The sequence below is a fragment of the Pinus tabuliformis genome, chromosome 8, assembly GCF_031772625.1.
Source record: "Pinus tabuliformis cultivar Carrire ecotype Pingquan chromosome 8, CPIR1, whole genome shotgun sequence".
Classification (NCBI taxonomy): Eukaryota; Viridiplantae; Streptophyta; class Pinopsida; order Pinales; family Pinaceae; genus Pinus; species Pinus tabuliformis.
The window spans coordinates 1,342,670,273-1,342,742,361 of record NC_142294.1 but is presented as its reverse complement, the minus strand read 5'-3'; the positions used below and the strand labels follow the sequence as shown (position 1 = coordinate 1,342,742,361).

Below are 72,089 nucleotides of genomic sequence, written 5' to 3'. Positions count from 1 at the left end.
GTTATAAGATAATGTAAATTAGCTACTATTGATCATTGGCTGAAAAAAGTCATTTATATGAAAATTTTAGTTTTTTTAGTAACTAATTAGCCATTTTGTACTAGTGAATGAAATACTTCAAACCATGTCTATCTGGGAATGGTAAGGCAAGGCTAAAACACTATCGAAACTGAGTGAAACCCATGCCAATGACAATAACTATACCAAATACACATATATTGTGCACGCCAAAACCAACTAGGAAATCATACATGCAACCTGTTACCTGCAAGTATTCTTGTTGAAGCTGCTTGATCCAACCTTTCTTTGTTTGAACCTTTCTTTCCTCTTCTTCCATTTTCTTTCCTTTTCCTTCCTTTGCTTGCTTTTTTTTCTTTCTCCTCTTGGTTTTCTTCTCCTCTCTTAAACCAATTTTGAAACTGAACTGACGAAAGTTGTGAACTGATCCTATGATGTTCTTTTATTATTGATGCCTCAAATTTCTTCATTTTTCCTCTAATTTCCTTCAATTTCCTTCAATTTCCTCCTCACATGAAACTTGTGACCTTTCAGCTCCCTTTTCTCATATTTTCCTTTATTTTCCTGAAATAAAATGCCAATAATCCCTTTTTACCTTTTCAAATCCTTTGCCAATTTCCCCTTAGCCATAATAAACAACAAGTGACACCCATTAGGATACTTTTCCCAACATTTATCTTGGAATATGTGTCCCATGTGTTACACAATATTTTGTTAGGTCTGATGTTCACTTCCCGTCCCATATCCCGGAGTGCCAAAACATTGACTACTATGCAGAATATGCATCATGACATAAAAACCAAAACTTGCATGAAGAATCAAAGGAAAGCTGCCCTGAAATCATTCTCGAGAAAGTTTCCTTAAAACCTAATTTCTATTATCAACACATTGTTCTCCACTACCTATCTATGCTGCTAGTAGGTTGCTTAGTTAGACACTTGTGCTGCCAGTGCAGGTTTTCATAGGAAAACTCACATTGGCCTCCTTCTGGCAGGTTTTCCCAAACTAGAGGAGAAGTTTCACTCACGAGAACCTTCGGGAACATCGAGCTGCATATTGGCTATTGTTGATATGGTTGATCACTCTCATTTGGGCCTCTTGAGCTTAACATCGTGGGCTTGCCCCTTGAGATGTGGACCTTGCTTCCTCTTTCTTGGATCCCTAACTCCCTCTCCCTTGCTATAAATTCACCCCCTTCCATTTCCAATTGGTTGTTCATTGATTGTTGCATCCCTATGATGAGATTGTGGTTACATGATTCCCATTTCTAGCTTGGAGAAGGAATGCTTGAAGAGTCTTTCCTTGGACTTGGACATCCACCCAAAGGAAGGCCTCAATGTCAAGGCATAGGTTGTATGCTTCCGTTTTCAGTTTCTCAATATATACATCTGATTTTCACTTTCCATAATTGTATAAATATTTATGTGATTAGCTTAATGTTCCTTGATCTGTTAACATTAATGCTTCAACAAGAATACTTAAGAGAATGACTTAGGAGCGATGCCTGGAGCAAAAGTTTCAAATCCTTCTTTGAGAAATGATCGGTTAACATTAGAATGAGGTAGGTTCCTCTTTCTTATTGCATTTGTCAATTGTAATCTAGGAAAGTGAGTATTATATTGTTGAGTTTGTTGCTATACCCACTCATTAGGCTAGAGGGATCACCTTTGTCCACAGAGGGGATTTGCCTTCACAACAAATGGCAACTCCGTTGGGGAGGCTATATCCTTTTCATTCTCTTTTTCCATCTGATCTCTTATTAGTTTGACCCACCATCAAGTTCTCAGTTAGTTTGACTCTGTATAGGTCTACTCAATCATTGATTGATACCTTAGAGTGCTAAGTCTCGAGTGTTGGTGAAATCCATTCTCCCCATATTCCTCCACTAGTAGAAAATGAGAAGTTAATGACTAGGTGACTAAAAACGTTAGTCACCACAAATTTTGCAAGTGAAATACGACCAAAAATGAGAAATCTTAAGTGACACAACTAAAAATGACTAACATAAACAACTAAGTTAGTCACAAGCTAAAATATACGACTAGTTAATAAGTAATACAACTAAAAATGACTAACATGAATGACTAATTTAGTCTAGGAACAAAAATACAACCACCTAACAAGTACTACAATAATACAAATCAGTCATTTATGTTAGTCATTGTAATTGTGTATGAAAACTTCAAGATGATGGATGAAGATCCATCTGAATAGAGCCCAACCAATAATATTTGCCTAAAAATAATTTGAGAGTGTGTTTGGGTTTTTAGAATAAATACATGTCAAAGCTTCAAAAAAAAAAGAAAAACTTAAAAGTGTGTCAAGATTTGTAACATAAGCCCATATCAAAACTTTATATGGTGCTAAATTTAATGCTTATCTTTAAAGATTCTTATGGATTCCTTAAGGTAATAAGGAAAATCTAATATGATTTACACACACATATAATTGATAACTTCTTGTCACCATGTAAATTCAGCCCTAATTCAAGAAGCCCAAATAACCATTAGAAAATGATGTATAATTTTTTTAAAGAAAACATGTAGATAGATTTAAGTTTATATAATGTAAACACATACTCTAACCTCTTGGTGCCATGAATTTGAACCTAGGGTCATATGTTAGTATGTAAACTCAAGGCATTGGGAAAAGAGCCATGTGAATAGAACTTCATTCACTCCAAGGCCATATTTGATATTGAGTAAACTCAAGGCGTTGGGAAAAGAGCCACGTGAATATAACTTCATTCACTCCAAGACCAAATTTGATATTGAACATAGTAAGTGGATCTCAATGAGACCAAGTGATAACTTATTTTAGTTTGTAGTATTTAAAATGAAAGAAGACAAATGCCCGACAAACACTTTCCACTCCAATGAAAAAATACAAATAAAAAATGGGTTGACGCATTTAGAATTAACTTAAAAAAATACAAGTTGCAAAATTAACTTAATCCTTTCAAACTTATACATTTAAGTCAATCCTTAAAAACTTTACCTAATTAATTAACTAATAACAATAATATAATTTAAAGTTATTGTTAAGCTAGAAACCAAATTGCTATATAAAATCCATTTATTCCTAAAAGAAAGATAGTCTAATATTTAAAATTTATGGTGATATACCTACTAGGCCAATCTGAATTTGAACCTATAACATTGTATGATATATCCAAATAAATTATTTTATAATATAATAATATAATATATCATTTCTTATCCAATTTATAACAAAATAATGCAACAAAATGAAGCTATTTTTCCAAAAAGTCACATCATTAAATAATCATCTAAATCCATTGATTCTTAAAATAGATACATTCCAATTCAATATGAAAGAGAAAACAATGAAAAATACTCGATTTTATATTTCTTTGTGGGTTATTTAAAAATGATCAAACTTTTCCTCATGAATCTCCCCCCAAAAATAAGTGTTTTTTAAGTTGTCGTATTTAGTGTCAACATTTTTTTGATCCACGAAGCATCCATAATGATCATGGATTCTTAACCAAACCTGCAAAGAAAAAAAAATTGATCCGCGAAGCATCCATAATGATCATGGATTCTTAACCAAACCTATAGACCACCAAATGTTGGAAGGTGCCAGGTAGTAAACGAGAGGGGAGGAATAGGGGTATTTAGTGGACTGGTCATTGCTTAAAAAAAACAGGTCAATTCGCCAAGTTTCAGTTCGAATTATGTGTACGGGATACTCTACCTTGTTGGGTCAGTGAAAAAAACTAGCTATCCAAATGGAGATCCATGTAACAATTAATTTCTCTCACCACTGATGAGATAATTCTTTTTAATTCATTCCAAACTCATTAATATAGGGTTTCAAACTTTGAATGAAATATATGTAATGAAGAAAGAATTATTGTTTTGTGATTTTTTCACCAATTTTCCATTCAGCTACAAGGGGGAATGATGTTTGGGGTTTTTAATGGAAAATTATTGAATTTTCTGAACCATAATCCATGACTAGTTGACCCTTGGACTGTTTTCTACCACTCTGCCTGATTGTTGTCGCATTGTGAGGTCTTTCATAGAGAATTCTGTGAGCTATCTGTCCTATGGAGGTCACATGGACTTGTATGATGTTGTGAAGAAGTATCTAGATAAGATGTTGATCAATAAGCCTCATTTATATATATGGAAAATGCATTACAGTAGTAGGCCACAAAATAAATTGGCTCAACCACTTCCAAGTTCTCTTCATAAGTCTATACAAGTATTGTACAATATATTACAATTAAAATCAAGCATGCACCAAGCAGCTTTCAAAACCTTTTTTAGAAGACCAGTCCCCAAAACTAGCATGCACCAAGCAACCTTCAAAACCTTTTTCAAAAGACCAGTCCTCAAAACTGGCATGAAGTTCTGAGTCTCTGCCTGTGGTTTCTAGTCCTGGTTCTTCTTGATGCGACTGCTTTGGGCATAAGTTCCTGGAAAATTTTAATGGACAAGGTCCAATTCCCCTCACTCAAGTCTGAAAACATTATGCTTTTTGGAGCCACCATACCCATTTCATGGTCACTTTGTGTTGCTCTTAAAGTTGAAACAACTTGCCCTGAATGCTCTTTCCATGCTCCTTTACGACTTGGACAGTGTTGATTTTGCTGAGGGAAGCAAATACTCCTAGGTGATATAAATTGCCCATGCGATGGGCCTTGTTGTTTCAAAACATGAATTTCTCACTTGCTCTCGAAAAGCTCTTCCTGCAGTTATTTCCCTCCTAAATACGGAATCTCAAATTGTCCATGTGATGCACCTTGTTTCTTCAAACCATGGATTTCTTTCTTGCTCACGGAAAGCTCTTCCTGCAGTTCTTCCCCTCCTAAATAAGGAATCTCTTCCAATTTCGAGAGTGGGCACCCTCTGGTGTTTTTTGGGGAGGATCCCCTCCTAAATAAGGAATCTCAAACTATCCATGCGATGGACCTTGTTGCTTCAAACCATGGATTTCTTGTTTGCTCTCGGAAAGCTCTTCCTACAGTTCTTCCCCTCCTAAATAAGGAATCTCTTCCAATTTCGAGAGTGGGCACCCTCTGGTGGTTTTTGGGGAGGAGAAATTATATGGAAAAGACATTCTAGTACCTCCATGCAAAAGTCTTGGTGATGAAGGATAATTTACAAAAAAATCTTTGGAAACAACACCATGAAATGACCCATTCAAAGCCGAATGATGCTGGAAATCATTTCTTTCCTGGTAATGACCTAGGAATGTAGATTGAGAGAGCAAGCATGGAAGTCCAGTCACTTCAGGTATTTTAGGTAGGGTATTATACCTACTTGATTTCTGAGGATCATGCATCCTGCCAAAGTTCAACCCATTCTCCACATAATTCAAAGAGTCAGCAACATGTTGAAAATATTCCTCATACTCCATATCATCAAAATCAAACTAATTTTTTGCATGTTCCTTCTCAGGGAAGGCTTCTAAGAAATTAGTAACCGATTCACAACTAGTGGTAGACATTTTTTGATCTGCCTCAAATTTAGCTCACATACAAATTAGCTCCATCTCACTCATTTCCTCTTCTGCACCATGAAACTATGGACTCATCATTTCACCAATTTCTGTAGGGCAAGACTAGTAGTGACAATAGTTTTTAAGAATGTGGTGCACAATATAAGAATCCTTAAAGATGACTCCCTTAGCATGGGAAACTTAAAACTCAACACATCTACATCTTTATTTGCATCAAGCCTATTTATATATTCTAACTCATCCTCTTAAAATGGTAGAGAATCTTGAGGCCAATGAAGCCACTCAAAGAAAGCATCCTCCAGTGTTTTTGGAAGGCAGAGACCGTGGTCTATAGGTATAAGCTCAACATAATCACTCATTTTAGGATATTTGCCAAAATCTATTTCCAACCTTTTTAGAAGGATGTTTCCAACATGTCTGTCAGTATTTAATATCCTTATATCTAAATTTCATATCCTCTATACAACAACGATAGAGAAGCTAGATGTCCCATGGTCACACGCATCACAATTATGTATAACAAATTGTTGAAATGAAGAAATTTTACTTGTTTACTTTTTGGGATTTTGTTTATGGTCATCCCATTGTTAATATTAAATATTGGATGTGAAATCTTAAGAAGCATAGTTGGAGGCATCTTTGCAAAATTTCTGTGATCTAGAAGGTAAGAAACAACTTCTTGGACACCTATATCTCCCACACGAACTGAACTATTTAGGCCAGATTTCCCTAGAATCATTCCAACGTAACCTTTAGCCAAATGATGTTGGATATCATTTCTTTCCTAGTAGTGACTTGAGAATGTAGATTGAGAGAGCAAACATGAAAGTCCAGTCACTTCAGGTATTTTAGGTAGGGTATTATACCTACTTGATTTCTGAGGATCATGCATCTTACCAAAGTTCAACCCATTCTCCACATAATTCAGAGAGTCAACAACATGCTAAAAATCTTCCTCATACTCATGGAATCAAACTCAAACTAAGTTTTTGCATGTTCCTTCTTAAGGAAGGCTTCTGAGAAATTAGTAACTGATTCACAACTAGTGGTAGACATTTGTTGATCTGCCTCAAATTTAGCCTGCATACAAATTAGTTCCAGCTCACTCACTTCCTCTTCTACACCATGAAACTATGGACTCATCATTTCACCAATTTCTGCAAGGCAAAGACTAGCAGCGGTAGTAGTTTTTAAGAATGTGGTGCACAATATAAGAATCCTTAAAGATGACTCCCTCAACATGGGCAACTTCAATCTCAGCATATCTGCATCTTTATTTGCATCAAGCCTATTTATATACTCTAACTCATCCTCTGAAAATGGTAGAGAAGCTTGAGGCCAATGAAGCCACTCAAAGAAAGGATCCTCCAACATTTTTGGAAGGCAGAGACCATGGTCTATAGGTATAAGCTCAACAACATCACTCATTTGAGGATATCTACCAAAATCTCTTTCCAACCTTTTTACAAGGATGTTGCTAGCATGTCTATCAGTATTTAATATCCTTATATCTAAAATTCATATCCTATGTACAACAGCAACAGAGAAGTTGGATGTCCCATGGTCATTGGCATCACAATTATGTATAACAAACTACTGAAATGAAGCAATTTTACTTGTTTACTTTTTGGGATTTTGTTTATGGTCATCCCATTGTTAATATTAAAAATTTGATGTGAAATCTTAACAAGCACAGACGGAGGCACCTTTGCAAAATTTCTATGATGAAGAAGATAAGAAACAACCTCCCAGACACCTGTCTCTCCCCCACGAACTCAACTCTTTAGGTCAGGTTGCCCTAGAATATTTCCAATGTAACCTTCAGGAGAATGATGCTAGAAATGATTTCTTTCCTGGTAGTGACCTAGGAATGTTGATTGAGAGAGCAAGCACAAAATTCCAGTCATTTAAGCTATTTTAGGTAGGTTATTATACCTACTTGATTTATGAGGATCATGCATCTGCCAAATTTCAACCCATTCTCCACATAATTCAGAGAGTCAAAAACATGCTGAAAAACTTCCTCATACTCCATGTCATCAAAATCAACCTCATTTTTTGAATGTTCCTTCTCAGAGAAGGCTTTTGAGAAATTAGTAACCAATTCATAGCTAGTGGTAGACGTTTGTTGATCTACCTAAAATTTAGCTTGCATACAAATTTTTTTCTAGCTTACTCACTTCCTCTTTTACACCATGAAACTATGGAATCATCATTTCACCAATATTTGCAAGGCAAAGACCAGCAGCGGAAACAATTTTTAACAATGTGGTGCACAATATAAGAATCCTTAAAGAAGACTCCCTTGGCATGGGAAAATTCAATCTCATCATATCTGCATCTTTATTGCATCAAGCCTATGTATGTACTCTATCGCATTCTCTGAAAATGGCAAAGAAGCTTGAGGCCAATGAAGCCACTCAAAGAAAGGATCCTCCAACGTCTTTCGAAGGCAAAGGTCGTGGTATATAGGTATAAGCTCAACAACATCACTCATTTGAGGATATCTGCCAAAATCTCTTTCCAACCTTTTTAAAAGGATGTTGCCAGCATGTTTGTTAGTATTTAATATCCTTATATATAAAATTCGTATCCTATGTACAAAAGCAACATAGAAACTTGATATCCCATGGTCACTGGCATCACAATTATGTATAACAAACTGCTGAAATGAAGCAATTTTACTTGTTTACTTTTTGGCCTTTTGTTTATGGTCATCCCATTGTTAATATTAAAAATTGGATGTGAAATCTTAACAAGCACAGTTGGAGGCACCTTTGCAAAATTTCTGTGATCTAGAAGGTAAGCAGCAACTTCTTGGACACCTGTCTCTCCCACACGAACTGAACTCTTTAGGTCAAGTTTCCCTAGAATCTTTCAAACATAACCTTTAGCCGAATGATGTTAGAAATCATTTCTTTCTTGGTAGTGACCTGGGAATGTAGATTGAGAGAGAAAGCATCCAATCACTTTAGGTATTTTAGTTAGGGTATTATACCTACTTGATTTCTGAGGATCATGCATCCTACCAAAGTTCAACCCATTCTCCACATAATTCAGAGAGTCAGCAACATGCTAAAAATCTTCCTCATACTCCATGTCATCAAACTCAAACTGATTTTTTGCATGTTCCTTCTCAGGGAAGGCTTCTGAGAAATTAGTAACCGATTCACAACTAGTGGTAGACATTTATTTCCAGCTCACTCACTTCCTCTTCTAGACCATGAAACTATGGACTCATCATTTCACCAATCTCTGCAAGGCGAAGGCCAGTAGCGATTTTGTTTTTTAAGAATGTGGTATACAATATAAAAATCCTTAAATATGACTCCCTCAGCATCTACAACTTCAATCTCAGCATATCTACATCTTTATTTGCATCAAATCTATTTATATACTCTAACTCATCTTATGAAAATGGAAGAGAAGCTTGAGGTTAATGAAGCCACTCAAAGAAAGGATCCTCTAGCATTTTTGGGAGGCAGAGACCGTCATCTATAGGTATAAGCTCAACAACATCACTCATTTGAGGATATCTGCCAAAATCTCTTTCCAACCTTTTTAAAAGGATGTTTCCAGCATGTCTTTTAGTATTTAATATCCATATATCTAAAATTCATATCCTATGTACAACAGTAAGAGAGAAGTTGGATGTCCCATGGTCACTAGCATCACAATTATGTATAACAAACTGCTAAAATGAAGCAATTTTACTTGTTTACTTTTTGGGATTTTTTTATGTTCATCCCATTGTTAATATGAAAATTTGGATGTGAAATCTTAACAAGCATAGTTGTAGGCACCTTTGAAAAAAAATTTCGATCTAGAAGGTAAGTAGCAACTTCTCGGACACATGTCTTTCCCACATGAACTGAACTCTTTAGGTGAGGTTACCCTAGAATATTTGCAACGTAACATTTAGGATTATTTGATGCAAACAACTCCTCATCTGTAGGCTTTACAATATCTATACTTTGACCTCTATTAGTTCAAAAGAAGTATGTTCCACCAAGCCCTCCATGAATAGGGATTGGATCTACACCACATTCAATTTCCTCATTTTCTTGCTTTATAAATGTCTTTGTTCTGGAGCAGCCACTCAAGCTACCAATGATCTCCAAAGGTCCTCTCCTATCCCTTTGTTGCTCACTATTAGCAACAAGAGAAATACAAGGAGTGGAAGAGCTTATATGAATGAGGCTCCTAGTGAGACGTAGAGGAGAATCATTTCTAACTACACTATTGTAATGTTATGAATGAGGCTTTACTCAAATTGATCAACATTTCCATGCTAGGGGTATCTCATGCCATGCATATTGCTACCAATATGACATTTTTAGAGCAAGCTTGTGACTTTTTTATGCAACATGCTACCCAATTTTGTGGCATTCCTATACGCTTGGTAGAAAGGCGCATGCTCCATTGTCTACTTGAACTGTCTTGAAGAACTCTCAAGATGTTGCACATGAAGTAATGTTGAGGCTAGTCAAGTCTAAGGTAGATGAGTTTATGTTGCTAACTGACAACATCAATTGGAACCCAGATGAAGTTCCACAAAATGGCAGTGAGTATCCCCTATTTTTTGAGCTAGCCCAGGTTCTCACTTATTAGCAGGCCTTCCCATCCCACACTCGAAGAGGGGTTTGTGGGGTTCTGATAAGAATAGAACACCTCCTGCTCAACTAGGGTTGGATTTCCTAGAGGTCCCATTGGAAAATTCACATTGGAAAAGATACTATAATAATTTGTTCAAAGTATGCTTCTATGTTTTCATGGAATTTTCCATTACATCAATCTTCCCATTTGGATGGTGAATATTTACTTGAAAACCTCATGCTATCCATCAGTGTCAACATAATAAAAATTTGATTTTTTACACCAAAATCACATGCTTACTATAGTTAAAAGATTTAGTAGAATCCCTTGATTTTGTGGTTCCAACTTCCTGCTACAACAAGACATATCTAGCTCCGTCATTAATTTCAAATTTCAATTCCACGAATCCATAGTCTAGTTTCATAACTCTCAAGTAACTTTCTTTTTCCATGGTTCACTATTTTATAAATATTATTTTCCATCTTCATAAACTCCTCTCTTTCAGTTAAATGACCCTCTTTCATTGAGTTTGAATAGTTCTGTGCATCAATCAACTTTATCAGCTTCACAAAAAAATTTGTAAACCATTCTTGATTCCCCTCACTTGCCTCGTGATATTTCAATATGTTTTATACTATTCATTTCAAGGGAGTGACAGACTTAAAATTGAAACATAAAGGATGATCACTACATGGCATCGACACCTAAAAGCCTGAAATGTGAAAATTGTAACCTTTTTGCAGGGCAATAACTACTGCAAAAATTGAGATAGCTTGGCTAGAGATGAATAATTCCAACACTCAAATAAAATTGTTTATGTATGTTGAATAGAGTCACAATACCTTCCAAGTATCTGTATAAATATGTATTCAATACTTTATGTGCTTATTATGCACTCACTTGTTTTTTCAACGTAGTCTTCGCTTTTAGATTATCCCATCAGAGCTAGTTGATGAAGGTGAGTAAACATGGAATCATGTTTGGACTGAATTTATTTTCTAGAGTTTGTTGGTGAGGAGAGAGGGTGCAAGTTTTGTCAATGGCTTGCATTAGAGGTCTGTCAATGATTTGGACTACCAATGATGGGCACACAACCATGCCCTCCCAACATGGGAACAATACAATGAAACTTCATCTAGTGATTGATGTTCCATTGAGGGCACTGAAGGGCTTATGGCACAAAAATGATTTCACAGGGATTGAGAGATTGGGAATTGCATTTGTAGATGACCTCCTATGCATGGAAGTTGGGTTTAGTATTGATTGGAACTAAACCTATGGTTAGATGGGTTTGTGCTAGTTTAATCTTGCCTTTTGAGAAAACCTAGAACTCAATTCATTTGATTCGATACATCTAGTTCTTATAATTGTTTTAGGCGTTAGCCATTATGTTCTTTTTTTAATGGATCCACACTGAGTTTTTATTTGTTTAGTGTCTCATACACTCTGGGATAATACACACCCTCATACCATGCCAATGTACTAGTAAACTTATCTTTGCAATATCAAAATGAAGATTGCTCCCTTGAATGTCCTCCTCCCCATAATCCATGCTTTGTTTTTGACCTCTCAGCCACTGCCAACCAACCTCAACAGTTGAGTCTAATACAATGTTGAAAATCATTACTTCTATGAAGCAGTATGGAACTTTTCCCTAGCCAATTGGTTGGGAAAATACATTGTTGTTAGGGGTGAAAACTACATAAACAATGTGACCATTATAGTAGACAAAATATTATTAGTCTAAAAGGTTGTGTGAATTAAGATAAGATAGTATTATGAATATTCAACAAATGACCAACAAATATTTCAATGGTTCTAGAGAGGAAAACAATATGTCAATATATTATCACAGTGTGAACATGCCTAGATGCTAAAAAGTTGGTAAAAAATAAAAGAAACAAATGATAAGAAAAGAGTAGAACACCACTTTCTTAACTAGGGATGGATTTCTTGGAGCTCCCATTGGAAAATTCACATTAGAAAAGATACTATAATAATTTTTTCAAAGTATGCCTCTATTTTTTTGATGCAGGAGCATCCAATACCCTTAGTCAAAGGGAGGAATCTAAAGTGGAGTGAAGAGGAAGACGTGGACCAGGGGAGAAAAACAAGGAAAAATCTGTTTTAAAACAGCTTTAAAGATGGAATGGATAAAGTCTTGAGGAGACTTATCAATGTAATCTGCCATGTGTTATATGCATGTATGCATAGAAAGCTTTTGGGACTTTGGCTAGAGGATTGATCAGATCCTTCTGTGATCCAATCCAACAACACTTCATATATATACGAACCTGAGCGTTCAGAGAAGGAGAGACAAAGTAAATATATATATATATATATATATATATATATAATGTAGTTGAGAGGAGATTTTGTTCTAAGGCTAAAATGCCTTAGCTTGTAATCATCTATATATTTATAATATAAAAGTGTGTGTTCTGTGGATGTCTGCATGTCTGTGTATTACGTCATTCCAATTTTGTTATGTGTATATGTGCTAAGGGTTTAAATCCCAATTTTGATGTGTTGATCAGCCATCGATCACGGAAAGGATCGATGGAGCCCAGAGATACTAATGGAAGCTATGCGTGAATGTCAGAGAATATGGTAGAACTGTGTTTAACAGAATTCCCTCAAATGGCGGAATATTGGATTAAGGAGGAAATAGGCAAGAAGGCACAACAACTATTGGATCTTATGGATCAATGGTCCATACCCAATCGATGGAACAAAGATCCATTATAATCTCATCGGTAGATTGTTATAATAAGGTGGACCACAGACCTTAAGGTATGGCGATAAGCAATTGCACGAAAAATGTCAACTGTTGGATCGAGGATCCAGATTGATGGTTTAATTAAAATCAACGATCGCATATCGGAAAGGTCAAAGGACAATGGTCTATGGAATGGTGATACTTCGATGGCCAATAATGCAATATCGCATAATAGCCGATCGACGATCAGGACAGTCAGAGATTAGAGGTTGGAGTGACTCTGTGGAATGGTGAGAAGGAGCGGACCCACTGATAGTTTTGAATGCGGGTGCATAGAATTTGGAGTCCAGTTATGTATTTCAGAGCATGGTTTTCATGGGTTTTTTTGTGTATTTTGTAATATGTGTTACTCGAAGGGTAAGGCTTGAATGCCTATGTGTAATGCTTCCGATGGAAATAAAAGCCCCGACAAAGTTGTATGGTGCTGGTCCAATGTAAGTCCATGGTTTTGAAGGCTTAGTGCCTAAATTGCACTTCCGATAAGGCTTGTAGGCCATAATCCACAAGCTTCAAGATCAATTTCTTTAAGGGAAAGGGATTTTGATTAACCCCCAAAATTCCTCTTCCCATAATTTGGTATCAGAGCCAGGTTTTGATCCTAGGACCTGTCCTTACCCTCTTACATGACTGAATCATGAGTGTTCAACAATTTCTCCAGAAAATTAACTTCTTTTCTCCATGGATTGAGTTCTTCCATAGAATTATTGGAACCTTGGGAGTCGTGATGGGAAGAGAAATTTTGGCGGTTAATCAAAATCCCTTTCCCTTAAAGAAATTGATCTTGAAGCCTATGGATTATGGCCCACAAGCCTTATCGGAAGCATACTTTAGGCGTTCAATACTTAATCCTTTGAGCAACACAGATTACAAAATACATGTGAAAACCCATGAAAACCCCGCTCCAAAATACATAACCGGGCTCCAAATTCTATGCATCTGTGTTCAAAACTATCGGTCGGTCCACTCCATCTCACCATTCCACAAAGCCACTCCAACATCTGATCTCCGACTGTCCCGATTGTCGATCGGCTATTTGGAAATATCACATTATCAGCCATCGACGTATCACCATTCCACAGACCATTATCCTTTGACCTCCACGATATGCGATCTCCGACTTCAATTAAACCATCGATGTGGATCCTTGATCCGATGGGTGACATTTGTTCACGCAATCGCTTATCACAATACCTTAAGGTATGTGGTCTACCTTCTTATAAAAATCCATCGATGCGATTATAATAGATCTTTGTTCCAGCAATTGGGTCTAGACCGTTGATCCATAAGATCCAACGTCATTTTGCCTTCTTGCCTATTTCCTCCTTAATCTAATCTTCTGCCATTTGAAGGAATTTTGTGCTAAACACAGTTCCGCCATAGTCTCTGCCATTCATGCATAACTTCCATTAGTATCTCTGGGCTGCCATCGATCCTTTCCGTGATTGGTGGTTGATCAACACATCAAAATTTGGATTTAAACCCTTGGCACATATACACATAACATAATTGGAAAGACGTAATACACAGACATGCAGACATCCATAGAAAACACACTTTTATATTATAAATATATAGACGATTACAAGCTAAGGCATTTTAGCCTTAGAAAAGAGTCTCCTCTCAACTACATTATATCTATATCACTCTGTCTCTCCTTCTTTGAATGCGCAAGTTCATATATATATGAAGTGTTGTTGGATCAGATCACAGAAGGATCCGATCAATCCTCTAGCTCAAAGCCTAAAAGCTCTCTACGCATAAACACATATAGCACATGGTAGATTACATTGATAAGTATCCTCGAGACTTTATCCATTCCATCTTTAAATCTATTTTAAAACATATTTTTCCCTGTTTTGATCCCCTGGTCCACGTCTTCCTCTTTGCTCCACTATGGATTCCTCCCTTTGACTAAGGGTGTTGGATGCTCCTGCATTAGACTCTCGAGGCACAAAAATTTATGACCTCCTGGTCATATGATTCTCCTTGTCCTTAGCAATTCTACCCACTTCAATTCTTCAGTGGAATTGCCTTTATGATCTTCTATGAGCTGCAACCAAACCTCTGCAGTAACAGTCTTCCTCTAGTACATGATACCTCACTAAACCCTTCTCACTTGGTCTTTTGGCATCCTTCAGGTTCTCTCCTTTGGAACTATATGAGCACTTCATGCTCTAGGTTTGCTGAAATCTTCTCACCTTCGACTATCGTTCTCTATGAAACAATAAGACCATAACTCTCCAGCTTTATCAACTGTACCTCCTTCTCCTTCTTCTTTCTCTATGGAATCCTTCTTTAATCTTACACACAGAATCTTCTTTTGCTCTAATACCAAATGATGGGAAGATATTTTGATTCACCCCCAAATTCTCTTCCCATCAAGTCAAATTTTGTTTAACCCCCAAAATTAACACCTGCATTCACATTAGGACTCCCATATAACATTGATTCGGTAATCATTTGATTTCCATCGATCCTTATAGTGGTCGATGGTAGATCACATGCATGCAAGCGGGATTTAAACCATTCACACATATATACAACATAACATGAAACGACATCATTACACAGATAACAGAATTCACACAACATGCAGGTATTTATTATAATATATGTAGCACGACTACAGCTAAGGAAGGAACGACTAAGAATGCACAAGAGCCATTGGATCGATATGATAAATGGTCCAGATGAAGTTGCAGATGAGAAGATACCTCCTATCGCATCGGTGGAAACATTTGGATATTATTGGAATTGGACCTGATAAAAATGTGATTGCGATCCTATGATTAATCGTCAACCGTCGGATCAAGAGCCAGGATTGACGGTTGCGATCAAATTGCTCATTGCAAATCGAAGAATCCAAATGACAATGGGAAGTGGAGTGTTGAATGCCGATAGCGATAAAGCCAATTAGAAATCGAAGATTGGGTCTATTGGAAGTCGGGCGATCGGAGCAGTGTTGTGGATCAACCAAAGGTGCGGACCCGATGGAGATATAGGTGCAACTTAATGTTTTTGAAGTCCACCTATTTGTGTTCCAGAGGGGTTTCTATGTGCATTCCCTTTTCCTCATGTATTTCAATATTTGGTGTCCCCGAGGGTTTTGGTAAAGGGGAAGCGGAAGATTAACACTTCTAATAGTGTGGTGGCTCCGATTCTTGTGTGTTCCATGCTTTAAAGGCTTAAAGCCTAAAGAGACACTTTCAAAGGCCTAGTGGGCCATAACCCACAGGCCTCAAGATCGATTTGTTTAGGGAAAGAGATTTTGATTCACCCATAAATTCTCTTCCCATCAATTTTCATGGCATTTTCCATTACATTAATCTTCCCATTGGATGGTGAATATTTACTCGACAACCTCATGGTATCCATTAGTGTCAACAGAATGAAAATTAGTTTTTTTACACCAAAATCACATGCTTACTATAGTTAAAAGATTCAATAGAATCCATTTTGTGGTTCCAACTTCCAGCTACAACAAGGCATATCTAGCTCCGTCGTTAATTTCAAATTTCAATTCCATAAATCCATAGTCAAGTTTCATAACTCTCAAGTAACTTTATTTTTCCATGGTTCACTATTTTATAAATATCATTTTCCATCTTCATATACTCCTATCTTTCAGTTAATTGACCCTATTTCATTGAGTTTGAATAGTTTTGTGCATTGATCAACTTTATCAGCTTCACAAACAATTATGTAAACAAATCTTGATTCTCCTCTCTTGCCTCATGATATTTCAATATTTTTTATAATCTTAATTGTAGTGAAATCACACACTCAAAATTGAAACATAAAGGATGATCACTGCAAGGCATCGATACCCAACAACCTGAAATGTGAAAATTGTAATGTTTTTGCAGGGCAATAACTACTACAAAAATTGAGATAGCTTGGCTAGAGATGAATAATGCCAATACTCAAATAAAATTGTTTATGTATGTTGAATAGAGTCAAAATACCTTCCAATTATTTTTATAAATATGTATTCAATACTTTGAGTGTTTATTACACACTCACTTGTTTGTTCACCACAGTGTTTGCTTTTAGATTATCCCATCAGAGCTAGTTGATGAAGGTGAGTAAACATGGAATCATGTTTGGACTAAATTTATTTTCTAGAGTTTGTCAATGAGGAGAGAGGGTGAAAGTTTTGTTAATGGCTTGCATTAAAGGTCTGTCAATGATTTGGACCAGAAATGATGGGCACCCATCCATGCCCTCCCAACATGGAAACAGTACAACGAAGTTTCATCTAGTGATTTATGTTCCATTGAGGGAATGAAGGGCTTATAGCACACAAACAATTTTAGAAGGATTGAGAGCTTAGGAAATGCATTTGTATATGACCTCCTATGCATGCACATTGGGTTTAGAACTGATTGGAAGTAAATTTGTGGTTAGATGGGCTTGTGCTATTTTAATCTTACCTTTTGACAAAGCCTAGAACTCAATTCATTTGATTCGATCCATCTAGTTCTTGTAATTATTTTAGGGTTTAGACATTAGGTTCTCTATTTAATGGATCCACACTAAGGATTTTTAACAGTTTAGTGTCTCATACACTGGGATACTAGGCACCCTCATACCATGCCAATGTACTAGTAAACTTACCTTTGCAATATCAAAATGCAGATTGCTCCCTTGAACATCCTCCTCCCCTTAATCCATGCTTTGTTTCTGGCCTCTTAGCCACTACAAGCCAACCTCAATACCTAGCTCTAATACCATGTTGAAAATCATAACTTCTATGAAGCAGTATGGAACTTTTCCCTAGCCAATTAGTTGGGAAAACACATTGTTGTCTGGGGTGAAAACTGCATAAACAATATGACCATTATAGTAGACAAAAGATTATTAGTTTGAAAGGTTGTGTGAATTAAGATAAGATAGTATTATGAATTTTCAACAAATGACCAACAAATATTTCAATGGTTCAAGAGAGGGAAACCATATGTGAATAGATTATGACACTGTGAACATGCATAGATACTAAAAAATTGACAAAAAATAAAAGAAACAAATCATAAGGAAAGGGAAAGTAGTAGGATCTAGGTAAAGAAGAGGAAGGAAAACCCTAGGAGTGTGATGACCTGGATTAATTAGCAGTAGAAGAGGGATAAAGGTATCTCTCGCTATCTGTCATTATCATGGGAGTGATGCAAACCTTGGTAATTCCATTCAGAGAATGCCCAAGCCTCATGGAGCTTCGCTACACAATTCTTGGAGGAGATTTAGTGTGAAATGAACTTCTCTCCTAACAATAATGGTTGAGGGAACAAATTCATGTAAGTGAATGGAAAAATTAAATGAAATCATTATATGTTGTAATTGTAGCAAAACAACACTTACGATGAGAAGAGGAGCTTATTTAAGGTTTGAATTTTTTATTTTATAATTCTTTTGCAGTCAGTTTTCTCTGCTTTTTCCTTGTCCAATATTCCATACTGAGAATAGAAGTGTTAGATCTAAAAATCCTCATAGAAAAATTTACTTTGTTGATTCTCTTGTTTGTGATTAATATGCCAGTTTGCATGGCCTAGTCCGAGGGGAGAATATGGAACTTGGTCATGATTCTAATATAGGTGGACAGGTAAATTTATTACAAAAGATTTCTATTTTTTGTATTTTTCTTCACCTGTTTCTACAATACTGAATAGTTGCAGTCAATTTTCTCACAAAATAATTTAGAAAGTAGGGGATCAAAGCATGATTACCTTATTTCACTAGGAGTATAATTGGATTACCACCAAGTGAAACATGTGTTCGTTTCTCATGCAGGTGAAATATGTTGTAGAGTTTGCAAAAGCACTTGCAAAAATGGCAGACGTGTATAGAGTGGACCTGCTAACATGTCTAATTTGTTCTCCTAAAGTGGATTCTAGCAATGGAGAGACAACTGAAATGTTGAATTTTGATCAGGATGAAGACATTCTAGAGAGTGGAGGGGCATACATAGTTTGAATCCCTTGTGGACACAAAGAAAAGTATATTTAGAAATAATTATTATGGCCATATATTCCAGAGTTTGTAGATGGAACACTGGGTCATATTATTAATATTTCCAAAGCATTGGGAGATATGATTAGAGAAGACACACCTCTCCTAAAGTGGACTCTAACAATGGAGAGACAACATAAATGTTAAATTTTGATCAAGATGAAGACATTCTAGAGAGTGGAGGGGCATACATATTTTGAATCCCTTGTGGACACAAAGAAAAGTATATTTAGAAATAATATTATGGCTATATATTCCAGAGTTTGTAGATGGAACACTAGGTCATATTATTAATATTTCCAAAGCATTGGGAGATATGATTAGAGAAGGCACACCTGTATGGCCTTATGTAATCCATGGCCACTATGTAGATGTAGGGGTGTTTTTTCCTTCTTTCTGGTACTCTGAACGTTCCAATGGTTTTGACAGGTCATTCTCTAAGCCGAAATAAACTAGAACAGTTATTGAAACAAGGATTACATTCCAAGGAAGATATCAATGCAACATACAAGATCATGCGTAGGATTCAAGCTGAAGAATTGTGCCTTGATTTCATTGAGCTTGTGGTCATAAGTACAAGGAAAAAAATTGAAGAACAATGGGGCTTGCATGATGGTTTTGATTTGGGATTGAATAGAAAGCTCAGACATCAAGAAAATCATGTTGCCCATTGTTATGGTTGTTACATGCCTCAAATGACGGTGAGTGAAAAGAATGACACTCCTGTTGAAATTAAATTGCTTTTTTTTTGTCAATTTGTTACATGGGGATTTACCCACCTACTTATTTAACTGTGTAGGTGTGTTTCATTATCAAATGTGGAAATCCTATTCTGCCTTGATAATTATTCCATGAGTTCTTAGGTCAAAAAAGTACATGACATTTAGGTGGTGGGTTTTTTTTTACATATATATGCTTTGTTGTAGGTTATACCTCTTGGAATGGACTTCAACAATGTTGTAGTGCAAGATTAGAATTTAGATAATGATTTAGATAATGAATATGTTCAATTTCCCAAGTCTCCTTTACAGGGTGAGGTAAGCAGCAGGGCAAGGTTTAATTCCTTTTCACCATTTAAGATTTCACATAATAGAAAAATTATATCCCTCATTCCACATACGAGGGGCATAATAACATTTTGTATTTTTAGATCCCATAGTTTTTGAAAATCCTTCAAAGCCCATAATTTTGGCTCTTTCTTGACCTAATCCCAAGAAGAATATGGCCACTTTAGTCAAGGCTTTTGGTGAATGTATCAAATTGAGGAAGCTGGAAAACTTGGTATGTCTTTTCTTGGTTCCTAAATTTATATTTTTCTTTAGAGGTATGTTTTGCGGATTTTCCCTTATTTGATAAGTTGATAAATGATATTTTAGTTATCCATTTCAAAATTGTAGATGTTGATCATGGGCAATCGAGATGATATTGATCAAATGCCTGCAACAAGTTCCAGTGTGTTGACCACTGTCCTGAAGCTTATTAACAAACATGATATATATGGAGAAGTGGCATATCCTAAACATCACAAACAATCAGAAGTTTCTGATATATATAGGATTACGACAAAGACTAAGGTTTTATAAAAATTCCTGTCAAACTATAAAATAAACTATCCATTATTGCACTATAAATTTGTGTTGTAGTTTGTGTAGGTGAAACAAAAAGAAAAAAAATCTTGTCTGTGTAATTTTGAAATGATGATGTTTGTGTGTGCAGGGTGTTTTCATCAATCTAGTCCTGGTGGAACCCTTTGGTTTGACTCTCATTGAGGTATCTTGACCAACCTCTTTTTTTTATTATTTTCTTCAAGATGAAATTTTTTCAAGAAGATACAAATGTATCAAGTTTTGATATTATGACCATTATGGTAGTTTTGGAGTATTTTGAATATAATAATTCAATATATATTAGTTTCTTTCATATAAAGACATACTTGAATGCTTCTCTTTGAAATGCTCGAGAACTAAACATAATGGTCATAATATCAAAACTTGAAACATATGTATCTTCTAGATTTAAAAGAATATCATTTCTTTTTCATTTAGAGGCATGATATATGAAAGGATTCTTTTGCCTCTGAGTGCTATTGTAAATTTAAATTTTATATATGTGTGTGTATTTATGTATATGTATCTAGAAAAGAACAATATTTGCATCAAAGTACAATTTTTTATCTTTGTTTAGTTATGGAGAATTTCAGAGAGAAGAATTCAGTTACAAAATAGTGAATTTCATTCCATTTTTCAAAGCATTCTTTCATCATAAGGAAGCAATAAAATGTCTCAGTTTTGGTAGTGTTTTCAAGGTTATGTTCTCCAAATTTCACAAATAACTTCAGAAGAAGCCTTCCATAATTTCATACTAGCAATTTGATCTAAAGAATTTTTGGTTGTGTAAAAAGAGTAACATGTGTCATGCTTCCAATTTGTTCTAATGCAAGCAGTTGCACATGGATTACCTATGGTTGCCACAAAGAATGGAGGACCTGTAGACATTCAACGGGTATATTGAAAATTTTGCTATTTAATATAAGTTTGATTGGATCTTACATGTGATTGATCACTCAAATTGGTTTATTGTTGTGCAGATGTTGAATAATGGTATGTTGGTAGATCTCCATAATAACAAGGAAATTGCAGCTTCTTTGTACAAACTAGTAGCTGATAAGAACCTATGGGTTGAATGTAGGAAAAATGGTCTATAGAACATTCATCTCTATTCTTGGCCACAACATTGCAAAATATATTTTTCAAGAATCTCCCAATGTAGAATGAGACACCCGCAATGGCAGAGTGAAAATGACCAAAATGAAAATATAGATTCTGAATCAAATAGTGGTTCATTCAAGGATGCCCCTGATACATATCTTTGTCTCTCATTAGATGCAAATAGGCCTTCTCACTCTAGTTCACTTAATAACCCCTTTGATCTTGATAAACTTCTCAAAAATGAAGAGAACATGGGAGGTATTTCAAAACACATTAGGATGATCTTAGAGAAGACTTAAGGACAATCAATCTAAATTGCGGAAGACAAATGACATGAATTCACAGGAAAAACAAAGTATAGATCACAATATTAGCTTAGTTTCTTCAAGGAAACTACTTCTCAGGACAAGAAAGTGTCTATTTGTGATTGCAGTGGATTGGTATTATGATTTTGGAGAACCCCTTGTTAGTAGACAAGCTATTATCATCCAAGAGATTATGAATGCAGTTCATTCTATTGGAAATTTTCATCTCCTAGATTCATTTTATCTATTGCATTAACAGTTTCAGAAACACTTTATATGCTTCATTCTATTGGAATCAAAGTGTTTGCATTTGATGCTCTAATTTGCAGCAGTGGGAGTCAAATTTTATATACAACTGGTTACAATTCATATTCACCCATATATCTAGATCTAGACTATGATTCTCATATTGATTAACATCGGGGTACAGAAGGACTGAGGAAAAGCATGAAAATTTTGAGAGATCCAAAGAATTCTCAATTCCTAGTGGAAGATCTTGAAGCATCTAACTTCCATTGCTTGACTTATAAAGTCAAGAACATATCCACTATAAGTTTCAATTCTAGATGTCATTTTTAGTGGCTGGTGCATGTTTTATGAGTGGGATCAAACATCTTCAAAAAAAAAGAAAAAAATTGGTTGTTGATTTAGGCACTTCTTTACTGGTTCCAATTTGATGACATTAATACCCTATATAAACAATTAGAATGGAGTACATGAACTAGCTTTATTTATGCTAGATATTAGGGATCCATGACAACTATTAGTAGGATAAAAACAAGATTCAAGACTATCATTGAATGTTAACTAGTCTTGTTAGTTTGTTAACATTTTACTTGTGTACTATTTTTCCAGGCTCCCAAAGTAGATGAATTGAGGCAACAACTAAGAATGAGAGGTTTGAGATTCCATGTGGTTTATACTCAAAATTGTTCCTAGCTATGTGTGATGCCTCTTCATGCTTCAAGATCTCAAGCTTTAAGGTGATAAAATTGAAGACAACTCTTTTGCCTCTAAATTTAATTTGATGATTTTAGTCTTTAATTTGATGATTTTGGACATATTACTAAGCCTTCACCAAAATTTTCCACAATAACATATTGTATTCTTAAAATAGTGAAAATTGTTACATCCCTCAAAATAATCATATAATGACTCCTCAAACAATCCTGGATACAAACTTTGTGGCACAATGACAATTGCTACAAATATAAAATTCAAAGCCTTTTGGTTATGTGAATAGATAACTTGTAGCTAATAAACCCAAAAGAAATGACTAAGTTCTAACTTTGGATTCAAAATATATTCTTCTTGTCACAGTCCTTCATCATTATAATGCAACGTAAATTTATTCTCCATTATTTTCTTTCACCATTCATTAGCTGGGCTAAGCTCTCTAAAACCATGTATATTTTCTATGACCCTGGGTGATCTAGCTGCTTCAATAGATGCATGGACCCTCTTATTGATCTCAATCCAACTGCACCCTGGAATTTTTTTTAACCCCTATGGTTTAATATTGTTCTCACTTTGACTACATCAACCCATCTTCTAGCTGCAATAGAGAGGTTTCATACCAATACATAGTTTCCTACATTTTTGGAGCCTAACTCAAAACTCCATTATGATTCCCATTATCCTAGCTCCACATTGCAATGAATGTTGCAGGCACCAAGTGAGGCATTCCATATGGTAGAATTAGGTTCTATTGGCACCATCCTTATAAAATTTTGATCCTCATAAAGATGTTGAGCACAACCAAGAATGTCAACCATGCATGCATACTGTTCTATCCTATGGGTAATTCCATAATCTTGACTAAAGCAATGAAATCATTTCCAACACAATTCCACTAAGCTTGCATGACTACATGCGTACAAAAGGAAAGTAAAAGTGATATGAGATGGTTTAACTCCCATCTATTGCATTTGGTGGAAACAACGAAGGCATCCTCACAACCATGATTCCATACCCATCAATCATCATGTTCCATGAAACCAAATATTTTTCAGACATATTGTCAAACATCTAGTGAGCTATATCTATGCTTCCACACTTGCAATATATGGATATCTCGATAATATCTAGGGAAACATCCAATTCAATTCCATTTTTGAGAATAAAATCATGATTAGACTTACCATGTTGAAGGGTTGCTAGATACACACATCCATGGCGAACACCCAAGTTGATCACTTGGTTAGGTTTCATATCTATCAATTTAAACTGATTAAAAAATGTCAATGCCTCACTAGCATGTCCATTCTACATGTATGCTGAGATCATGTTGCTCATTGAGATAATATCCCTTTAGGCATTTTGTTAAAGAATTGGTGTGCATCTGCACAATTTCCACACTTTGCATACATTTCTAGAACAAAGACATCAAACTCAAATCCAATTTTGACAAAATGGGCTTAGATCTTCTCCCTTTCTCTTAGAACAGACAAGTTGACACATGCCTAAAGAGCAGAGGAAAAAATGATTATATTTGGTTGTACACACACTCCATACATTTGGTAATATGGAAAGGTCACATCCTCATAAATACCACTTCCTACATGGCATTTAATTGTTTCTTCCATAAGAAAACATTTCTAATACTAATGTTGTCAAAAACGTTATGTGGATTCTCCATGCTATTGCACATGGCATACATAATCACAAGCTTGGGGATAATGTTTTGATCGAGCTTAATCCTAATCATGTAGGCATAAATCCATTAATCATCTTTCAAAACATGCTAACCATCACAACAACATCATGGCTCACTCTTTTCGGCCTCAAGGCCTCGTTGACATCTTCACTCTGAGCATAAGAAAAAATCATGGTACCCCATGAGATGGCATCTCGTTCATGCCATTGGTCACACAATTGACGTGAAAACTCCAAATTCCCATATTTGGCATACATTATAATAGGTGAATTATCCATTGATGTATTTGACTCAACCATGTTTGACCACATGGGTGTGAATCTTCTTCCCCTCTAGAAGAACATGGAGCTTACTACATGTCTTGAATAAAAAGAGAAATGTAACTAATTGGTCATTTTGTACTAGTGTTATATACTTGACCAAGTTCATGCATTAGAAAATGAAATGTTGTTGTGAATAAAATGACAAGGATTAAACATCACAACTCAGATTATTTGTTTTCACAAGTTATCTACAACTTTAGATTTTTAGCATGTAACTTAGTTGGCATGATTGTGCCTAAGCTTTCACTGAAGGTTGAATACTAAGTTATTAAGGTGTTATTTTATATGGTGACATTTTATTTTCTTTGTTTATACAGGTCATCTGACCATATTATAGTGGCCACTAATGCCCAACTGAAGAAAACTTGTTCGAGTTTCTTTCTTGTATGGGGAAAAATGGCTTTGACATTGCTGATGTTGAGGTATATGTCGTATAAAATATTTATAGTCTACTTTAGTTTATATTCTAGTGTTCATTGTATTTTATGTCTTACACTCTACATTGTACCTTCTTTTGTTTTCAGAAAAGGAGCTCGGTATTGATGGTAAGAAGTAGGAATTGAAGAAAGAGGCTCAAAGCAATAACACTGGAGTGACAAATGCAAAAAGAGAGAGATAAGAGAACCGATCTAGTGATACTTTAGATTCAATATCCCACATAAGACACACACATAGAGACTAATGGTCAAGTCTCTAAAGTTGGTGAATTCACCTACAATGCCTTGGAAACATAATGATAATGTTTTGAAATTATGAAACATCAATTCATGTGTAAATTCTATTCCAACCAATATTAAGTTGGAAACTAATATTGTAATACTTTAACATTTCATATAATACAATTTACATGGTTAAAATTATTTATAGTTGCATTTGATATTGTTTAGTATTGTAATTAACATATGCAACTTTATGTTTTCATATAAGATGAATATGCACATTGTGTGCTATTTTTTAAATTTAGTTGCAAAAACATACTAATTAATTTATGTTGATTAATAATGAACACATAAAATCGATTTAAAACTACTAAATTAGTAGTTTATATTGATTAATGATGAACAAAAATAAAGTGAATATATGATTAATTAGTCATTTATAATGATTATTAATGAAAGTAAATGAATGAATATAAACTACTAAATTAGTCATTTATATGATGAATACGAAACTAGCAAGAAAAGATAAATGGCTACTCGAAATGATAAATTGTTATGGAACCAGCTAAAGAAAAGATAGAAAAGATAGATCAACGCCTTAGAATTCAGCCTCTTCGAGGGGACAACCTCCTTTACATTACATAAATGAACAATTCTTGGATGATACAAATGACAAAACCTCCTTTCTATATATATGAGTCTAAGTTGTCACAATATAATCCAGCCGACCTAACAATAATAATATAAAGCCACAAAAATAATAATAGAGGGATTCTATGGGGCACAGAAATAACAACATGGGGGGAATAGGGGCACAACAATATAAATAAGGGGTATAACTACAATAGTAATGGCGTAATCACTAGTATTATAGGGACCCAACATGCCCCTCTCCTTCAAAAAAGTGTTGTCCCCAACGCTTGAGTAGTTCTGGATACTTCTGCATAAAATTCTCATCCTCCCATGTGGAATCTTCAACGGATAAGTTCTTCCACTTGATAAGATACTCTGAAATTGATAAATTTCATAGCTGTCGAGTTCTTGTTTCTGTGACTACTTCCGGTTCCGATATAATTTTTCCTTCCTTGTCAAGTTCTGGCAATATTGTTTGAACTGGGAGCTTGTCGCCTATAACCTTCTTTAAACATGAAACATGGAAAACTGGGTGCAATCGAGAAGCTGCAGGAAGCTCCAATTTGTATGCCATAGTACCAATCTTTTGCAACACCTTGTACAGACCATAATACTATGGCGATAATTTATTATCCTTCTTAGCTTGCTTTAGGGACATTTGCTTATATGGTTGTAGCCGTAGGAATACCCAATCACCTACATCAAAACTTCTTTCACTGCGATGTTGATCTTATTGTTGTTTCATTCTATTTTGTGCCAACACGAGGTTATCCTTTAAGAGTTGGAGGACTTGTTGTTGATGTTTGATGTGATGTTCCACTGCCTGAACCTTAGAATTTTCTCTTAAATATGATGTGATGGATGGTGGTTGATACCCATAAAGTGCCATAAATGGGGTCATTTTTGTTGCTGTATGGAAGGAAGTGTTATACCACCATTCAGCTAGAGGCAACCATTTGACCCATTGTGTCTGTTTATCATATACAAAGCAACGAATATATATTCCAAACATTTGTTTACTATCTCAGTTTTCCCATCAGATTGAGGATGATAACATGAGCTATGAGCTAACTGAGTACCAAGACAAGAAAATAATTCTATCCAAAAATTTCCAGTGAAAATGGGATCTTTTTCACTTACAATAATCTTTGGGTTTCCATGTAGCTTTTGAATTGTTTCCATAAATGCAGTAAAAACTATACTGGCTTTAAATGTATGTGATAATGCACAAAAGTGTGCATACTTGGTAAGTCTGTCAACTACCACCATGATGACACTCTTTCCCTTAGACTTGGGTAAACCTGTGATAAAATCCATTGAAACCTCCTCCCAACGTTGGCTTGGAATGGATAAAGGTTATAATAGACCCGGGTCTTAATTGTTTCAACTTTATTTTGTTGGAAAACCAAACATTCCGCCACAAACATTTGAATATCTGATTTAAGGCCATCCCAAAAAAATTCCTTCTTAACCCTGTGGTAAGTTTTTAAAAATCCTGAGTGCCCTCCTAAGGGAGAAGTGTGCAATTCCATAAGAATATTTTGTTTTAGCTGGGAATTCTTACAGAGGTATAAGCGATCTTTGTACCATAATGAATCGTTTTGCCAGCTAAATGTATCAGACGTACCAGAATCTTGTTGTAGCTTTCGAATAAGTGCCCACACTTCTTCATTATTCTTCCATTCCTCCCTTGCTTCGTTTATCCAATCTGGTTGGATAATAGAAATGGCACACAACAATGCTTCCACATCCTCATCCTTTCTTGAGAGTGCATCTGCCACCACATTTTGCTTCCCTTTTTTGTAGATGATTTCAAAGTCATAACCCAACATCTTTGTGACCCACTTTTGTTGCTCTTCAGAGGATAATCTTTGTTCTAAAAAGTATTTAAGGCTATCATGATCCGTTTTTACCTTGAAGTGTCTTCCCATTAGATAGGGTCACCATTTCTTAAGTGCATGGAGTATTGCCAACATTTCCTTCTCATAAATAGCTTTGCTTAAAATCTTTCCCTTGATTGGACGACTTTCAAAAGCAATGGATCTTTCATCTTGCATTATAACATCACCAATTCCATTTCCTGAAGCATCACATTCCACAATAAAGGTTTTTGTGAAGTCCGGTGTAGCTAAGACCAGTGCTTGGCACATTTCCTGTTTAAGATGTTCAAAGGCCTTTGTATCTTCCGGAGTCCATGAAAATGCATCTTTCTTCAATAATGTTGTTAGAGGTGCTGCTATTCTCCCATAATTCTTAACAAACTTGAGATAATACCCTGTCAACCCAAGAAATCCTCGCAAATGCTTTATGGATGTGGGGATCTTCGATTCCTTAATGGCTTTAATTTTGCTAGGGTCTACCTTAACTCCTTCATGAGATATAATATGAACCAAATATTCCACCTCCTGGACTCCAAAGAAACATTTGGATCTTTTTCCATATAATTGTTTCTCCTCCAATAGTTGTAGCACCCTGTCAACATGTTCAACATGATCCTTCCAAGACTTGTTGTAGATTAGTATATCATCAAAAAATACTAACACAAATTTTCTAAGGAATGGTTTGAAAATTGAATTCTTCAAACCTTGAAATGTTGAAGGTGCATTAGTAAGGCCAAAAGGCATGACCGAAAATTCATAATTACCATCATGAGTTCTAAATGCCGTTTTCGGAATGTCTTCAATCTTCATTCTGATTTGATGATATCCCGAACGAAGATCCAACTTGGTGAAGTAAATTGATCCATGAAATTCATCCAATAATTCATCAATGACAGGAATGGGGAACTTATCTTTAATAGTGAGCTTGTTGAGCTCCCTATAATCCGGACACATGCACCATGATCCATCCTTCTTGTGCACCAATACTACTGGAGCAGAGAAAGAACTTTGACTTGGTTGAATTATACCAGCCTCTAGCATTTCTGCAACCATACGTTCAATTTCACTTTTTTGGACATAGGGATATCTGTACGACCTGATGTTTGGAGGAACACTTCCTGGAATCAGATGAATAGCATGATCATGATCACGCATAGGTGGGAGACCTTTGGGAGTCTCAAATACCTTGGAATGATTATCCAAGACGTTTTGGAGATCTGGAGAAATAGATGATTCCGATGTGGAAACATCTAGCGAACATAATTGTGCAATTACACCTCTTTGCTCCTTTTTTAGAAGCTTTGTCATACCATTAGAGCTGATTATCTTTCCTGGTTTCCCCAAGGATTGTAGCCATTGGACTCCTAGTACAACATCAACACCTCCCATTGGATTGGAAAGCATTGAGCTAGTCAATACATATTCTCCCATGGATAGCTTGATATTATGGCACCTTCCAGAGCAATTTATTGTTACTCCATTTGCAATCATCACTTGACACTCTGGTGCTAGATATAGGAAGCAATTCAATTCTTTTGCTACCCTACAATGAATAAAATTGTGGGTGCTTCCTGAATCAATTAACACTATTACCTTTTTCTTCTTGATTTGTTCTTCTATATTGATGGTTTGAGGAGTGGTAATTCCCACCAATGCATTACAAGATATGGTCGTATTTATTTGTTCTTCATCTAGCCTTTGTTCCTGGAATATAACTTCTTCTTTTGACCTTTCTTGCTCCTTTTCTTCTTCCTCTTCACAATCTATGTAGAATAATTTCTTCTCAACACACTTATGACCTTTAGTGTATTTGCTATCACAACTGTAACAAAGCCCTTTTGCTCTTTTTTCTTCCAATTTTTGTGGTGTCAACCTTATAGGTTGTGGAAGACTAGGGGCAACAACACTTCCGTCTTTATATTTGTGAGTGGTATGCTTCCTGGTTTCCATAATTTTTCTTTCCATTTTTCTTGCTAACCTGAATGCCTTCTCTAATGAATCAGGTTCCCAAAGGTGAACATCATGTTGGATATTATCCTTTAAAGACCCTATGAACACATCAATCCTATGCTCCTCTGGAATATATTTTACCCTTATGTTCAATTTGTGGAACTCCTCAATGTGCTCCATTACTGAACCCTTTTGTTTGAGACTTATCAATTGGCTAAAAAAGTATTTCTTTTTGTATCTTCATAATGTGCTATCAATTCTTCCGTAAAAATTTCCCAAGTGATAAATTGTTTATGAGACCAAAGCATTTGATACCATACAAACTGATTTGGTTCCAAATATACAGTTGCCATACGTACCTTTTGTGTGTTTTGCACATTATTGAGATCGAAGATCTGCTCCATCTGTAATATCCATGTGGCGGGATACTTGCCATCAAACTTCCTCATATCGATTTTTGGAATATGTTGGGTCTTAGATCCAACATTAGAGTCTATGGAATCATGATTAACATTACTTTTGTTCACATCATGAGTTTCCTTTACAACCTTTTCACCATTAGTAAGTATTACTTGTAGAAAATTTGTCAAATCTGTCTTCAAATCTGCCATGTCTGTCTTCAAATCTATCATGTCTCTCTTCAAATCTGTCTTCGAATCATACATCTTAGCTTCCATGCCCTTTATCTTAGATTCCACACCATTTATCTTAGATTCCACGCCATTTATCTTAGATTCCACGCCATTTATATTAGCTTCTGTTAGCTTTTGTGAGCGTGACATTTGTTGCACTTGTTCTTGTAATTTTGATATTTCATGTAGCATTTCTTCCTCTTCTTTATGAGTCATGCTAGAGCTTTCAGGTTCCTTACTAGGTGTTTGCATTTTCTTTCCTTGGGGCATCAGTTACCGATAATAATTCTTTACTATGCCCTTTGAATTCCGTTAAACCAAGCTTACACAAAAATTTAAAAAAAGTTACACACCTTTTTTCACTTTATAGAAGCCTGATATTGAATCTGATGTATCTCCGTAATTTCGGATCATCTAGTTCTGAAATTGCAACCTGTAGTAGCCTTCTGCATCCTCTTTCTAATGCCACAAGGATGACCCAACTTGGATTCTCTAATGAAGAGTTATGTGAAATCTCCCACAGTGACTTGCTTTTAGACTAGTTCAGTAGAGTGTACTTGTACTACGTGCCACGAGTCACTGTTTCAACCTTTGGATCTGAAACGCGTATACAAGAAACTACATTCCATCCTCCTTTTATACCTTCATACTAAATTTCAATCCAATTCCCAAAGAGAAAGTTATGACGATTTTCCCCAGGTCACCTGTTTTGAATGTAATTCAGGAGTCTGCAAAAAGACCAACTTCCTCAGATCATATCTCCGCAAATATCGTGCGAAAAGCTCTGAAATTCGGATCCAAGGTTCAGTGCAATTTCTTCTCAAATGGTCTTTTTTGTGACTTATAAAACATCACAGAAAAAAAGTTAGAGCGAAAATGCCACAATGACCTATTTGGAGCAGCGAAACCCTAGAATCCAAAGCTCTGATACCAAATGTTATGGAACCAGCTCAAGAAAAGATAGAAAAGATAGATCAACGCCTTAGAATTCAGCCTCTTTGAGGGGGCAACCTCCTTTACATTACATAAATGAACAATTCTTGGATGATACAAATGACAAAAACTCCTTTCTATATATAAGAGTCTAAGGAGTCACAATATAATCCAGCCGACCTAACAATAATAATATAAAGCCACAAAAATAACAATAGAGGGATTCTATGGGGCACAGAAATAAAAACCTGGGGGGAATAGGGGCACACCAATATAAATAAGGGGTATAAATACAATAGTAATGGGGTAATCACTAGTATTATAGGGGCCCAACATAAATTTTTGATTACAAATGAGGACTAAATTTTGCATATATACAACTATTAGTAGCTAATTTATAGTATCTTATAATGCGACCAAAATTTAGTCACATTTCTCTGGTCATTAATTGGTTTTAAACGATGACTAAAATTGGCATATATATGACTATTAGTAGCTAATTTACAATATCTTATAACACAAACAACATTTTGTCATATTTCTTTGGTCATTAATTGGTTTTCTCAGGTGATCATATAGTAATATATTTTGTTGTATATTTGGTCATTAATTGTGCCAATTAGTGACTAAATATACTACTAGAAGATAAAAATGAAACAACCAATACATGACTAAGCTAAAAATGACTAAAAGTTGGTCGTGTTATAAGATACAGTAAATTAGCTACTACTGGTCACTGACTAAAAAATAGTCATTTATATGCAAATTTTAGTCATTTTTTTAGTAATTAATTAGCCATTTTGTACTAATGCTCGCTCACTACAAGTTTTATCAGTGATAGTCAAGTTTGCAATGATTTTTTTACCTTTATAGTTGCACTAAAATCTCTTTTCTCCACTGTTTACCTGTGCTGAAGACCAACATGGTTTCTACCGTGAAAAGTAGTGTTGATATCACGGGTTTTTCTATGAAAAGTAGCATTGATGGTCTTGTCAGCATGGGTTTTACTATCTAAAGTACCATTGATCCTTGAACATGAGACTTTTTAATGTTTATGCCTTAGAATATAGTGTGTCTTGGCCCCCGAGGTCTTCTCCCATCTTGTATGATTGGATTTGTCAGTTTTTTGATTCATTGTCTTGATTAATTTGCAAAATTTGTCTCATTGGCTTTGAAGAGAAATATGATTGAGATTTAGGGTTTCTAGTCAATTGGTCATTGCTTGCTTCTTGTTAGTGTCATTCATATGTTGGTTTTGATAATTGATTGAGAGTTATTTTATGTGGAAATCATTGAAAACATCATTTTGAATTTGTTTTATCTTGTTTTCCAAAATTTACTTTCTATGAAAATGCATTAGATTAGTTGTATCAAAAAGTTATTTTTTGATATTCATCATTGAAAATAGATCACATGTTTCAGTGATTGAAAGCTAAAGACTGTAGTAGGTGCATCAAATCATTCAAAAAAAAATAAAGGAATAATTCATATAAGTGCATCTTAGTAAAGTAAAATCATTTTTCTTTTGGCATTGAATTTGCAAGACAAAAGTGAAAGTTAGTGAAAGGAATTTTTCTCGATGCATTTTGTTTGATGCATTATTGATTGAAACCTCTTCCCTTGCTATTATAACATTCATCGAAGTGAAAATTTGTCTTTTCTCATATAGTTGCATTTTAGGATTCAGGAGACATCGTTTGAGCCCAATATTAAAACATAATTCAAGATAAACTTTAAAATTCAGTGAATTAACCTAAGGAGTATTTGGAACTTAATGCAAACATTTATAGGTCTAGGTTAGTGACATGTTCTGATATCTATAAACATAGCAGTTGTCATTAATTACTTGCATTGTATGCCAAGGGTGAAATCTTGTTCCATTACGGAAGTATATCGTAGGTTCTCTAGTACTCTAGGGTATATCGGAGGCACTCTAGTATGTTAAGCATATCAGAATGCTCTCACCAAATGGTTATGCATTAGACAGTGCTAAAATGGACTTGTGATCCCCATACCATCAAGTATATATTGGGATACCCCATTAGATTGCTATCCTTTAGCCAAAGGTATCCGAGTCAACCACCTTGTAAATTTGATACGCCGAATAAAACATTAGGGGAGATTTGCCACCATACGTTAAGTCCTTAGTTTCATCTAAGGTGTATATTATGGTTCACAGACACTTGGTAAACCTTATTTCCTAGCTTACCCCTCTTTTATTTTATTTTTTGTTAATTTCTAAAATCAATAAATTGATTGTGGAACAACATCATTCTTGTGGAAAAAATCCTTAACAGATATTAGGTTGATACTCATGGTAACATTTCTTGAGTCTACTAGTAAATACTGGTTCTCCCTATATGCAATGTTGTCCCTTCCTGGATTGACCATTGGTTTGCTAGTTTGGTTATTTTTGACCTTGGTGATTCTAAGTGTCCAAAATTCTTTTCAGCCGAGTTCTCCTCTACCTGAACAACATCAACCTCATTTTGATCCTAAATTTGACCCCTCACGTTCTTCACCTATTTCTTCACCGTGTTCTTCCTCTTCACTTGGTGAAAGTGTGGATTCTAGTAACTAGGAACCTAAGAAGAAGAAGAAGAAGAGGATGAAGAATAAGAAGCAAAATAAGCAAGGGGAAACCAAACAACTATTTTTATCAATGCAACTAATGAAGAAAATATTCCAATCAGCCCTGGAAAGTGAAATTCCCTTGCATGCTTTGTAAGGGTGAACACCTTCATAGGAATTGTCCTGTTATTCTTAAGACCTTAAAAGTGTGGTCCACTGGTTCAAACTAACCTTTGTCATCAAACTCTGGAGTTCATGCTGGTGATAAACCTTTAACTAGTAATAATAAGGCCCATGGGAAAAATGGAAAACTGAAGTTTCCTTTTAAGTTGTGTGAATTTAATCATCCCATTTCGCCTTGTCCTCTTTTGGATAAGGCTTCCAAAGAGTTGGAAAACCTTACTTCTTCCCAACCTCGTCTTTTGACTAGTTATTGAAATCTTTCCCTTGATCCTCTACTAGTTGATCAAGTGATTAATCAAAACCCAGCCTTGGTCAACCCCGTTCTCTTTGAATGTGAGTCTCGTGAGTCCATTCTTGACCCACCATTAGTTGAGCAAATGGTAGACTTGGCTCCACTTTCAGTTAACCGTACGTTTCTAGCAGAGAGTGAACCTTGTACTACTCATGTTCTTCTGGTTTCTTTAGTTTCAAATGAACTGGATGGAAATCCTTCATTCCCAAGGTGCACGAGAGAATTTCTCTTGCTCCCATAGAGGAAGAGGGAAGCTCCCAATTTCCTATGACACCCCCTCCAAGCAGTTTAGTCATTTCTTTTTTTTGGAGTCAACTGGAAGGATATCGCCTTTTGTCTTATGCGCCTTTCCATATTGCAGTGCAGGATTATAATATGAATGTACTTAGCGCAACCATAGATGAGGGAACATTTGTTAACATCCTATCCTCAATTGCTTGGAAATATTTGGATTCTCTACAGCTAGTTCCTGTCACCCAAAATCTGTTAGCTTTTAAAAAAGGAACGAGTCAACTGTTAGGGATCCTTCCTAAGTTACCTATTATTTTGGGAGGAAATATTTTCTATATAGATGTGATGGTTGTCCAAGGCCCTTTATATTTTAATCTACTCCTTGGTCATGACTATTTTTACATCATGGGAGCTCTTGTATCTTCCCTCTTTCGAGTGATGTGTTTCCCGTACGAACGAAGCATTGTGATTATTGATCACGTTACATTCATTGGTCCTGAATCAAATCCCAATCAACCATCATCCCTAAATGGTTATTATATGTAGGTGTTATCACCCCCACCATAGGTTAATTATGTGGCTACCTATTCCATGCCCCCATCTACTGATGATCTAGTAGGTGATGTAGTACGCCATGTACTCGGGGCATTAGAGCCCGATTTTTCCATTGGACACATGGACATGTATTCCATCAAGAGTGTTGTTATCCCATTTGCTGAGAACCTCTTGGAAGGGATGGCCTCTTTTGGTATGTGATCAAATGTGTTTGGATCACAGTTCCTTGTCTTGTGTCAAGCTCGTTAAAAAATGAAACAAGGGCCATGAGGATAGTTCTTTTACTATGTCAGCCTCATTAAAAAATGAAATACGTTATGAGGATAGTTATTTAACTATGTCAACCTCGTTAAAAAATGAGGCAAGCTGTCATGAATATGGTTCTTTTCCTGTGTCAATCTCGTTAAAAAATGAGACAAATCCCCTTCCAATTCGAGTCTTTGATTAGATCTCGTAAATTCCCAATCAAGTCTTTCACTTGATCTCGTAACTAAACCTTTGTTTCATACACCTAGTAGTATCTCATATTCTACTTAGGTGAATGAAATTAAGCTTAGGGGGGATGTACATCAGATTGAGTCATTACGTCGGGGTCATGAAAAATTATCTCAAGCATGTTTATCTTTGTTTCGAGCTTGTGTAAAAATGAATCCAACTCCAAGCATAGCTTTTTCCTATGTTTCAAGCTTGTGAAAAAATGAAACTGCCTTCAAGTATTCTCAAGCATAGTTTCTCATGTTTCAAGCTTGTCTAAAAATGAAACCATTCCCACTTTACCTCTCATGATTACCATCTTTATCAAGCATTTTTTGGTAGATGAGCCTTGGTTTTTTCATTCCATCGTCACCATCTCTTTGGCCAATCATACGCTCTCACTCGGTTGTTTTATCCTTGCCCGAGGAACATATGCAATCAGTGGTCCTATTAGCCAGCCTCTTGACCCTTACATGTTTTGAGAAGTTCCATCATGACCAGAACTAGTTGCTATCCTTTTATACCACTCATTCTTTCAAGTGGTGTCATCTTTAAGCTCTTTTCTGACTCTTGAAAAATGAAAAGATTATCGAGTACTTATAGTTTCGAACACGTAAAAGTAAATGAAATGGCATCTACTCAGCATAAGTTTAACCCTTTTCCGGACTGAGGTAGACTATTGTACAAAAAAGGAACACCATAGTCGAACATGGCTAGGAGGTTACTTGGGATATTGTTTTCTACTTTTTCAGGCTCAAGAGACAATTTACGAAAGTGAACCTTTGGAGTTTCTTTTCTTATTATTTTTCAAACTCTCTAAACATGAAAAATATGTCTATTTTCATCTCCGTTGGACTCGTAAAACTTAAATGACGTAGGACCTGTCACCACGACAAGACTGAGTTCCTCCTTCCTAGGGCTCATAAAACTAGCTCATAAAACTTACTAGGATGGATTCATCTGAAGGGTGAACTTATATGGAACGCATATGTTATCCTGTTCAATCTTATGATAAAAAATATTTGGGGTACTCACCAAAAATGGTGGGGGGAAATTGAAAGTGTCCATCTTTTGTATCTTGTAAATTCAACATGTCAGTCTTGAACATGACACTCATTTGTTATTCGTGTCAGGTTTGGGATATCCTTGCTTCGTCACTTGCCTTCTTGGGTTTGGGAAATCCATTTTTCCTCTCATCTGATCATACCATTCCATAATCATGACTTTTGATCCTAAATTGAGTCTAATGCTGCCAAACTCCAGATTCATGTCACCGATATGTTCATGAGAAGTCCTATCTGTAGTTCTTTATCACTTGTACACTATCTAAGTTTCTGCTACAGTCCAGAACCTTATTTACTCCACTATATCCTTTGCATTAGGGGGATTCTGAGGTACAAAATGAGCCTCCTGAGAAAATTATAAAATAACTGTGGAAATAATAAAATAATATTATATTACATCATCAAATTGTAGAGGGAAAAAAGAAAAAACTTTTTTCTCAACTCGTATTTTCAACTTATCTCCCTATGGGTTTACTCCAACTTCTAGAGGAAACAATCGTTGGATGGAGAATTTGATTCCTCATCGAAGGAGTACCCATGTTGCATACTTTTGTGGAACTTGCTACATGAAAAATGAGAAATACATGAAAAACGTGATTGCAATGATGTTGTTCTCATGTATTTCTCATTTTTTGTGTAGTAGGGCCATCGAAAGTATGCAAGATCGGTACTCCTTGGATGAGGAATTCAATTTTTCATCCAACAAGTATTCCCGCTGAAAATTTGAGTAAACCCTTAAGGATATAAGTTGAAAATATGAGTTCAAAAAGTAGTTTTATTATTTTATTATTTTTTAATCTTTTTAATTTTTTACTCCAAAAATGGTGAATCATCCCCCATAGTTTACATCATCATCTTGAATCCTATTGGCTCTTAAAAATTTTATTTTGGTTGTACATTTTTCTTAGGAGGCCCATTGTAGACCTCAAAAATCCTCTAATGGTTTCACGTTGATGATGTGGGATTCATTATGGCCCTCCTTCGATAGATCACTTCCCGTCAAATTTAGCTCATTATCTGGGAAGATGATCTAGAAACTCCCTGTTGAAAATAGCAACAAGAAATTCTAAATATAGAAGTGCTAAAAATAGCATTGCTATAAATAACATTTTAGGATACATTCCAATTTTAGTTAGTCCCTAAACTAAAATTGACAATGAAAATTCGAATTTGATCTTAGCAGCTATTCCAAAAATAATTAATTAATTCATCTTGAGTTAATTAGTTGGAGAAAATCAAACACGAAGTCTATGTGAAGGCATGCAACAATTTTCCCCAAGTGTCCCTTAATTAAAGTGATCAAGATGAGTTGTACTTTGAGTTGTAATTAGTTAGCTTGGTGAATTTAGTTAAGTCCATTTAGATTAGTTCCAACAGTTTGTGGAACTGATTGTGAGTTCAATTAGTTAATGTATGCATGCATGTAACTACTGTACTTCAGATAATTAAACATTCTCTCATAACTAACTCATGCATCTCAGTTTAGTCAAAGACCCATTTGAGATCAGATGATGGGATAATGTACTATTAGTTGTAGGAATATTCCATTGAGGATATCTCTTGCATGCAGAAGGAATTCATTCCTTGGAGATTGTGTAGTTACTTCTGAGTTTGGTGAGTTGTGCGAGAGGTGAATTCACATAGGTGGCAGCCAAAGGACCTAGGAGAAACTGCGCAAGGAAATAGGAGGCTTGGAGGTCTAAGGGAAGGCATATGTTGTGTCTATTCAGTATATGAGCAACATTGATGGATTTTACTGAGAGCTGGATAGCTTGTGAGCTAAAGCATTGTGTAATCCAGAGATATTTCTACGTGTATGATAATACAAATATCGGGGTTTTTAGTCGAGGCTTTCCCCAGAGTATTCTTTTGTGTTCATGTGTGATTGATTTCTCATTCTCTGTTATATGTGTTCTATTTGATCTTTCTCAAATTCGATTAAGCTTCCGCAAGTTTTTTTGTAGAAGTAGATCAACTATTTTGCTTTAGTATATTGCATTATCAGGAGATCTACAATGAGAAATTCTACATGGTATCAGAGCAAAGTTGATCAAACCGAAGAACAATATACAAAGAAGGGAGAAGTTTGAAGTTTGAAGTTCCTCATTATACAATTCTAATTCTTATCACATCTCAAATTTCACCAATGGCATTCAACGGGTTGAGACTCAAGTATGCCCTGGATGGCAGCTCAAATTATATAGCTTGGAAGGATCAAATGGAAGAGGTATTAGAGGAAAACGGTTTGAAGGACTTCATCGATCAAGAAGTCCCCATGGCAGCAGCTACTAATGCACAAAAATTGGCAGAATGGAAGAAATGTGTGGTTAAAGCTAGGATGATTCCTCTGGAGGGAGTTCGAGACCACATTGTCTCGAGTCTCCATGGGAAGGAGACACCATTTTCAATGTGGAAAAAATTGAAGGATCCATATCAGAACAATAGCGATTAGAGGAAGCTGGTGCTAAAAGACAAGCTTCGGAAAATCAAGTGTGAAAAGGGCGACATGATCTCTACATATCTGAACAAGCTCACCACCTGCAGGTTTCAGCTTGGAAGTGTGGGGATCACGACAGCCAATGATGACATGTTGAGTCTTGCTCTCCTTGATCTTCCTAAGAGCTGGCATAACTACCAAGACTCGGTAAATGCAAGAGAGAAACTTCCAGATTGGGAACGACTTTGGTCGGATCTGATGCAGGAGGAGATAAGAAGAAGCACTAGAGATGCATCTTCATTCAAGAAAGATGATGAAGAAAATCTAACCTTAGCAAGTAAGGTGAAGAAAGGGAAGTGGAAGATGTTCCATTCCAAATCGAGTTCTTCCCATGGTGGGAAGAAGATTGAAAAATTGAAAGTGAGATGCTTTCATTGTCATGAGATGGGCCATTATGCTACGAATTGTCCACAGAAGAAATCCAAGAAGGGATCCTTGAAAGGATCTGATGGTGAGGCACTGGCCTCACAGTTTGAATTGGATTTCACCCTCATTGCATGCATGGTTTCATCGATGGTGGGTTGTGTTTGGTACTTGGACAGTGGAGCTTCATTCCACATGACCAGCGACAAGAGTATATTTAGTACCTTGGAGGAGAAGGACCTCCAGATGTGCATTGAGATGGGCGATGATGGAAAGTACTGTGTTTTAGGTAAAGGCATGGTTTTGTTTCAGAGGGAGCATGGAGCTCCTCTCACCCTGACTGATGTAAAGTATGTGCCTGGTCTGAAGAAGAATCTTGTGTCCATCGCTATGTTGGAAGACAAAGGCTATGATATATTCTTTAGTAAAGGAAAGGAATTCCTGAGGCATATCGGCACTGGACAGACCAAGAGGATTGTGATTTGAGTAAATAATCTCTACAAGATGCAGGTAGACGACTATGCTGCATTGAGTTCCAAAGCAGAGTTGCTGCAAAGCCAAGATATTAGTGTGATATGGCATAGAAGATTGGGCCACTTCAACCATGGGGCCTTGAAGATCATGCAGCAGATTTCTACTAGACTTCCCAAGGGGAAACTCGAGTAGGTGGATACATGTAAAGGTTGTACCTTGGGTAAGTATGTAAAATATTCCTTTTAGGATCGAGATAGTAGAGTTGGAGCAATCCTGGAGCAAGTTCATATGGATGTGTGTGGACCATTCTCTACAGCCTCCACCGCTAAAAAGAGGTACTATGTTTTTTTATTGATGATTTTTCTCCTATATGTTGGATCTACTTCATGCAAAAGAAGGATCAAACTTTCTCAAGGTTTTGTGAGTTTAAGGCCTTGGTTGAGAAAGAATCTAGAAAGAAAATAAGGGCCTTGCAAAGCGACAATGGTGGAGAGTATGTCTCCCAATAGTTTAAGTACTTCTGTGAAATAAAAGGAATTAAACGGGAGTTGACAACACCCCATAACACACAACAGAATGTGGTTGTTGAAAGGAAGAATAGATCGATTGTGGGAGCAAATTGGGTGATGCTGCATGACCAAAGCCTACCGCTTCATTTGTGGGCTAAGGCATGCAATACAGTAGTATACTTGCATAATAGAAGCCCGCATCGTATACTGGGAATGAGGACACCAATGGAGGCCTTCTCTAGGAAGAGACCAGATGTGAGTCACTTCAGGATCTTTGGATCATTGGTTTATTGCCATGTGCCCAAAGATGCCCGAAAGAAGCTAGAGCCAACAGCTGAGTTGGGGATACTTGTGGGGTACACTAATACACCCCACAACTATCGGGTGTTCTTGCTTACTAGTCAGAGGATAGTGGCATGCAGAGATTTGAAGTTCAATGAACAAAAAGCCATGCTAGTATCCCTTGAGAGGGAGCTCAAGTTGCATGAAGAGGAGGAACTTTTGTTTCTAAGGAGGATGAGTCTCAAACTGATGCAGAGCAGCCACCTGCAAAGGATCTAGGAGTGGAGACATCCATGCAAGCAGAGTTTTCCAAAGATGGGCAGAAACTCTCAAGGGAAGCTGAAAAATTGGTGATGGATGCGAGAGAGAATGTGGCAGCCATCCTCTCAGCGTAGACAAAGAAGATCACCCGAGTAGTACACTGGTTATATGGCCCTAGTTGGGGAGTGTGTAGAGTATGAACCATCTCCCTTCGAGGAAGCAGTGCGAGAACCAGTCTGGGTTGATGCTATGGTGGAGGAGTACGACCCCATAGTTTGAAACCATGTTTGGGATGTTGTCCCAAGACCGGAGGACAAGTCAGTGGTGAGTTCCCAATGGCTTTACAAGGTAAAGCAAAAAACTGATGGTAGTGTGGAGAAACATAAGGCAAGGTTCATTTCTCGTGGTTTCTCACAAGTCAAGGGCATCAACTATGATGAGACTTTTTCTCTTGTAGCATGGTACTCATCTATCAGATCGATGTTGGCACTATCAACTTAGATGGGTTGGAAGATCCATCAGATGGATGTGAAGACTACATTCCTCAATGGAAAGATTGAGGAAGAGGTGTACATAAAGCAGTTGGAAGAATTTGAGACCTTCAATCATGAGTCACATGTGTGCCGACTCAAGAGATCTTTGTATGGGCTGAAGCAAGAACCTCGTGCGTGGTACACTAGGATTGACAGCTATTTCACCGGGTTGGGCTTCACAAAGATTGAAGCAAATGTGAACCTTTACCACATCATGGTAAAAGGTAAGGCATTGATCATTGTTCTTTATGTTGATCATCTGATATTAGTAGGTGGTGATCAGTTGATCAAGTCTTTCAAGGAGTACCTTGCAAGAGAGTTCTAGATGAAAGACATGGGTCTTATGCACTACTTTGTAGCCATGGAAGTGTGGCAGAAAGATGGGGAATTGTTTGTGTCTCAAGGAAAGTATGCTAATGAGATACTCAGGCAATTCCACATGGAGAAGTGAAAGCCCATGCAAACTCCTCTAGTGGGTAATTGGAGGAAGGAGGATGCTACTTCAGGTGAGGTAGTATTTGCTACCATTTATCGATAGCTTGTGGGTTCATTGATGTATTTAGTGAACACACGACCAGATTTGTGCTTTGCAGTGAACTAGCTGAGTCAAGCTATGGTTCAGCCTACCAAGCTATTTTCGAAGGCAGTGAAGCATGTGCTGAGATACCTCAGGGACACATCTCAGTATGGATTATGGTACAAACGGACAGAGGGAGTGAAGCTTTAGGGCTTTACAGATGCAGATTGGGTAGGGAGTCCATAAGATCGGAAGGGCACTTCAGGAGGAATTCTAAACCTTGGTTCAGATGCAGTTTCTTGGTACAACTGGAAAATATGTCAATTTCACTTAGCTCAACAGAGGATGAATACATGGTTGCAAGTTAGGCAGCATGTCAGGCCATTTGGATGCGGAAAATTCTAGATGGATTGTTTGGTCAGAGGATGTATCCAACTGTGATCTATTATGATAATCAGAGTTGTATCAAACTCTCTAAGAATCCAGTATTTTATGATAGGTCCAAGCACATCGATATCCGGTATCATCATCTTCGAGACTGTGTGGTGAAGAGGATCATGTTCCTGCTATATGTTTCGACCAAGGAGCAGGATGCAAATATTTTGACTAAGGCATTGTCAAAATGCAAGTTTGAGTTCCACAAAGATAGGATGGGGTGATAGATAATCCCTTTCTTGTTGAGAGTGAGTGTTGAAAATATGAACAAGAAATGCTAAATATAGAAGTGCTAAAAATAGAATTTCGGATACATTCCAATTTTAGTTAGTCCCTGAACTAAAATTGAGAATTAAAATTAGAATTTGATCTTAGCAGCTATTTGAAAAATAATTAATTAATTCATCTTGAGTTAATTAGTTGGAGAAAATCAAACATGAAGTCTATGTGAAGACATGCAACAGTTTTCCCTTTGATCGAGGAAGTTATCCCTTAATTAAAGTGATCAGGATGAGTTGTACTTTGAGTCGTAATTAGTTAGCTCAGTTAAATGAGTTAAGTCCAGTTAGATTAATTCCAACAATTTGTGGAACTGATTGTGAGTTCAGTTAGTTAATGCATGCATTCATGTAACTACTGTACTTCAGATAACTGAATATTCTCTCATAAATAACTCATGCATGTTAGTTCAGTCAGAGACCTAGTTGATATTAGATGATGGGGTTGTATACTAGCAGTTGTAGGAATATTCCATTAAGGATATCACTTGCATGTAGAAGGAATTCATTTGTTGGAGATTGCGTAGTTACTTCTGAGTTTGGTGAGTTGTGTGAGAGGTGAATTCACATAGGTGGCAGCCAGAGGACCCAGGAGAAACTGCACAAGGAAATAGGAGGCTTGGAGCACTAATGGAATGCCTATGTTGTGTCTATTCAGTCTATAAGAAAAATTGAGGTATTGTACTGAGATATGGATAGCTTCTAAGCTAAATCTTTGTGTAATCCAAAGATATTTCCCCTTGTATGATAATATAGATATCAGGGTTTTTAGCTGAGTCTTTCCCTAGAGAATTCTTCTATGTTCATGTGTGATTGATTTCTCATTCTCTGTTATATGTGTTCTATTTGATCTTGCTCAAAATCCATTAAGCTTCCAAAAGTTTGTTTGTAGAACTAGATCAAGTATTTTTCTTTAGTATATTGCATTATCAGGTGATCTACAGTGAGAAATTCTACACTCCCTTCCATTGCCTTTCAACTTTCATCCCTCAATGGCAAGTTATTTGCATCCGACAACATGTTTACATCATTGATCTTCGATCAGATGACTTCACGGGTGTTTGACTTCAGTTCCATTATTCACATTCATGGATTGTACTAATTATACCTTGACACAAATTTTCATTATTGGTGGTTTCTCTCATGCCTATTAATGGTTTACATCATTGACTGGCAATCAGGTGGTCTGCTATCATGTTCGACTTTGACACATCTATTCACATGTTAGAATTCATACAATGATCAGGTTGAGATAGAGCAGAAGACCCTGGATTTTGTCTCATAGAATCCAAGTTGCATGGGGTTATGAGTCATTCATGATTCTATACATGTTTTTGTTGGACAGATGGTTGTGACCATACGTGAATCTATATTCATGATCCTTTCTATAACGTTAGATGCGACCATATGGAGGATCTGTGAACATGATCCCTCCTATTTAGATGGTTTCATCCATATCGTGGATTCATGTATTATTAGATGCCTATTACTATATTATTAGGCATGATCATTAGATATTTCATATATGTATATGTATATTCTTGGTATGCAGGTCTCCTAACAGTGTTGTTCTCGTCCTTGCACTAACTTGTAAAGCACCTCAACCATCACTCCTTATTCTTCCTTCATGCTTTAGGGGGAATATGTTACACAATATTTTGACATGTCTCCTGTTCACTTCCCGTGCCATATCCAAGAGTGATGAAACATTGACTATTGTGCATAATATCCATCATGATATAAAAACCAAAACCTCCATGAAGAATCAAAGGAAAATTGCCTTGAAATCGTTCTGAAGAAAGTTTCCTTAAAACCTGATATCTAGCTGTTATAGACATTTTTTTGCCTTACAGCTATAAGCATGAAATGTCCATAATCCAAGGGATCCAAAGTCCCTAAACATGTTTTTCCTACCCCTGGAGGAACAAGGCTAACAAACCACAGCAATTCACAGAAGTTCTCCACCAAAAATTGCTCAAAATCAAGTCAATTCAGAATCAATTCAGAGGCTCCACTAGCTGCCTGCGTTGAAATGCAGAGGCTACACTGGCTAGTTGCATTACAACGCAGGTGGAAGCACTACCAGGGTGTGCTGAGCGGGAAATGAAAAATGGCAGGGTCCTTTGTGCGAGGTGTAAAGACTGTGGAAGCTTCCAGAATCTTCCTCCATGACACTTGCCTTGATGAGTTCGACTAAGTGATGAGTAAGAGGCTCTTAGTCTCCAAGTGGAAGCAAGAACTAACAGAGGGAGAGGACACTAGTCAGATCTCAAGCTGACTCATCCTCTCTCCAAACATCTATATATGGATCTCTCCTCCATGAGATCCAGGAGGTGGGAATTTTGTTATTGCAAAGAATTATTGTTGGTTTGAGATTGGAATCATTTGGTGCTTAATGCTTTGAAGGGAGGTGAAGAAATGATTTCATTCGCTGGGAGGTAGATGCTGGATTGGAACTCTCTTGGTTGTATCTCCTCCTGAACCTTGTTATTCATCAATAAAGCTATCTTGGTTTCTCCTATATACTGATGTCTCTTTAGTATGTTTAGTTTATTTCTAATCCTGAACTAGTTATGAATATGAATCTATGTCTTTGTGTAGTGTTCCCTCCTTGTGATCTTGCAGGAACCTGTTGAAGCTGGGCGAGCGAGAATGCAAGTAGCTGGGAACTCTCAAAGAGAAGAGAAACCGGATCGAGGGACAAACGGAAGACACCGGTTAGTCCATCCATCTCTATTCATTCTCAATTCATAAAGGAATAATACTAGAATAGTTGTTTCTGTTTGTTGCTAAGGCACTGTCACACCTTAGGTGGATAGGATCGTCCTGCATAGGCATTTTTCCCCACAACAAATTGGCAACTCCGCTGGGGAGATCTGTTTAGTCATTTTATTTGTGTTTCTATCATTGTTTGTTTCATAGACTCAACAACAGCAATCAAACTGCATCTTCTATTTTTCAGATGCAAAGTAGACAAGTGCTGCTTTGATCCAATCACTGGATTTGTCTATGATCTGAACAATGGACTCACAAATGATTTGATGATCCTTTGTGATAGATCTTAGCCCTCCTTCAAATCATCCCTTTGATTGTACCTTGCTTGTTGCTTTTATTTGGCCTGAAACCGTAGATTAATCAGCAAACCGTGACCCAGAACCCAGAGAAGAACTCTCGTTTCTGCTCCAGCGCAGGCTCTGTGAAGAGACTCTGCATTTCAACGTAGTTCCCGTGAAGGCTACCTGCGTTGCAATTCAGTTTCTCTGTTATACAGGTGCGCTGATCCAGCTTAGGCCTTGTGCAGCTGGGGTTCTCTGCTCTGTTTTGCCTTGTTTTGATCTCTTATTTCTACAGCCTGTAACCAGCATAGGTACCTGTCTGATAACTCCTTTTCTCTGCTTAAATTTCGCATCCTTCTGTACAAAAAGACTGTGAGTGTTTTTATGTGTTTGTGGCGTCATTTACAGTTTTCCTTTGCAAGAGTGAAATAGTCATCCTGTAGCCCTTGATTCAGATCTGTTGATTGTGATCTTAGGAGAGAGTTCATTGGCTGTTTGCAGTTGATTATACGTTTACTTTTGCTTTTGGTTTGAGTTTGTCTCTTTTATGTGTCGAAACAAGTGTTCATTTTGAAAGTTGTAAAGTGTTGTATTCTCTTCTACCCTTTCTGATTTCGAAAAAGTAAACTTGTTTGTATTTGTCATTTAAAAGCAAATTCAAAGTTGTACAAAAGCTTTCTTTTTAGGAATCAATATTAATAGAGCGGAAAACAAACACCTGCATTGTGCATTTGCATCTTGATAGTTTGCATGCTTGATTTAGGAAAAGTGCATTTAGAGTGTGTTGATTGCTCTTTGAGAAAAGATGGTGTCTTTCTTTTCCCTTTGTAGCTAGGATTTTCATTGTTGAAAAAGAGATAAAATTTGCTTATCATCTTTTAGATTTCATTTAGGAGTTGTATCTACATCTCGTGGTGAACCTCAAAAAGCAAACTTCTAAGAAAGATCAACATAAAATAAACTGAATGAACTTAATAACGCTTTGTAACATAACGCACAACATAGAGGTCTAGGCTAGAGACGTGTTCCGGCGTCGTAAAACCTGGTATCTGTTGGCCTCGCTGATGGTTGGGTGATTCCTCCTGAGGGACCAAAAGTGCCAGTACGGATTGTGCTCCCACGTACCGCCGCGTATATATTGGGAGACCCCTATAGGCTTAAAACCTTTATCCTTAGGAAGCCGTGTCGACCGCCCTACTGATCGTAATGCACCGAACACAACATTCGGGAAGATTGACTGTCGTACCGTAAAACGTATTCTGCAGGTTTGTGATTGGTTTGGCACACCCTCTACCTAGATCTCTAGAGCAGTTCCTTTTGTCCTTTTTCAGACTCTATAATGGACAAAGTCCATCCGAGCATTTGTCACTTCGGGCTCGTTAAAACATTGAAGGCGACTAGAGTCATCTTTTGTTTTTTCTCGACTCTTTAAAATTGAAAAAACAAGTTGTGTCTAAAGCATCATTAAAAATTATTTTAACGGAATAATAAATCTCCCTTATTCCCGCGTTGATCTTTCAGTTGGGAAAATGGAGCCCTCCAACCAAGGAATTCCCCTTGGTGGAAGTCCTAGTCCCTTCTCCTCTTGGGGAGATGTTGGAGTGCCCCACATGGCCACATTGTCGCTTCCAGGACTGACAATCGGCTTGCCTGTTTGGCTCTTCTCAACTAATGTTGTTCAAAACACCACTACTCCTGAACAATTGAATCAGCAGTTAGACCAGTCCAGAGCTACCCACCAGCCTTCCACTTCCTCTAACTCTTCCTCTCCTCCTTCCTCTTCGCGTGATGGAGCTGGCAAAGTTAAAAGCCAAGCTCCTAAGGAGAAGAAGGAAAAGAAGAAGAAAGAGAAAAAGAAGAAGGAGCCAAAAGCGACTGGGGGCAAACGAATGGCATCTAACGAAAATCCACACACTGCACTGACCAGGCCTAAATCGCCATGTGTCATATGCAAGGGAGACCACTTTCATAGAGATTGTCCTTGCATCCCTCGGATACTAAGGGACTGGTCTCCCCGCTTGCACAATTCGGTGGCATCAACCTCTGATAGCCATGTCGACAGCACACCGTCAACTAGTGAAAGTGAAGCCACAGGACAGAGAGGGAAAGCTAGATTTCCCTGCAAACTATGTGAAGGCGACCATGCCATCCACCGTTGTCCCTTCTTAGACAAGGCTAAAAGAGTTTTGGAAGATCGCCCGATTTTACCAGCGCGACTTCCTCCTGGATATCAAAAACTCCTGCCAAGTCCTTCACCAGTTGAGAACCCGGCTGGCCCGCTCAGGTGGTCAGCCGAAGCACCTATCATTGAGGATGAACCGTCCGAATCCATACCTGACGAAAGTCAAAAGGTCGAGGCGGCAGTTGACCCGGTCTTGCCTTCAGAGGTTCTATCTTCGAATGATACCATCACAGAAGAGAATAAAGATGACACCGTCCAAATTCTCTTCATCAACACAGACTCCGACGAACAAGGGGGCAATTTGCCCATTCCTTTATCGCAGGAAGGAACTTCGTCAGAGTCATACCCGGCTGTATATTCGGTCCCACCACCAAGCAACCTAGTTGTATCCTTTGACTGGAATCAACTGGGCAGACCCCGCTTACCAGCAAGCATACCATTCAGGATTATCGTTCAAATATACAGAATGGTAATGGCTGGCACCATCATTGATGAGGGGGCATATGTGAGTATCCTTTCCTCTATTGCTTGGAAAGTGCTTGGTTCGCCAGTGCTTTTGCCTGAAATGAGAAATCTGAGAGGCTTCGATAAAGGAACCAGTCGACCTTTAGGGTTCCTCCCCAATGTGCCAATAGCATTAAAAGGGAAGACCGTTCAAATGAACATGATGGTCGTTCAAGGACCCTTGGATTATAACCTACTCCTTGGACGAGACTATATATATTGCATGGGAGCCATCGTCTCCTCACTCTTTAGAGTAATGTGTTTTCCGCATGAAGGAAGAATGGTCAAGCTCGTGGATCAACTTTCATTCCCCGGATCACGCATTGCAAATAGTCATATACCATCCCTAAATGGTCTCTTCGCTCAAGAAATGTCTCAACCCACGGTCCGTCCTCCCGATGAGCGCGAGTAATCCGGAAGGATATGACTGGAACCCAGGGAGCATGCGTCCTGGTCTGCTTCGGCAGGAAAACTTTGGGTATAGAGTAGGTTTCCGCGGGAGAATATGACTAGTCTGTACCCCGTCCGTGGTTGGAAGAGGGGTTATTCTAGAATAAGATTCTCTTGTCAAAGTTATGTGTTTGGCGCTCACCTTTGTCTATTTCGGTAGACATCGCCGAAGAAGTGTTTTGTTTGGGGTGCAAATAGAACAATCTTTGGGTAACCTGTAAGAGGTAGGCCTCTCTCGGTAAAACAAATGTTTTGGCGGAAGATGAAGTAGGGGTAACCTTGAAACTCTATTTTATGCCTGGGGGCATGCAAACCTTTTGGAGTGCAAGCAAAGAGCGGTTATTTATCTGTTTTTTGGATTAGTCGTTTCCTAACTTGCATAAAGAAAGGATGCGGAGCAAAGCTTTGTAAGATGAAGCTCCATAAAAAATAGAATCTTAATGAGACATTCTTATCATATGACTGGGTTATTCGAGCAGTTTTAGCACACAGTTCATGCTCGTTAAAAAATAAACGCAAGATCCGAGCAGTTTTAGCGCATAGTTCATGCTCGTTAAAAAATAAACATAAGATCGAGCAAATGTTTCCACCCGCGTTTAAGCTCGTTAAAAAATGAACTATTCTGGTAAATAACCACCGTGAATGTAATATCATCAGCCATTAAAGCCTTGGTCATGTTTTCCCATCACCTCCACTTTTCCATTGGCCGATCATTCACCTCCATATGATTGTTTACCCATTTTGAGGAACAGCTGCGAAGAGTGATTTCACTAGCCATCCTTGTGACACTGCCGTGATTTGGAAATTCCAATCCTTCCCTGGAATCAGCTGCTAACCTTTTTTATCACTCGTTCCTCAAAAGACGAGTCTTCTTTAAGCTCTTTTCATCTGACTCGTAAAATATGAAAAGATTGCCGAGTTTTGGCCTTCCAGCTCGTTAAAGTGACCGGAAGAGCTATCCCTCCTCTAGATTTTAATCTTTTTGGACCTGAGGGATTATTGCACAAAAAGATCGAGCGCTTGTTTTATTCGGCTCGTTAAAGATATCGAAAATCCATCCCTTCTGTATTGTTTTATACTTTTCCGGACTTAAGGGATTAGATGACGAAAAAGGACTTTTGGAGTTAACTTTACGTACCTTTTCAGGCTCTCTAAAGATGAAAAGGACCGAGTTATCCTTTTCGTTAGACTCGTTAAATGCATGAAATAGCGACAAACTTGTCTTTAGACGAGAACGAGTTTCACTATCGCTAGGCTCATTAAAACATAGCGATGGGCTTGCCCGAAGAGCAAGTTATAGAACAAGAATATGTTATCCTCCTCAAGCTTGACAAAAATAAATAGGTACTGGTCAGCAATGACTGAGGAAAAATTGGGAGAAACTCAAGAAACTTTGATGGTAGCAAGTCGCTCTTGAACATGACACTTTTCCTCCATACCACAATCGGGTTGGGTTGTTTCATTCACCGGTCACATCACCATGGTCTCGCCATACCATCCATATTTGGGGTAATGCTACCGATCCATCGCATAAGTGTCGCCATATGTTCAAGAGAAGTTGTTCAGAGAAGTCACCTGTGTCCCATCCACTACCATACATTATACTCTTTCATGACCGCCACCCTAAATCATATGTCATCAGATCGTTTTCACCTCCATCAAAATCATTAGCTCCGTTTCATGTCATTGATGTGGGATTCATTAAGGCCCTCCTTTGACGGATCACTTCTTTTCGACATCAGCTCATTATCCAAGAAGTTGGTCTAGGAACACCCCCTTCAGTACTTTGAAGCTTGCATGCCTCAATGGCAAGTTTCTCACTTCCGGCAACAGGTACACATCAATGACCTTCGACCGAAAGATTTTGCGTGGTGTTCGACACCAAGTCCTCTATTCACACCACGTGAATTGTACTGCAGTACCTTGAGGGTCATCTTCATTATCGGTGATTCCTCTCGCGCTTGTTAACAGTTTACGTCATTGACTGGTAATCAAGCGATGTTTGTCCATGTTCGACTTCAGAGCAATTCTCACATGGATCGACTTGTACTTAGAGTGAAGATCGCACGAGATTGAAGACCCCGGATCTAGTTTCATCCATCCGGGCTGCGATATATATTCAGAAAATAAAGACATAGAAATGTACAACTTTACAGCACAGATAATCATCCTACCAAAAGGATGATGGCTCTATCAGAATCATCAGTCTATCATCAGACGATTGTCTGTTATATTTACATGAAAATGAATTTATAAAGCTGAGCATGGGAATGCCCGCCTCAACTAGATCGTGAAAAAAGTATGAAAATAATGTATTGTATTGTATTACAGGTCTCCTCCCAGCATTGAAAGAACTTCGGATCCTCCTAATAAAGCATTTCACCCGATAAACAGCCTCATACTTTAGGGGGCAACTGTTATAGACATTTTTGTGCCTTACAGCTATAAGAATGAAATGTCCATAATCCAAGGGATCCAAAGTCCCTAAACATGTTGTTCCTACCCCTAGAGGAACAAGGCTAACAAACCACAGCAATCCATAGAAGTTCTCCACCAGAAACTACTCAAAAACAAGTCAATTTAGAATCAATTCAGAGGCTCCACTAGCTGCCTGCGTTGAAATGCAGAGGCTACACTGGCTAGTTTCATTGCAACGCAGGTGGAAGCACTACCAGGGTGCGCTGAGCGGGAAATGACAAATGGAAGGGTCCTTTGTGCGAGGTGTAAAGACTGTGGAAGCTTCCAGAATCTTCCTCCATGACACTTGCCTTGATGAGTTCGACTAAGTGATGAGTAAGAGGCTGTTAGTCTCCAAGTGGAAGCAAGAACTGACAGAGGGAGAGGACACTAGTCAAATCTCAAGCTGACTCATCCTCTCTCCAAACATCTATATATGGATCTCTCCTCCATGAGATCCAGGAGGCGGGAATTTTGTTATTACAAAGAATTGCTGTTGGTTTGAGATTGGAATCATTGGGTGCTTAATGGTTTGAAGGGAGGTGAAGAAAGGATTTCATTCGCTGGGAGGTAGATGCTGGATTGGAACTCTCTTGGTTGTATCTCCTCCTGAACCTTGTTATTCATCAATAAAGCTATCTTTGTTTCTCCTATATACTGATGTATCTTTGGTGTATGATTGCATTAGTATGTTTAGTTTATTTCTAATCCTGAACTAGTTATGAATATGAATCTATGTCTTTGTGTAGTGTTCCCTCCTTGTGATCTTGCAGGAACCTGTTGAAGCTGGGCGAGCGAGAAGGCAAGTAGCTGGGAACTCTCAAAGAGAAGAGAAACTGGATCGAGGGACAAACGGAAGACACCGGTTAGTCCATCCATCTCTCTTCATTCTCAATTCATAAAGGAAGAATACTAGAATAGTTGTTTATGTTTGTTGCTAAGGCACTGTCACACCTTAGGTGGATAGGATCGTCTTGCATAGGCATTTTTCCCCACAACACTAGCATTAGCGCATTTTGCTCCACCGCCTGCCCGTGCTAATGGTAGGTTCCTCAGTTACACACTCACATTGCCAAGCACGGGTTTTCATAGGAAAAATCATGCTGCCCTCATTCTCACGGGTTTTCCCAAACTAGAGGAGAAGCTTCAATCACTAGAACCTTCGGGAACAATGAGATGGATATTGGTTGTTGTTGATATGGTCGATCTATCTCATTTCGGCCTTTTGATATTATCATAATTGGATTTCCCCTTTATATTTGGACCTTCCTCCCTCTTTTGTGGATCCCTAACTCCCTCTCCCTTCCTATAAATTCACCTCCTTCCATTCCAAAATGGTTGGTCATTGATTGTTGCATCCCTATGCTAAGACTATGCTTACATGCTTCCCATTTCTAGATTGGAGAAGGAGTGCTTGAAGATTCTTTCCTTGGACATGGACATCCACTCAAAGGAAGGCCTAAACATCAAGGAATAGGTTGTATTCTTCCCTTTTCAGTTTCTCAATATATACATCTGATGTTCACTTTCCATAATTGTATAAATATTTATGTGATTAGCTTAATGTTCCTTGATATGTTAATTAGTTAATACTTGATACATGTTATATATTCTAATGTGTCTTGTATAGTACTTTTATCAGCCTTGCAGTTCTTCAGATGTGGAGAATGACTTAGGAGCAAGGCCTGGCGTGAAAGATTCAAATCCATCTCTGAGGAATGGGTGATTAGCATCAGAATGAGGTATGTTCCTCCTTCTTATTGCATTTTTCAAGCATAACCTAGGAAATTGAGTATTAGATTGTTTATTTTGTTTCTAGACCCAGTCATTGGGCTAGAGGGATTACCTATGCCCACAAAGGGGATTTTCCTTTACAACACCATGACCTTGGTCTTATTTTTCCTTTATTAAATTTATTACATGAAATTTTAATCTGAGGTTGTTACAACATGGCACAAAAATTCAAGGATGAGGCATGAAGTCTAAAACTCAACACAACTATGGATGGCGTCAACCCATATTCCCTCTAAAACACCAACTATTTTGTTTTTCCTATAGTAGTAATCAATAACAATATTCCCCCATGGTTTTCCGTGAAGAATGGAGATATTATGTTGGCTCTCATAGTCCCTCGTAGAAGAAAAGTGAACAATATGGATGTATACTTACAACCATTGGTAGATGAATTGAAGGAATTATGGGAAGGGATACATGTATCATATATATTAAGAACCATTGCAACAAGGAGGAGTTTTATGTTGTATGGCATATGTGCTTACACCACGCATGATTATTTAGGCTTAGGAGTTTCCTTTGGTAAATTACATGTTTATTAATTTGTTTATATACCTAACCATGTTGCTTCGCATATTAATTTAATTTGTTGCAATTGTTTTAATCTTCATGGTATCCAATGTGCCATGTATACAATAATTTCGTAGCTCTTGTAACAAAATGGTGTCATGGATGCAAATGTTGTGGACCTTCTCTAAAGTCTAGGTGGTGTAACCACCTACGAAAGACAATATATGACTGCTGCAAGGTATTCCTCCTAGAAGAACACCCTTATGGAAGAGCGACATCCATTTTTAATTTTAAACAAAAGAGAACCCAAAGGCCTAAAATAATGACACTAGCTAAATGGCTTAGAGCATATGAGAGAGAAGGAGAAGAATATTACAAAAAAATTGATTCAAAGTGGGAGCCTATGTTCGATGATCCATAATTGCTTGACAGATATGTTGAGAAATTTCCCATTGGAATGAAAAGGAAATATGTCGTTTATGAGCTCCCATATTTGGAGCATCTTAATATTTCCCACTTACTACATCCAATGCATATATTTAAAATGTTTCATCTTCTTTATGTAGGAACATATCCTCGAAATAAATTGACACATTGCGCATTAGGAGAGATTTTATTTCTTCAACAACTAAAAAGAAACATTGGCCAAGACAATAAAGTAGAGGAGAGTTGGTACCTCTTCATGTTATTTCAAAGAAGGTGATGTCCCATGGACATTAAAGAACCATGATATTTCTTTGGAAAATGAAGTTCTAATGGGTGTGAGGTTTCCTTCTTTACATGGGTCTTCACTATGATGTTTCTTCACTGTGGAAGACCATTTTTCAAGGTTGAAATCGCATGACCATTTGAACCTTCTAAGAGTATATATGTTAGAAACATGAATTTATGTTTGTTATTATTTTTATGCCATGGGATAAAATAAAATTAATTTTTGTATGTGTTTACTCTGTAGTGTCATTATCCTCTGCTCATGCATGGGTGTGTGAACCATGACTTCCCACAAGATCCACACTGTGCCATATCTAAATTACCTGCACATGTATGTTGGATCACATAAAATGAGATTCATATGGATAACATTCCATGGTGGCATCGAGAGGTAGTTGAGATTATTTTTATGTTTGAGAAGGAACTATCGACAAGTTTCATGGTCTTGCAGGTTCATCTTCTAATTCACCTAGTAGATGAGGTTGGATTAGTTGGGGTGGTTTCTTACCTTTGGATGTTCTTCCTAGAGAGGTACATGAATAAATTGAAATGTTTTGTTCGACAAAGGGAAAAACCCAAGGGGTCTATGGAAGAGGGGTACATATGGTATGAGTCTTTATATTATTCCATTGAGTACATCAAGTAAATCGACAACACACCAAGTATGATGATTTGGGATGACAAAAGGGATGAAGACAAAGGAGAATGGGAGCTTCACGAAACAAATGGATAAATGCGTGTGATAAAGTGAAAGTGACTTATCATTTGTCAAATTTCTGGATAGTAACTATTCACACTGAATTTCATAATGTATATTTTGATATCATACGTACTATATATTTTGGTTTGATTTCATCAACAAATTCATAAATTGAAGCCATAAACAAATTCATTCTTTATAATTGGGAAGTGCACAATAGTGGCTCACATTGTACGAATAAAAGAGGAAGAAATTCGACAATGAAAGGAAATAATTCAGAGGGCTGAATGGTAGAACCAAGCCTTATCCTTATCATTTAAAAGAAAATATGTCAATGGTATGCCCCAATAGTTATGTTGTTGACCACGTTAGAGAGAAATACAATGCATATGGTCATACCTACATGCTGAAGAGGATGTGCTAAACATAGGGATTGGGTGCAATAACTCGATAATAATATATTTCTATAGATTTTTAACTTTATAATTAGGGAAAATTTTAAGGATGGAAATTTATCTTGAAGTTTAGAAACCTTGGCGAATCTGGTAGTCCATCATATGCAGTCAATAAAATGTTTGACAATATTTTGTAAAAATATTTAAATTTCTAATAATTTTATATTGTCCCTATATAAAATTTTGGTGATTTTTAAGGTGAAATAATTTTATAATATAATATTATCCCAAACTTGATGGCTCTGGTGAACATGGAGGTTTAGGGATTAGGTTAGAGCTGCAATGGCACACCTGCACAGACCACAATGCTTCTGTCATCGTTCTCTAATAATACGACAAACAACAAATGACAAGGAATAGTGCGCAAATCATGGACATCCCCAATGGGGAGGATACAGTGCCTCCCCCCAATGATAGTGAAAACATTCAGATGGACATGAAAGATATCAAGCAAAAGGCCCAGGAAGAAATAGGAATAGGACCTGATATACCGACAGCCAATATGGATAGAAATGTGGCTCCCAAAGTGACATCAGCTACCTGCAAGCTGGTCGCAGCTGAAAGACCTAAGATTGAGCTCCCAAGTCACCAGATCAATACTCAAATCTAGTACATGAAGGATCACGCCTTGATTGGGAAATTTATAGGCTTCTGGCCTACAGAGAAAGCTTTGCATGGATGGATTGTAGCCAGGTGGAAGCCGAAAGGGCACATTACCCTGCAGTTGGGGCCTAAGGGTTTCTTTATGGTAGTTTTCAACTGTATAGAAGATCAAAATAGAGTCCTCGATGGAGGACCTTACCTTTTTAATGCAGTTGGCCTGTATCTGAGTGACTGGATCGAAAGATTCAATTCAGACAAATAAGATATAAAATGGGCACCTGTTATGAAACCAGCTCAAGAAAAGATAGAAAAGATAGATCAACGCCTTAGAATTCAGCCTCTTCGAGGGGGAAACCTCCTTTACATTACATAAATGAACAATTCTTGGATGATACAAATGACAAAACCTCCTTTCTATATATAGGAGTCTAAGGAGTCACAATATAATCCAGCCGACCTAACAAAAATAACAATAGAGGGATTCTATGGGCACAGAAATAACAATATGGGGGTAATAGGGGCACAACAATATAAATAAGGGGTATAACTACAATAGTAATGGGGTAATCACTAGTATTATAGGGACCCAACATGCCCCTCTCCTTCAAAAAAGTGTTGTCCTCAACGCTTGAGTAGTTTTGGATACTTCTGCATAAAATTCTCATCCTCCCATGTGGAATCTTCAGCGGATAAGTTCTTCCACTTGATAAGATACTCTGAAATTGATCGATTTCGTAGCTGTCAAGTTCTTGTTTCTGTGACTGCTTCCCGTTCCAATATAATTTTTCCTTCCTCATCAAGTTCTGGCAATATTGTTTGAATTGGGAGCTTGTCACCTATAACCTTCTTTAAACATGAAACATGGAAGACTGGATGCAATCGAGAAGCTCCAATTTGTACGCCATAGTACCAATCTTTTGCAACACCTTGTACGGACCATAATACTTTGGTGATAATTTTTTATCCTTATTAGCTTGCTTTAGGGACATTTGCTTATATGGTTGTAGCTGTAGGAATACCCAATCAGCTACATCAAAACTTCTTTCACTGCGATGTTGATCTGCCTGTTGTTTCATTCTATTTTGTGCCAACACGAGGTTATCCTTTAAGAGTTGGAGGACTTGTTGTTGATGTTCGATGTGATGTTCCACTGCCTGAACCTTAGAATTTTCTCTTAAATATGATGTGATGGATGGTGGTTGATACCCATAAAGTGCCATAAATGGGGTCATTTTTGTTGCTGTATGGAAGGAAGTGTTATACCACCATTCAGCCAGAGGCAACCATTTGACCCATTGTGTCTGTTTATCAGATACAAAGCAACGAAGATATCCTTCCAAACATTTGTTTACTATCTCAGTTTGCCCATCAGATTGAGGATGATAAGATGAGCTATGAGCTAACTGAGTACCAAGACAAGAAAATAATTCTGTCCAAAAATTTCCAGTGAAAATGGGATCTCTGTCACTTACAATAATCTTTGGGTTTCCATGTAGCTTTTGAACTGTTTCCATAAATGCAGTAGAAACTGTACTGGCTTTAAATGGATGTGATAATGCACAAAAGTGTGCATACTTGGTAAGTCTGTCAACTACCACCATGATGACACTCTTTCCCTCAGACTTGGGTAAACCTGTGATAAAATCCATTGAAACCTCCTCCCAACGTTGGCTTGGAATGGATAAAGGTTGTAATAGACCCGGTGTCTTAATTGTTTCAACTTTATTTTGTTGGCAAACCAAACATTCCGCCACAAACTTTTGAATATCTGATTTAAGGCCATCCCAAAAAAATTCCTTCTTAACCCTGTGGTAAGTTTTTAAAAATCCTGAGTGCCCTCCTAAGGGAGAAGTGTGCAATTCCATAAGAATCTTTTGTTTTAGCTGGGAATTCTTACAGAGGTATAAGCGATCTTTGTACCATAACGAATCATTTTTCCAGCTAAATGTATCAGAAGTACTGGAATCTTGTTGTAGCTTTCGAATAAGTGCCCACACTTCTTCGTCATTCTTCCATTCCTCCCTTGCTTCGTTTATCCAATCTGGTTGGATAATAGAAATGGCACACAACAATGCTTCCACATCCTCATCCTTTCTTGAGAGTGCATCTGCCACCACATTTTGCTTCCCTTTTTTGTAGATGATTTCAAAGTCATAACCCAACATCTTTGTGACCCACTTTTGTTGCTCTTCAGAGGATAATCTTTGTTCTAAAAAGTATTTAAGGCTATCATGATCCGTTTTTACCTTGAAGTGTCTTCCCATTAGGTAGGGTCGCCATTTCTTAAGTGCATGGAGTATTGCCAACATTTCCTTCTCATAAATAGCTTTGCTTAAAAACTTTCCCTTGATTGGACGACTTTCAAAAGCAATGGGTCTTTCATCTTGCATTAGAACAACACCAATTCCATTTCCTGAAGCATCACATTCCACAATAAAGGTTTTTGTGAAGTCCGGTGTAGCTAAGACCGGTGCTTGGCACATTGCCTCTTTAAGATGTTCAAAGGCCTTTGTTGCTTCCGAAGTCCATGAAAATGAATCTTTCTTCAATAATGTTGTTAGAGGTGCTGCTATTCTCCCATAATTCTTAACAAACTTGCGATAATACCCTGTCAACCCAAGAAATCCTCGCAGATGCTTTATGGATGTGGGGATTTTCCATTCCTTAATGGCTTTAATTTTGCTAGGGTCTACCTTAACTCCTTCATGAGATACAATATGACCCAAATATTCCACCTCCTGGACTCCAAAGAAACATTTGGATCTTTTTGCATATAATTGTTTCTCCTCCAATAGTTGTAGCACCCTGTCAACATGTTCAACATGATCCTTCCAAGACTTGCTGTAGATTAGTATATCATCAAAAAATACTAACACAAATTTTCTAAGGAATGGTTTGAAAATTGAATTCATCAAACCTTGAAATGTTGAAGGTGCATTGGTAAGGCCAAAAGGCATGACCAAAAATTCATAATGACCCTCATGAGTTCTAAATGCCGTTTTGGAATGTCTTCAATCTTCATTCTGATTTGATGATATCCCGAACGAAGATCCAACTTGGTGAAGTAAATTGATCCATGCAATTCATCCAGTAATTCATCAATAACAGGAATGGGGAACTTATCTTTAATAGTGAGCTTGTTGAGCTCCCTATAATCCGGACACATGCGCCATGATCCATCCTTCTTGTGCACCAATACTACTGGAGCTGAGAAAGAACTTTGACTCGGTTGAATTATACCAGCCTCTAGCATTTCTGCAACCATACGTTCAATTTCACTTTTTTGGACATAGGGATATCTGTACGGCCTGATGTTTGGAGGAACACTTCCTGGAATCAGATGAATAGCATGATCATGATCACGCATAGGTGGGAGACCTTGGGAGTCTCAAATACCTTGGAATGATTGTCCAAGACTTTTTGGAGATCTGGAGAAATAGATGATTCCAATGTGGAAACATCTAGCGAACATAATTGTGCAATTACACCTCTTTGCTCCTTTTTTAGAAGCTTTGTCATACCATTAGAGCTGATTATCTTTCCTGGTTTCCCTGCAATACCCCTTAATTCAACTTCCTTTCCTTCCGAAGAAAATTTGATGAAAAGTTCTTGAAAATTAAAAGCTATTGTACCCAAGGATTGTAGCCATTGGACTCCTAGTACAACATCAGCACCTCCCATTGGAATGGAAAGCATTGGGCTAGTCAATACATATTCTCCCATGGATAGCTTGATATTATGGCACTTTCCAGAGCAATTTATTGTTCCTCCATTTGCAATCATCACTTGACACTCTGGTGCTGGATATAGGAAGCAATTCAATTCTTTTGCTACCCTACAATGAATAAAATTGTGGGTGCTTCCTGAATCAATCAACACTATTACCTTTTTCTTCTTGATTTGTCCTTCTATCTTGATGGTTTGAGGAGTGGTAATTCCCGCCAATGCATTACAAGATATGGTCGGATTTATTTTTTCTTCATCTAGGCTTTGTTCCTGGAATATATCCTCTTCTTTTGACCTTTCTTGCTCCTTTTCTTCTTCCTCTTCACAATCTATGTAGAATAATTTCTTCTCAGCACACTTATGACCTTTTGTGTATTTGCTATCACAATTGTAACAAAGCCCTTTTGCTCTTTTTTCTTCCAATTGTTGTGGTGTCAACCTTGTAGGTTGTGGAAGACTATGGGCAACAACACTTCCGTCTTTATAGTTGTGAATGGTATGCTTCCTAGTTGCCATAATTTTGCTTTCCATTTTTCTTGCTAACCTGAATGCCTTCTCTAATGAATCAGGTTCCCAAAGGCGCACATCATGTTGGATATTATCCTTTAAAGACCCTATGAACACATCAATCCTATGCTCCTCTGGAATATCTTTTACCCTTATGTTCAATTTTTGGAACTCCTCAATGTGCTCCATTATTGAACCCTTTTGTTTGAGACTTATCAATTGGCTAAAAAAAGTGTTGCTTTTTGTATCCTCATAATGTGCTATCAATTCTTCCGTAAAAATTGCCCAAGTGATAAATTGTTTACGAGAACAAAGCCATTGATACCATACAAACTGATTTGGTTCCAAATATAAAGTTGCCATACGTACCTTTTGTGTGTTTTGCACATTATTGAGATCGAAGAATTGCTCCATCTGTAATATCCATGTGGCGGGATCCTTGCCATCAAACTTCCTCATATCGATTTTTGGAACATGGTGAGTCTTCGATCCAACATTAGAGTCTATGGAATCATGATTAACATTTCTTTTGTTCTCATCATGAGTTTCCTTTACTACCTTTTCACCATTAGTGACCCTTTCTTGTAGCAAGTTCTTCAATTCTTCCATGTCTGTCTTCAAATCTATCTTTAAATTTACCATCGAATCCTCCACTTTAGCTTCCATGCCCTTTATCTTAGATTCCATGCCATTTATCTTAGATTCCATGCCACTTATCTTAGCTTCTGTTAGCTTTTGTGAGCGTGACATTTGTTGCACTTGTTCTTGTAATTTTGATATATCATGTAGCATTTCTTCCTCTTCTTCATGAGTCATGCTAGAGCTTTCAGGTTCCTTACTAGGTGTTTGCATTTTCTTTCCTCGGGGCATCAGTTACCGATAATAATGCTTTACTATGCCCTTTGAATTCCGTTAAACCAAGCTTAGATAAAAAATAAAAAAAAAACTACACACCTTTTTTCACTTTATAGAAGCCTGATATTGAATCTGATGTATCTCTGTAACTTCAGATCATCCAGTTCTGAAATTGCTACCTGTAATAGACTTCTGCGTCCTCCTTCCAATGCCACAAGTCTGAGCCAAATTGGATTCTCCAAGTAAACGTTCTGTGAAATCTCCCACAGTGACTTGCTTTTAGAATGGTTCCATAGAGCTAACTTGTACGACGTGCCATGAGTCACTGTTTCAACCTTTGAATCTGAAACACACATACAAGAAACTATAGTCTATTCTCTTTCTGTACCTTTTTACGAAATTTCAATCCGATCTTCAGAGAGAGAGTTATGACGATTTTCCCCAGGTCACCTGTTTTGAATGTAATTCAGGAGTCTGCAAAAAGGCCAACTTCCTCAGATCATATCCCCGAAATATCACGCGAAAAGCTCTGAAATTGGGACCCAAGGTTCAGCGCCAATTCTTCTCAAATGGGTTTTTTTTGCGACTTCTGAAACGTCACAGAAAAAAAGTTATAGCGAAAATGCCACGATGACCTGTTTGGAGCAGCGAAACCCTAGAATCCAAAGCTCTGATACCAAATGTTATGAAACCAGCTCAAGAAAAGATAGAAAAGATAGATCAACGCCTTAGAATTCAGCCTCTTCGAGGGGGCAACCTCCTTTACATTACATAAATGAACAATTCTTGGATGATACAAATGACAAAACCTCCTTTCTATATATAGGAGTCTAAGGAGTCACAATATAATCCAGCCGACCTAACAATAATAATATAAAGCCACAAAAATAACAATAGAGGGATTCTATGGGCACAGAAATAACAATATGGGGGTAATAGGGGCACGACAATATAAATAAGTGGTATAACTACAATAGTAGTGGGGTAATCACTAGTATTATAGGGACCCAACAGCACCAGTATGGATCCGCCTCTATTCCCTTCCATTGGAGTACTAGGATGAAGACTCACTACAAGATATTGGAAATGGTCTAGGGGAATTCATCAAAATTGCGGAGGAGACAAAACTCAGAAGATATACTTCCTACGCCTGAATCTGTGTCTATATGCATCTAAGCAAGGCTCTTCCAGATGCGGTAAGTCTATACCATGATGATTTTGAATGGATTCGGTCAATAGATTATGAACATGTCCCATTTCGATGCAGAAAATGCCATGCCCTTGGCCATCTATTTCGTGACTATCCTTCAAATTTGAAAACCTCAACCTCCTCCTCTTCAGATAAACCTGACTTGGAAAGATTTACCAAGGTCAGCAACTGCAAAAAGAACCACAAAAAACCCATTTCGAACCCTAAAAAACCTATCGCCGGTTCTTCAATGCCATCCAATAGCAATAGCTCTGAAACCCTAACCCATCTAGAGCTAAATAACTTTGATAATCCTGCTCACTCAGAGGAAACACCCAAGATGACAGCACAATTCATTCCCACTAGCTCAAAGAAGGCCCAAAAGTCTATTCAAACCATATATCTCACCTCCTCCTCACCCAGTATGAACTCGAAATGGAACACTCAATGCATGGACGTCAACATCATGCAACCAGCAACCATGACTGTCACAGAAACAATAGAGGAAAGGAGTGAAGCTGAGCACATGGAAAAGGAGCCTGAAAGCATAGATATTGGAGATTTGGACATACTTGGATTAGAACAAGCTTGCAAGACAAAAGAATATGACAAGATGCCAGAAAGACAGCTAGAAAACCTGGAAGTCATCCTTTCCAGAGCACAACAGCAAAGAACCCTAGGCATTTAACCTGGAAGTCAATGGGATGGCAAAAACATTCCTAAAGACAATAAAAAAAGAGGAAGGAAAACGAATCTCCAAAGAACCATCTGCATTGGGGAAATGCTGGTGGAATCGGGAATATATTCCAAGCTTACAAAGTATTACAACCCCCTACCTAACAATGCATCATGAAGCTCACTTCATGGAATATTAGAGGGCTCAATAGCCCCAAGAAATATAGATTGATAAAAAACATGATTCAGCAGGAGAAACCCCAAGTCTTCTTCATGCAAGAAACTAAATGTAACTCTACAACACTAGATCAAACCCTTGCAAAAGCATGGCCAGGCAGTAAAGCAGTGGCAGTGGATGCCTCAGGAGCCTCAGGAGGCCTAGCAATAGTCTGGGATGAACGAGCCATCACACTTACTAACATTCATGCGAGTAAGCACTTCATTCAAGCCACCTTCCATATTATAGGGACAAATGTGCATGGTCACCTAACCAATGTCTACTTTCCCCAAGAGGCAATGCATAAGATAGACATATTGAACACTTTATCTTTGATCAACTCTGACAGAAGTCATCCACTGTGGATCACAGGAGGAGATTTTAATATGATTACAAAGCTGGAAGAAAAGAGAGGAGGCAGGACCAAACTAGATAATGAAAGCATTCATTTAAAAAATTCATCCAAAACAACTGGCTCATAGATATGCCATTCAACAATGGAATCTACCAAGGATAATTTTAGGGGCGAATGTTCGCCCTTTGGCAAAATTAAGGGGTTTTAAATTTTTAGTGGGCGAATATTTTGTATCATAGTACATTTTTACAAATCACCTCAAATAGCCTACATTATTTTAAGGGAGAGGGTAAAAAAGGTAAATTTAGCCCTTGAAATTAGGACTTACAACCTTCCATTCGCCCATTTTCAAGAATAGGTTTTATTTAAGTGAATCCTATGGGACAAATACCATATTTATAAAAGAGGTATGGTAAATTAATAAAAATATAAATAAATGAGAGGTATGGTAAATAAATAAAACATTTTTTATATTTACTCCATAAGTCACCTTATATACATGTAACGGTGTAAAAAAATAAAAATATAAGTAAAGTGGAGGTATGGTAAATAAATAAAACATCTTTTTATACTTACTCAAACGGTATGGTAAATAAATAAAAATATAAATAAACTAGACGTATCGTAAATAAATAAAACCTCTTTTTATATTTAGTCCATAACCCTCGTTCTATTTATGAAGGCTGAAGAAAGTGGTTTTATTTAAGTGAATCCTATGGGCCAAATACCATGTTTGTAAAAGAGGTATGGTAAATTAATAAAAATATAAATAAACGAGAGGTATGGTAAACAAATAAAACATTTTTTTATATTTACTCCATAAGTCACCTTATATTTACCAACACACAAAAAATGGGTTATATTTAGGTGAAACCTATGGCCAAAATACTATGGGACAAATACCATGGACTAGATTGTTATTAATACCATGCAAAAAACCATTATTAACCCTAATATTAGAATTAATAAAAATAAAAATGGCACATGGTATTGACCCATGGTATTCACCTGGAATGTAGCCTATTTAAATGGGGGAATTAAACCAGCATGTAGCCTATGCTAAGATTCACTAGGACTTTACAAAGTTTTATTATTTAGTGAAAGACTCGCCAAGATCTTACAAGATTTTATAATTGAGTAAAATATTCGCCATGCCTGGTGAGAGATTCGCCAAAAAATTATATATACATATTATATTATTGATAAAATCGCCTTCCATTTTTCCTATATACCATGGATATTCACCCATTTATTATATTTATAAATTTAGGGGGGGGTTCTTAAAATTTTCCCTGGAATCTACACTTGGAATAACAAACGAGTAGGTACACATCAAATTTCCTTTTGATTGGATAGGTTCTTTCTTTCCCACAACGCAATCCATCTTGGAGGAGACTTCGCGGCTTCAATCTTACCTCTCATAGGCTCAGATCACTGGCCAATATCACTCCAATGGAAAAGACCGGGAAACACTACATGGCAGCCTTTCCACTTTGAAGCATTCTAGCTGACACATCTAGACTTCAATAACCTGATAAATATGCTTTGGAAAAGTTTCAAACCCCCAGATGGCTAAAAAATATATCAATTCCAACAAAAACTCAAAAATTTCAAAAACAACATCAAACAATGGAATCAACTTACCTTTGGAAATATCTTCCAAGCACAAAATGCTCTAGATCAAGAAATGAAAAGGCTACAACAGAGGATCATCACAAAAGGAAGATCTGAGGTACTCTCAGAGTAGGAAAAACACCTTCAAACACAAATATCAAAAAGAGCAAAGCAAGAAGAAATACTTTGGATTCAAAAATCAAGAGTTAGATGGCTTAAGGAGGGCAAAAGAAACACAAAATTTTTTCATCGCACCACTATCCAGAGAAGAATGCACAACAACATCACTCACATCCAAAATCGGCAGGGAGAACGATTGGAAAAACATGAGGATGTAGAACAAGAACTTCTTACCTATTTCAAGCAGGTACACCAAGAACCTTAAATAGAGAGAAAGCCAGCCATAGAGAAGATAACCAAGAATTTCCAAGAAACATAACAGAGGAACACAATCAGCTCCTCCTCAAGCAAATATCTTTACAGGAAGTGGACCATGCAATGCGACAATTAAAAGAAGGAAAGGCACCTGGCCCTGATGGCTTCACTTCCAATTTCTTCCATAACTTCTGGGATGTAATTAAAGAGGAGGTCTGGTAGGTCGCTGAGGAATCCAAGACTAACAGATGGATGCTTCCCTCTATGAACGCAACCTTCATTGCCCTCATCCCCAAGGAAGCGCAATCTCAAACTCCTGATAAATTCAAGCCTATCACTTTTTGTAATGTCATTTACAAAATAATTTCCAAAGTTATTGCCTTTCGAGTAAAGTCATTGCTACCATTACTCATATCACTAGAGCAATCAGGCTATGTGGAAGGCCAGCAAATAATGGATGGCATCATTCTCACTCATGAGATTATTCATTCCTTAAAGCAGTCCAAAAAATTAGGTATGCTTCTTAAAATTTACCTCTCTAAATATTTTGATAGTTTAAGCTGGAATTATATTCAAAAGATACTGATTGCCTTTGGTTTCTCCCCTCCCTGGGTTAGATGGGTCATGAGTCTCATAGCTTCCACCTCCTTCTCCATTATGTTCAATGGAATCCAACAAGGTGATCCCCTTTCCCCTTTTTTGTTCGTCTTAATGGCGGAAGGGCTTGGAAGAAACATAAAAGAAGCTCTTCACTCCCAGCAATTAAGAGGCCTCTCCTTTCCCAACTCCCCTGCTTTTACCCACCAACAATTCATGGATGATAACATGTTGTTTGGCCATCCTTCGGTCCAGGAAGCTCTTAAATTAAAATCCCTTTTAACTGAGTTCTCAGATGCCTCTGGAGCTAGCATAAATAAGGCTAAATCCCAAATTTTTTCTTTCATATCCTTGCTATCACTCAATCTTCAATAGCTCGTATCCTTGGATTCTCAATAGCCACTCTCCCTTCCAAATATTTGGGAGCTCCCATGACTGATACAGCTTTGAAGCACTCATCTTGGCAACTGCTCTTGGAAAAATTGGAAGCTCGTCTCTCCTCCTAGACTTACAGAGCCCTCAATATGGCCAGCCGTCTAGTCTTAATCAAAGTTGTCCTACAATCCATGCCTCTGTATCTTTTTTTAGTTCTGGCAGCACCAAAATGGGTACTCAAGGAAATCAAACATCTTCAAAGAACCTTTATGTGGGGCAGTGCGGGACAAAATCGAAAATGGGAACTAGTGAAATGGGACACAGTTTTCCTTCAAAAAATCTCGGGAGGTACAGGGCTTCGTGATCCTCAACACAGTAATGCTGTCATGGGAGCACGCTTCTGGTGGAAATGGATCTCGACACCGCATACTCCCTGGGCTACCCTCTGGACAACAAAATATGCCAACAATTGACCAGTAGATGATGTAATCCGACTCACAGAAGTTGGCCCAAGATCCTTAATCTGGAATGCAGCTAAACAACACAAGGATTTAATCCAATAGGACAGCTTCTGGGAAGTTGGGGATGGCAATAATGCAAGGTTTTGGGAAGACTCTTGGCAAAAAGGACCTAAGCTGAGGGACTTGATCAAACCTCACCAAATACCGAATTGGGAAGAGAAATTGATGGACAAGGTCAACCAACACTAGAGGACCACTCTCATATAGGAATACAGACAATGGATAAGCTTGAATCACATCATTAGGCAAGGCACAAAATCCGTTCAGAAAAATTTGGAGGTATAACTTTCTAATAGGAAAATCCGCTATTCTGATAAGAAGGATATACTCAGATGGGGTTACAAGGCAAGAGTAACCTTAACAACACATTAGGTGTACAAGATAATTATAAGGAATCACGCAGTCAAGGATCCTCTTTGGAACAAAGTTTGGGCCCCCAACATTTGGCCAAAAGTATCCACTTTCCTCTAGTTTCTCTATCAAAATAAAATCCTCACTTGGGATAATCTATGGAAAAGAAGCTTTCACGAGCCTTCCATGTGTCCCAACTGCAAACGGGAGAAAGAAACCACTATGCACCTCATGAACTCGTGCCCATTGGCAAACGGACTTTGGGAAAAAGTAAGCTTCAGATGCCAAAAAGATGGACAAATTAAAGAGGATATCACCAACACGGTATGCAATTAGGCAATCAATCCATATAAGAGAAAATTGTTAAACTCTTTATGGAAACTTATCCCAGGCCTTCTCATGTGGACAATATGGAAAGAAAGAAATTGTCGCATCTTCAAGGACCAATCCTCACCTTTAGAAGTCCTATGGAACAACATTTGCCAAAACCTTCGGGAAACCTTAATGCTTCAAACCTGGTATGAAGAAGACTTTCCTTCCATTCCATAGGAATAGAATATATGGGCAAATTGGAACCTCCAATTGAACCAGGTGCAGGAAAACCATCGTAAACCTTCATCACAAAGCAAGATACTAGACAAATGGCTTCCTCCACCCCAACATATGATACAACTTAACTTTGATGGAGCTTCTAAAGGCAATCCAGGCAAAGCAGGATATGGAGGAGTATTCAGAGATCATAAAGGCATACCTCTTCTAACCTTCATAGGCTCAATTGGCTAGGATACGAATAACTCGGCTGAATTAGAAGGGTTATGGCAGGGGCTTCTCCTAGCTCAAATTCATGGTTTCTTCCCACTTTTAATTGAAGGCGATTCTCAGATTCTCATTAACATGGTTAATCAAATTTTATAGGGACACCGTCAAACAAAGTGGTCAACAACTGGAGATTGGTGGAAAGACTAGAACTCATTAAACAATGGCTCTCCACCCACAGAGCAGTCACCTTCAAACACATCCATAGGGATGGCAACAAAGTGGTTGATCTTTTAGCTAACATAGGAGTGGATAGTGGACTGACTCTACATGCAAGATCGCTTACCACTATTGCCACTGCACTCCAGTTAAAGAATTACAATGATTTGGTGTAGATTGAAATGGTACAGGGTGAAGAAGCACAGCTGGATGTGGGTGATAACCACACCATTAATGATGATTAGACGGACGAGTGGCGAGAGGACTGGCCACATGGCCGCCTGTGTCCCCACCCATGCCAGCCTGAAAGAAATTCATGGCGCCCTGCAGGTGACATTAAATGGGTGCTCTGGTCGAGATTTCTCCATCATATGCATAGCAATGGCCTCCAAAGACCATAATGTTGCTCCTCCTCCCCTGCTCCATAGCATTTTCCCACCTCAAGCAGTGGAGCCTTATTCTTTCACTGTCACTGGAAGCTACTGTTAGCTGCTTAGCTGTGTAGACCTTGGTAATGGGTATCATTTCTCCCACACCAGGCTCTGCAATTTGACTCTAGCTCAGACTTCCTTCACTCATCCTCTGCTCAGCCATTCAACCAATTTCCCCACTGATAGCTCTGCTTCGAATACTTCCATGGCTTGCATCTGCCACCGAATGCGTAGCAGGAGAGGGGGATGTCATGGTGGAGGCATCCGTCCTCCTGTGATGCCCAGCCTAGATTCTGCCTCCCCCTCCCCTTCCCCTAACATCCCAAATCCTTATGGCTCCTTCTCTAGCTGGTATCCTGATACCCGCAGTGGCTGAGGATGAGCTCAGCTCCAAGGTGCTAACAAGAGGGATGTCGCTGTCCATATAGCCAATTTTCCCCTTCCCCCTCACCCCACTCCCCAAAAAACACAATTTCACTTCCGTAGCACCCTGAATATGCATGTTATCACCATCATAGTCACTATCACTTTCACTGAGGAAAACAACCCGCAGGAAGCTCCACCAGAGAACAATGGTAAGCAGAAGAGGGTCACTCAAAGGAACAGGAGGTCCTGCGACCTAGGAAAGCAGCCACTGGAGAAGGTTGTTGCCACCCCACATGGCAAGGTGTTGGGTGGCAATCAGCAAGATGCTAAAGGTAGAGTTGGAGACACACAGACACCAGGAGGCAGAGTGGGAGACATGTCCAGCCCGCATGCAGCTATAGGCAGCTCCGTTGGCATTCAACCCATTCATGTACTTCAGACCGACACGTCAGCAGAGGAGGAGGAGTGGTACCAGCACACGTGTCTCATCAAGGAAGAGCATACCCCAGACGACCTCTAGAATTGACACTTGGTATCCAGGTGTCGCCCTTCTGCCAGTTGGGTGTTTCTTCTGCTGACTGGTTATTTTCTATTATGATTTGTTCTATCAAAACTTTCCTGGTTATTTTTTTGCCATGTTTGATATTTTTTTGGTTAAAATCTGATAACCCCTGTGTGGGTTTTTTCTGCCTTCATGGACTAGTTTCCCCATTGATGGGGCAGTTGAGATATTTTTTGATAAATGATGTTCAACACTGCTGAGGCCCAAGCCTCAATGTAATCATATTTTGTTTCATATTAATAGAATAGTTCTACTTAGGAAAAAAAAGAAATAATTTTATAATATAAATTTTGGGCGAATAAGTTTTAGAAACAATTGACATTAGCGAATCTTTTCTTGGAAAAAGAAAGGAAAATTAGCCCAACTATGAATATTAGCCTCTAAAATTTTCCCTGATCATAATGCGCCTTTTAATTATAGCATCTATACTTTATATTTTAATTATGATTGGGTTATTAGACACATGACACTGTAATTTTTTCACTATTTTATAGTTGCATTTGTTCCCATCTATATGGGCATATTGACATCATTTTTGCATGAAGGATGTTCATGATGGACACATGACACAAGATTGTGGAGTGGAAGTAGGGTTCGACCAATCTAGTCATGCTAGCCATTGTGATCAAAACCTAATATAGGGGATGTTAGGTTACGTCGGAAAGATACAAGAGATCATTGAAGTGAACTTCTCTTCATTCCAATGTGTTATTTTTAGGTGCAAGTGGTGGGACACCTTTGATTGAAATAAGGTAAAGGAAGATCATGATAGTGGGATGATATCTATCAACTCTAGAAAGATGTGGCATGAAGTTAGGGAGTTTATGTTTTCCTCAAACAATGCAATGAGGTGTTTCTTTACCCAGAGGTGTTGGATAGGGATTGGTGGTTCATATTAAAACAAGACTGTAGATAAAAACATATTTTTTCCGAACAACAATGTTATCATTCCAGGCGAGGAATATAATAAGGGTGATAACAACAAAGAGTGATATGTACATGTGTTATTTCATCATTTATACTATTGTTGTATGTTTTTGTTTCCTATATTTTGCTAACTATATTGTCTTTTATTCACTTCTTGGAATTTTATATAATTGGTAAGATTCACAAATACATGTTTTTTTCCAAGCGGAAACATTTTTACACTTAAAACTAAGTATTTCAATCGCGGTATTTATAATTTAAAAATTAAAATTTTAACATATTTGTTTAATTCTAATTCTATTATAATTTTAATTTGGATTTTGTGATAATTTAGTTCTCAACTTAATTGTTTGTTACTTTACATACCTTTATCATTTATTTTAGAAATATTTAAATGGTGTCCCCAATGTTGACTAAAACCACAATTAATGAAGTAATTTAAAAATTTGATAACAATCAACTTACGAAATAATGAAAAAAACAACAAATATAGGAAGATTTGCATCCATAAAAATTTAGGGCCAATGGAATACTTATAATTGGTGATCATAACTTTTTGATAATGAGATTTTTTAGGGTAGAAGAGTAAATAGTACAATGGAAAATAACATTTGTTCATATGTAATTATTTCTTGAAAAGGAATTTTAGTTAGAATGAATATGCCTGAACTATCTATACAATAGAAAAATATTTATAGTAACTTTACAATTATAGTTTCAACCATATTAAATTTTGTAATTTATAAAAATATCCTTGCATTGTTTTTATTTAAAGTAAGTCTTTTTGCATGTAATTTCACATATAAATTTTTTATATAAGTTCACCAATATATAATCTATAATAGATATATACCATTTCATAAAAGTAAACATCATGATGATAACCATCTAACAAACATAAACATAATATAAAATGCACATATTCAAATTCACTAATGTCATCTAATTATATACACATCTAGCAC

The 72,089-nt window shown here is 37.4% G+C and overlaps 2 pseudogenes; one reads left to right on the top strand and one right to left on the bottom strand.

Annotated features, from left to right (window-relative positions):
- Positions 1–6,489: 6,489 nt before the first annotated feature.
- LOC149240446 (phosphatidylinositol 4-kinase gamma 7-like) lies at positions 6,490–9,931 on the bottom strand (annotated as a pseudogene).
- Positions 9,932–18,239: 8,308 nt separating this feature from the next.
- On the top strand, positions 18,240–69,327 carry LOC149240445 (putative sucrose-phosphate synthase 2; annotated as a pseudogene).
- Positions 69,328–72,089: the final 2,762 nt, after the last annotated feature.